Below are 72,089 nucleotides of genomic sequence, written 5' to 3'. Positions count from 1 at the left end.
AACACTTTTCTCAATGAAAAGTGTGAGAAAAATATGATATCCCTTCTTGTCCTTTCTTGCATGGTATAAATTTGGAAAACGAATAATTCTTTGTCTCCTCGTCCTCTAACTAGAAAAGTTTCTCTACTCCTTCAACTAAAAAAAGTTGTTAGAGTGTGAGAAAGGGATTATGCTTATTTTTTTCCCTCCAAATATTAATAAACTGTGAGAAATTTTAGTTGAACTTCTCCTCACTCAGATTACAAAAGTGTGATTAAGGGCCCAAGCACCATCTTCTTCTCACTTGAAGGGCATAATTGTGGAAAGGGTAAATTCTCTTTCTGCTCCTCCCAAAAATTAATAAACTAAGATAAATGTCTAGTGCTCCTTCTCTTCCTCCAAAAATTACTACAATGTGAGGAATAGTTAGTTATCCATATCTTTCTTAATAAAATAATGAAAGTGTGAGAAAGGTCCTATGCTCCTAATTGTCATTCGAATATAATTTTTTTGAAAAAAGGCCAATGCTTTTTATCTTTTTCCCGATACTCATACTGCAAAAGTTAGAGAAAGGGCCAATTTTATTTCTCCTCTTACAAGGAAAAAGTGACAAAATTACAAGAAAGGACCATTTTTCCTTCTCTTTCTCCTAAAAATTACTAAATTGTGAGAAAGTGCTACTACTTCTTCTATTTCCTGAAATTACTAACCTATGATATAGTGAAGCCACCACCCCCTCCCCCTCCCCCACCCCCACCCCCACCCCCAAATCACTATAAATATAAAAGTGTGATAAAAGGTTAGTGCTTCTTCTGCTAAAAATTATTAAGGTTTGAGAAAGCATTTTTGCTTCTTTTCTTCCTTAGAATTATTATTAAACTGTGAGAAAGGGATCATTAGAGAACTTTTGAGGTCTAAAATGGGCCTCTTAAGAAAAATTTACAACGAAAATAAACTTTATAAGAACCATTAAGATTCAATATGATGATGTCAACCATAGGGGACGATTCACCATTTTTGGGTGAAAGGATAAAAAGATTAAAAAATAGTAAAATAATAAAACAACTTTTTTCAACTTGAACTTTCAACTTATCTCCCTAAGTTTTTACTCAAATTTTGAGTTGGAGTACTCATTGGATGGAAATTTTAATTCCTCATCCAAGGAGTACCTAACGTTGCATACTTTCGATGGACCCTAGTACATGAAAAAATATGATTGCAATCACGTTTTCCATGTTTTTCTCATTTTTTGTGTAGCAGAGTCCATCGAAAGTATGCAACATGGGTACTCCTTGGATGAAGAATAAAATTATGCATCCAACAAGTTTTATCGCTCGAAATTTAAGTAAACCCATAGGGAGATAAGTTGAAAATACGAGTTGAAAAAGTAGTTTTTTCTTTTTTCCCTCTAAAATTTGACAATGTAATCTAATCTTATTTTATTATTTCAACTATTATTTTATAATTCCTTAGGAGGCCCATTTTAGACCTCAAAATTCCCCTAATGAGAGATCATTCTCTTTGTCACTTAAATTACACAAGTGTGAGAAAGCATTAGTTCCATCGAAGTGAGAGAAACTTGGTGCACAAGAATATTTGTGTGTAAATTGTATATGTAAGTGCAATAAGTAAGTAATTATATAAATATCAATTGAATGGTGATTACAATCCTTCATGGAGGTGTTCCTATATAGGAATTGAATGGCAACAAAGGTGAGTGGTCACACCTTTTGGCCTTTTCCCTTTCATAATTAATGGGTCATTTAATTAATTAGATTATTTAATTTATTATTAATATTGTTATTTAATTAATTTTATTTATGAATTTTTTATTCATAACATTTCCACCCCCTCTAAATATGATTTGTCATCAAATCATAACAAGAAGGATTTTCTCTAGTTGAACACATTGTTATGGAATGGCATCTTTACTTTGATTTTGTTTGTGCTTGGTGAATTCCTCATGCATACTTATACCTTCCTTGAAATTGGAATCATTAATGCAATATAATTTTTAATGTCATCATTGCTAGCTAATCTCCATGAACTGTTCTTCAAGATTTGTAGTATAGCTTCCTAGTAGTGTTAACCATTATGTACCTAGAACTACATCCATTTGCTTGAGTGGTAGGGAGAATATATTTGTTTGTAGCTCTAGTTCTTGTATCTGGATGGAAAAATTATGGCATGCTCCTATCTCTTCAAACTTTTTCCTAGTAGAGATGGACATGGTTAGGTCCTTGATTGGGCATATACAAATATCAAGCTATTTAGAAAGATCAATGTTTATACAATTCTGAGTACTACCAGAATCTACAAGTATATCAACATTTCTTCCTCTTATGATCCCTTTAAGCTTTAGGTTTTTAGGGTGTAATCTCCTTGTCATATTTGTTTCTACAGTAGTAAGCTTAATGGTCTTTCATCTTGGAGACTAGTTTCTCTACTTTTGAAGGAGTGGAACATATTTTGTAGTGACTTGTTGTTTTTTACTTTTTGAAGAATTGCTTTCTTCACCCTGATTTTGTTGGACACATGAGATTGTGGCTAATAATGGTTCCTCAAAATGTAAATCTTCATTCTGTGTGACAACAATTTATTCATCATATTTTTGTACTTTAACTTTCCTTCCATCTACTATTCTATAGTAGCATAAGGACGTGTCCTCACATTTATGTCCTGACGTCCAATTTTCTCTACACTTGTGACAATTATTTTTCCTTTTTATCCTTTTTTCTGACTCATCACTAGAAGTGTCTAATTCCTTCTCAACTTCATAAGTATACAATTTCTTGTTAAGGAATATGTGTACTAATGTCCATTTGTCTCCACAATATCTACATTTGTTTTCATCGATTTTACCTGAGTATTGTTGTTGGTCTCCTTCTTCCTTGAATGATGACATTTTGTTCAATAAGCCTTACTCTGTGTTTAGTTTCTTTGATAGTTTTAGGTCTGTACAATTTTAATTATGCAGATATATAATCCCTAAGTCCACATTTATACATTTTAAGTAGTCATTCATCAGTAAATCCTCTTTGTCTTATAGCTAATACTTCCCATTCATGGGTGTATTCACTAACGTACCATTTTTTATTAAATAGAACAAATATTTCATAGACATCATCTTCTTATTATTCATAAAACCTTCGTAGCAAAGAATCCAAAAAGTTATTCCGAAGAAAAGAATGAGAGTCACATTTTCCACACCACCACAGGAACCAATCATATGCCTCTACTTCCAAATTGTTGGATGTGGTCATGATTTTCTCTCATTCACCTATTAGTGGGCTTGATTCAAAAATGGCTTCCATTTTATTAACCCAAGCAATAGTGCATTTATGGTCTTTACCATCATATTTTGGGAGCTCGTTTTTAATCCATTGATAGTCCCATTCTGCAAATTTGGTGTAATACTGGGTACCTGAGAAGCTTATCTTAGGAGGATCAGCATGTTCATGCACATTTCTATTTTGCGGGCTGGATTCTTGTCCTTGCTAGGTTTGAATTGCAAGCATGTTGACTTTTTCCATTAATTGCTAAGTTTGTTGCTATGGTCATCAAGTCTTTTAGTGGTTCCATTAATTTCGAAGTATTTTTGCAGTATTTGCGTCATCATCGATGTCAACCTTTTTTTTCTTCTCTAAACTCTACTTGTGATTTCTCTATGTTACTGAAGTGACAACGTACATTGTTGACATTGTCTCAGTAACAATGAATGTTTTCTTGTAATTCTTCATTGGTCACCATCTTACTGTTTTTGTTGGTGGACCCCACTTTCACTCGTTTTTATAATTATCTTATAATATAATAATAATTTCCTTAATTAATTTATAGTCTTTTGATATATATATATATATATATATATATATATATATATATATATATATATATATATACATATATATATATATATATATATAGATATATATATCTATATATATATATATATTATTACTTGAGTGATGGTTAAGTGATGCGAGTGGCATATATAATTATTAAGCTCTATGCAACAATGCACAAAGTTGCGACGTTCAGAAGGGAGAAAGCATGTCCAACTAGGAGGGAACATTGCATTGATCATCATGAAGTGCAGAGAGAACTAGTCGGGGTAGCAATAATTGTGACATTTGTCGAACCGGTGTCTTGAGGTTGAAGGAATATGGATCGGGTGTCAGAGAAAGAATGTAGATAGGACCTCATCGAAGGCGGTGTCTGGTGGCAGAAATGAGGATGCATGGAACAAGATAGTGGATGGATGGTGGATAGAATGTGAGCTGTAGTGTGGATTTAACTGATAGAGAAAAAAAATGGTGAAGCACAAGTTTTCAAGGAAGACTATGTTGATACATGGAGTTTTGTGGTAGAAATAGGAAATGTGATAGTTGGTAGAATATACAATGATCGGAGGATGTTAGAGAATCAATGGAATGATGAAATTCGATGGTTAGCAAAAGGGAGAGGTACTGGGGAGCAAGGTGCAGAACAAGGTGGCAGCAGACAGGTTCGACTGTGGATTGAACAATGATGGAAACACAAGTGACAGAAAATTGGGATGTAACAGAGAGATTAGAACAATGAGTATAAGCAGCACAAGGATACACATGTGCGATGAACATTTCTCTAATACCACAATGAGCGAGAGAAACGTGGTGCACAAGAATATTTGTGTGTAAAATGTATATGTAACTGTAATAAGTAAATTACTGTATTAATATCAACTGAATGGTGATTACAATCCTTCATGGCGGTGTGCCTATATAGGAGTTATCTAGCCACAAAGGTGATTGGTCATACATTTTGACATTTTCCCTTTCATAATTAATGGTGATTAATTAATTAAATTATTTAATTTATTATCAATATTATTATTTTATTAATGTTATTTATGAATATTTTATTCATAACATTCCACTTCTCCTTCCAAAAACTACAAAAGTATGAGAAAGGAGGAGGTGACCTTATTGAGATTGTTACTTTAATTGCCAAAGGTTTTGAGGTGCATGTGTGGGACTCTTATGATGGTAGTTTGATGATTTCCCTTTATGGTTTGTTATTACTCTTATCATGAGCTTATATTTTAGGATTGATGAGTCGAAAATGATGCACAATTTATCTTATAGTTTTGATATATTTGATCTAATTGTATTGGTCTTATTAGAGGCATGGATATTTTCTAGAACTTGAAGGAAACATTATGCATTCCCTTTTAGCGAATAATACAATTTTATAAGTTAATGCTATTTCAAGAATATAAGATAAAACTATGATTTAATCAATTGTTTGAATTTCTTCTAGTTAGTAATCATTAACAACATATCTACATAAATCCCCGAGCGTAACAAAGCATCATTGTGCATATTTAAAAGTAAAAAATAAATAGGTTGTTAATGTCTTAGTATTTGCATGCTAAAATGTACTTCTAGCTAAACAATTATTTGGTTTTCCAAAATCTCTTTTTCCACCCTAAGAGGGTATCTTGATTTTTATGTGCAACATGAATAGAACATTAAAGTATGGAATAAAAGCATTCTTAATAGCATGTATTTTTACTTTTAGGGTCCTCATAAATAGCATCCTCCTCTTCACACTCATATTATGTTCAAGTGTGTTTTTCATTTTATTACTTTTCTTTCATGAGATGAAAACATCACAATTGATAATGTAATCTTATATTCCTATTAAATAATTGTAGCTTTTCAATATTTTAAACATCATTTCACTACAAAAATCGTTGTTTTATCCACTCTATTCTTAGAAGCAATATTTTACTACTTCATTAATATGCACTACAAATCCTCATTATATAAGTTTACAAAACAAAATATCTTGATACAAATATGATCCAATAAAGATATTGAAAATTATGCATCTAAACATTATATTATGACAACACTTAATCTATGTCAGACCAGGAGTAACTCCAAACTGGACAGAGAAACTGATTCATTTATTTCATTAGGTAGCTATTGTTTATATACATGAGTGTGACTAATCAGTTCATCTTCTTGATGACTGTTCACATTCCAGTTCACCCAACCGTTGAGGATTAGGTGTCAACATTCCCCCCCTTAATCTGAAGGGATGTTGGTGAGTCCAAGCATCGTTCTGAATCTTTCAAGATTTTCTCTTCCAAGCGCTTTGGTGAAGATGTCTGCAATTTGCTCATTTGTGGAACAATGACGGAGATGGATTGTTTTGGCCTCATCATGATGTCGGATCAGATGATATTTAGTATTTATGTGCTTAGTACGATCATGGAACTTTGGGTTCTTGGCCAACTTTATTGCAAAGGTGTTATCAATCATGAGTGGAGTTGATTGTATTTGTTTTATCTGCAAATCTTCAAGAATTTTCCTGAGCCACACAATTTCTTTCGTTGCTTCAGCTGCTGCCACATATTCTGCTTCTGTTGTGGAATCTCCTGGTACTGATTGTTTGCGTGATATCCAAGAGACAACTCCTGATCCAATACTCATAGCATATCCTGAAGTATATACCCCAGTTTCTTTGTCTCCATCGAAGTCTGAATCAGAGTATCCAATCAAGTTGAAGTGCTCCACCTGTGTATACTTGATTCCAAGGTCTTGAGTTCCCTTCAAGTACCTTAGAACTCTTTTTGCAGCAGACCAATTTCCCTCACAAGGATTTTGCATAAACCTGGAGAGGATTCCAACAACAAATGAAATGTCTGGTCTGGTAGTAGTGAGGTAGATGAGACTTCCTACAAGCTGTCTATACTTTATTGCATCCTCAAATTCCTTTCCTTCAATAGATGTGAGCTTCAAGTTTTGTTCCATTGGAGTAGAAAGAGGATTGCACTCTGTCATGCCAAATCTGTTGAACAAATCTCCAATGTATTTCTTTTGAGAAAGAAATATGGATTTTGGATGTTGGGTTACTTCAATGCCAAGATAGTAATGAACATAACCCAAATCAGTCATTTCAAAACTTTTTCCTAATTCTTTCTTTATGGATGCAATATAGCTTTCATTGTTCCCTGTCATTAAAAGATCATCTACATATACCACAGGATATACAACTGTTTTGCCAACTTTCTTGACAAATAAAGTTGCATCATCAAGGTCAAAATGATTGAAGTTGAGTTTCAGAAGATGCTCAGTTAGTTTTTCATACCAGGCTCATGGTGCTTGTTTGAGGCCATATAAGGACTTCACAAGTTTTCATACTTTATGTACATGTCCTTTAACAGCAAATCCTTCAGGCTGGGACATAAAAACATTCTCTTTTAGATCTCCATTCAAGAATGCAGTTTTTATATCCATTTGATGGACTTTCCAACCATTCTGAGTAGCTAGTGCAAAGAGTGTCCGGATGGTGGCCCATTTTGCTGTGGGGGCAAAAGTTTCCTCGTAATCGACCCCTTCCTTCTGTGCAAAACCTTTTGCCACAAGCCTAACTTTGTGCTTGTCAAGTGAGCCATCAGCTTTATATTTGTTCTTGTAGACCCACTTGCAGCCAATTAGTTTGGTTCCAAATGGAGGATCAATCGGCTTCCAAGTGCCATTCTTTATGAGGGCATCATACTCCTTTTGCATCGCTTCTTTCCATTCATCATGAGAAGCAGCTTCTTCGAAGGAAGTTGGTTCAAAATCTCTAGACAAGTTCAATTCATAATCATAAGTAACATCCATATCAACAGGTGAATTAGAGTCATCTACATCACCTCCATCTTGTCGGTTTGTATTTCTAGTTCCTGTTTTTCCAATTTCATCAGGATGAACACTTTCAAGTGTCTTTGTCAGACACTTTGGGGGACCTTTATGAGATGGTCCAGGCTGCTCTGTTGATTGAGTTGGGACTAAATCAAGATTGAGTCTCCCAATTTTATCAATTACATCACTTAAAGGATCATCCGGTGTTGGAGTTTCATGCAAGGGAGATTGTTCTTCAGAAGAAGATTCCACATGTTGATCTAGTATAGGAATCCCCCCTTCAAGATGTGGAATCTTATTATCAAACTCTTGAAATGATTTCGTTTTTGTGAATCTATCCAAGCGATCAAGTTGCCCCTCAACAACACTGTCAGATTTGGATGATTCAAGAAAAATGACATCTCTAGATACAAAAAACTTTTTATTTACTTCATCATAGAGACGGTATGCTTTAGAGGTGTTTGAATACCCTAGGAAGATACACTTACGACTTCTAGCACCAAGTTTGTTTCTATGTACCTTTGGTATTAAAGCATAACAGGTGGAACCAAAAATCCTGAGATGTTTTACCGAAGGAACATGTCCATACCACAATTCATAAGGAGTCTTGTTTCTTATAGCACTAGATGGACATCTATTATTTATATATGCAACACATAGAACAGCATCAGCCCAAAACATTATCTTTACATTTTTGAAGACAAGCATGGATCGTACCATATTCAAGATTGTTTTATTCATTCTTTCAGCTACACCATTCTGTTGGGGATTATAAGGCACAGTTGTTTGATGTTTGATCCCATGTTGGCGAAGATAGTTTTCAAATTCATTTGATGTATATTCTTTTCCATTATCAGTGCGAATAGACCCAATATGAGATTGTGCATCATTTTCAATCCACTTATGAAAATTCTTGAATGTTTGAAAAGCATCAAATTTGTTCTTCAATAAATAAACCCAACACATTCTGGTGTAATCATCAATAAATGTCATGATATATTTATTTCCATTTGCAGAAGGAATAGGCATTGGTCCACATAAATCTGAATGAATGAGTTCAAGCTTCCTATGTGCTCTTGAATGTGAATCATGAAAGGACTGTTTGCTATGCTTTCCTAGAATGAAAGCATCACATTGCTTATGTTTTCTAGGAATTGTAGGCAAACCAGCAACACCATTTTTCTTCAATAAGTGAAGACTATCATAGTTTAAATGTCCAAATCTAGCATGCCATAATAAACTTGATGGAAGTGTACCTTCTTCATGATGAGAAATATATGAGAAATGTTGCGCATGAGCAGAGGTTCCTTGCAGTTTAAGAAATCTTTCTTCTTCTATTCCCCTGATGACAAGTGAGTGGTCAGATGCCTTTCTTACCTCAAGCTTTCCATCAAACATATGAATGGAGTGACCTTGCTGGCGGATGTGGACCAACGACAACAAGTTTCTCTGGAGCTATGGGAGATATAGAACATGATCCAGAAGAAAGTCTGGAAGACGAGGCAGTTTAAGCCTGATTGTGCCAAGCCCTGATGGCTTGATTTTTGACTGATATGCAAAGTATACTGCTCCGTCAACATTGTCAGTGAAATCTTCAAAAATATCTTTCCTATGAGTCATCTGACAGGTTGCTCCTGAATCAAGAAACCAATCATTTTTCGAAGAAGTAAGTGAAGCTTTAAACAAATCTTCATTTACTCCAATGTTACATTGTGCCTCAATATAGTGAGTGGATTCAGGTGCTTTACCTTTGTCTGTATCATCAGTTTTACCTTTCTGCTGATTTCTTCTCTGCTCAATTTTGTCCCATGGTAGCTTGCATGTAGAAGCATCATGTGATCCATTTCTTTTGCAGCGAATGCAATGCAGATCTGCCTTTTCTCCTTGAGAATGTCTGCCCCCCCTGCCTCTGAAGTATCTTCCTCTTCCCCTTCATCCACCTCTTCCTCTTGTAGAATCTTGAGCAGGATGCTTTTCTTTATGAGCAAGGCAAGCAGTCTCTTCAGAAGATTCAGGGACTGTCTTCTTTCCAAAGGCTTTCTCTCTTTCAGCAAACTTTTTCACAAGGGATTCAAAGGTTATATCTTTAAGATTTCCATTTGCTTGTAATGACTCAAGATAATTGGAGTAGGTAGGATAGAGTGCCTTGAGAAAAGCAATAAGAGGGATATCCAACTCAACCTTAGTGGATTTAATATCATGCATTATAGACTTTACTTCAGATGCAAGAGCAAGAGGATCATTATTTTTCAGTTCAAGAGTGAAGAGTTTAATCATGAGCTGAATAACTTCAAGTGCAGAATGTGAGTCATAGAGTTCTTTCAGCTTTTGTAAAGCTTCAAAGGCAGTTGAATAAGATGAAATATGACGACTTACTTCTTCATTTACAGATGTTGTGATCAATGCATAGGCTTTGCTGTTTTTGTTTTCCCAAATGACAAGCTCTTTGTCTGATGTAGGCTGTACTGGGTCATTGTCTCCTTCTCTGACACACACTCCCTTCCACAACTCATTGTAGATGAGGGTGTGTTTTACCATCCGAGACCATTCAGGATAGTTATCCTTGCCAGTGAGAACTATTCCTACCATAGAGACGATTGAATGCATTCTGTAAAAAATTACTTCTGCTGATTAAAAAATCCTTATGTTACAGCCTTCAAATCCCTCTAATATTTCCTAAAACCATCAACATTTCATTGTACATATCACTGCAAAACTACTATGTTTCGAAAAAATGCGCAAGGGATCACTTCAATGTATTAATATATCACTTCAATATATCAATATATCATGCAATACTACAAATGCTTTGGTATATAAAACACTCTGAAAACACCGCAATAATTTGAATGATATATAAACGCTTTGAATCATATAAACTGCGTAATACCATGAATTCAACAAACGTTTATACTTTGACTTAACTGCTCAACACTATACCAAAACCGCCATCATAAATATACACTGAAGTTAAAATCAACTGCACAACACTATACCAGAACCGCCATCATAAATATACACTGGAATGAAAATCAACTCTCTTGTCATTTATCGGCATTCTCAGGCTTAAGGGACATGTTATACCTCCTCGCAGAAGACAAATGCGAAGCCTTTTCATGCGGAGTCTCTGCCTTGTCGAGTGCTAAAGTCCAGGGAAACAACACATGCTACAGAGTAATTCTATACATTATTCTATGTATCTATCCTGGTAGCACACCTTTCTCTACGATTAGTATTTCGGTTTTGGCTCTGCGAAATTGGTATGGCATCGGTCTCAATATATTTTATACATGTGGCTCTCGATATTCATTAGAGGCACAGCAATCCCGACATTCAGTAGCACAGTTATGTCTCGGATACATATGTCTCGGCACGATTTGATCGATAAACCCCGTCAAAATAAATTGTTTTCCACAGATGAAAGGGTCGGATACCATTCTCAACGGAGCAGACTAAAACAAACTGTTTCCATCTCTACTGACCAGGAAAAAAAACTCGATGAATCATACCACCATGCGTTTGCTGATGCTGAATATACGGTTTCTGTGTGTCAATGTCAGGCAGCGTTCAACAACGTTCATGATCAGGCAGCGTGCAGCGTTCAACAACGTTCACAATCAGGCAGCGTGCAGCGTTCAACAACGTTCACAATCAGGCAACGTGCAGCGTTCAACAACGTTCACAATCAGGCAGCGTTCAACAATCATGAGCGTTGGGTGAGAGCGAAATGAGGCACCAACGCATCTCTGGGCATGTCAGAGGCAGAGCAGTGCAGTGCATCATCATTTCTGGGCAGCGACAGAGGCAGAGCAGAAGGGAGTTACGACTATTCTTAGGACTGGCTCTGATACCATGTCAGACCAGGAGTAACTCCAAACTGGACAGAAAAACTGATTCATTTATTTCATTAGGTAGCTATTGTTTATATACATGAGTGTGACTGATCAGTTCATCTTCTTGATGACTGTTCACATTCCAGTTCACCCAACCGTTGAGGATTAGGTGTCAACAATCTATATAATTTTCTTCACTACTTGAATTATTATTGCAATTTACTTGAATGCACATAAACATGAAAACTTTGTCACTTTCACTATTAATAAACTTCAATGATGAATTTTGTGCACTATGAAATTAAATAAAAGAACAACAACCAAATTATAAAATGAAATAGAAGAATAACAATCAAATACGCCATTGCACATAATTTACCCTCTAAAGAAAACTCAATAATTGATGGGAAAATTCTACATTAAAGCTCTTTTTTGTTCAATTATCTTAAAGATATTATAGTAAAAACATTGAAATTCCTTTCTCCTAAAATTATTGTCGAAGGATATTATAATATTGTTGAACACAACCTATAATCAAAAATTCTCGCCAACTCTAAATGGGCTCAATACATACACTAACACATCCATGTTCACCTCGAACTTATCAGGTATATAAATAGTTTACTATTATTATGGTTGGTTATTATAATTTATATCATTGATATTATAATAGTTAATTTTGTAGTTTCGTTTTAAAAGATTTAATAGAATTTAATGATTTTTCAAAGTTGACTTATTGATAAAACATCTACATCTATTACAAATACATCTCATCAATTTTTATATAGTTACCAAATCTTTTGAGCTACTCACTTTTAGAATCCGTTCACTTTTCATTCAGATTATAAAGAATGCATTGTCAATCTTTTTTTTCTTTTTTTTATCCAAATTTGGTATGATTGAGGGAAATACGGACATTGCAACTTGTTGTCACTCAGCTCTATGGTCGTTTGACTTAGACCCATGTTTCATTGTCATGATTTCTCAATTGATAGAAGGAGATAATAACCTCTCCATTGGGATGATCAAATAGAGACAAGCGTGGCCTTGGGGTTGTCACATTCTCAGACGTGACAACCATGAGTAAGCAAATGTGTGAGTCCAACTGGCCAGAAGGCCGAACAATGAAGACTCTAGAGAGAATGATCATATTTATTATGCAAATTATTTTGAGCGAAGGTGGAAAGTTTAGTTAGGTAATGAATAGAGGAATTTTGGGTGATAGCTCATGCTCGGTATGCCAGGAAGGTTCTACCAGTGAGTCGAATGAGAACCATGCAACAGAGGTAGGCAGATGCATTCGAGCAACAATTGGAATGAGGATAACTTAGGTGTTCATTTGGGATCCTAGGGCGGGAAGGAGCTAAACTCAATGTCGCCTTTAGAGCTAGGAAATAGAAAACGACTCATCTAGCCTAACCATTAATTGTTGGTCTCTGGTCGTGTGTGAATTAATCGGTAAATAGGTATCTCCACTCTCTTGGTTCCTGGTTACTATTAGAATCTCAGTGTTCCTTGCAAGGTGGTGGAAGAACACCAACAATGTGCTCTTGATTTTTGGGTGTTAGTATAACATAATTAGTGTTGGGTTTCATTTGTTTCTTGTTGTTCTGTTTAAACTAGGCGAGGAATGGGTCTCTTCCTTTTGTAAAGGGCTCGTTCCTCTGAGTTTTGAATAGGCAAGTCCTGCTCAGGGTCGCACTAAGTATGATGATTCGTTGTCCATAGTGTAGTTGGGTCTCTCATTCGTAAGTTGGAAGAATTCCCCAATTTCAATTTCATCAAGTTTTGGTTGTGGGTGCAAGCGGACTAGGACTGGGGTGTATCTTGATTCTGAATTTCTTAGACTGGGTGACAAGGTTTTATTTTTCTACTGTCTTATTGGTGGGGCATAGCCATGTGGGAGTTGGGGTATCCTGGGATTGTCACAAGCACTGGGGTTGCTCTCATATTATCGGGTTCTTTGCGAAGTTGTCTTTTGTGTAGGTCCCTCTTGTTCCAATGGTGAGTCTCCTTCTGTTGTGCTTTCCTTGGATAGTAAGGGTGTGCTAGTTTCACTTTCAGAAGCCCTAGCCATCTGTAAAACTAGAGCCTTTTAATCCAGGGGAATTGGTGCAGAAGAGTCTTGCTAGAAGAGGTGAAAGCCTCGAGGTGTAGGTTCATTGTGCATTGTTTCTTACATGGATGCTTCGCCAGTGAGGAAGACCTCGAAGAGGTGAGGGCCATCGAGGGTAGCGAGGAGCAATGGGGGACAAAGTGAAAGACCAAAATGATAACGAGTATGGGGTATGGCACTCGAAGGCGAGATTGCCATGGACCCACCCTATTCTCCAAGCCTTGTTGTTCAACCTCCCTCTTTGGATACAATGGTTTATCAACTATGAGGAATCCAAGTCAATCTGGATATCTTTAAGTGACATATATATGAAGACAGGAATGAGTTGGTGGCTTATATCAACGACATACAATATAGCCAGCATGAGATAGTGGCTTATATCAATGACATACAATATAGCCAGAATGGGATCTTGGAGCAATTAGCTGTTGTGCACCAAAGCCAATGTCAAACCAACAATCGTCTAGGTGAGATTGAAGCGATACTAGAGCATATAGATTTCCATGTTCATGAAGAAAATGATCCAATGGTTAATTTTCATGTCCAACCTTTCCATCCGCCACCTTGATATGTGATTTACTGGTTGCTTGTTGATTTTGTATCTATTTTGGCATGTATGGCTTTTTTATCCCAAGAAGTGGGATTCAAATGGAAAAACGTTTTGCACCATGATCTAACTCTCCTAGCAAACCAATCTGATCAATGTAAGCATGAGAAAGTCATTGACCACTACTATGTTATCTTCATATTTTTGATAATATAATAGAAGTTCTTTGACTAGAAAAAAATAAAACTAAAAAAAATACCACATTTATAATTATTTCTTCAATTATTATTTAAAATATTTAAAATTATATATATATATATATATATATATATATATATATATATATATATATATATATATATATATATATATATATATATATATATATATATATCTATATATATATATATATATCTATATCTATCTATATCTATATATATATATATATTTATTTATTTATAATAATATTGCATTTTTCAAAATTATTTCAAAAAAATGAAATATGAAAATTCAACTTTAATCCCTTATTAACCATGGGTTTCCTTGTAAAATATATTTGATTCTGTGATTTTAATATCCACAAGGCTTCCTTATGAACTACCTTTTGGAGGGTGGTCAAAGTACAAACCTCACTTACACATCAAACTAGGTTGTAAATTGCACTGATGCATATGGGATTACGATGACCATTTTATCCATTGAGACTTCTTCCCACGTTATAGGGTCGTGTCAACCTATGACCCATGACATTTCCGTATATACGTTACACATTTGCTGGGTTTTAAAAGATCTCCATATTCTTCGAACTACATAAACACATCAATGTAGTAGTTCTTTATCTTTATTATTATTAATATAATAATAATTTATTTTTGAGATTCATGTTAAAAGTCTTGAAAGAATTTTTTTTTTTTTTAATTTGTATTTTTAATGAAACATCTACACTAGTGCGAATACATGCATTATTTTTAATACCATTACCAAATTTTTTGAGTCATTAACCTTTATAATCTTTTTATCCTAAATTATTGAGTCATTAACCTTTATAATCTTTTTATCCTAAATTATTATAAAACTCAAGTTGCTGATTAAAACAACAATCCTTTTGTAATTTATCTAAAATTTAAAATTATTTACACTAACATGATATTTTTAAACCATTTTTCAAAAATTATTTAAAAACTTAAATAAATTAACTTTCCTTTTAAAATGATTTATAATAATATAATATTTCCAAACACTTTTCGAAATTATTTATACTAATATTATATCTTTAAACTATTTTTCAAAAATTATTTAATAGTAAACATTACCTTTCTTTTCAAAATGATTTATAATAATATAATATTTCCAGACACTTTTCAAAATTATTTAAAAACTAATTCAACATATTAAATTTCTGAGAGTCAAACTTTAATCACTTATACCCGTGGGCTTCCTTGTAGAGACGAGGCTTCCTTATGAACTACGTTTTGGGTATGGTGGTGCAAGTACAAACCTCACTCACAGATCCACTTGAAATATGCACCCATCCTTATGGAATTACGGTGACCGTTTGATCCATTCAAGCTTATTTCCACGTTATGGTGTTCCTCTCGTCCCACTACCCATGATATTTCCCTATACAAGTTACACATTTACTTGTTTAAGAAAAAACTCCCTACTTTTATATAATATAATATATTATTATTATATTATATTATATGTAATTTAATTTATTGCTTTTATTTAAGAAAATATATTAACTATATTAGTATTTTTAAATTTTTGTTTACATTATCTTGGATAAATAGATAAATGGTGATTGAGTGCTCTGTTAAGGCACTCCTTCAAAAAAGAAAGAAAGAAATTATTTTAACATCCACGAGGTTAAGGATAGGCTATGGGACACATTTCTTTTTCATCTACTTGATGTATTTGGCCATTTTCTATGAAACTTCAAAATAAATGCTCCCAACTTCTCAAACCTCTGTGTAAATAGATTATCCCAAAAGCTAGTTGCGAGCATATTTGCATAACTTGTTATGAATACTTTTCTATTTCCACTTTTCGTGAAGAACAAAAAATGCATATTCTTTCCTCCCACACTTCTTTTGGCCTTTTCGATCGCCTTGTTTCACAAGGGAGTTGATGAGAATTAGTCCTTAAGTGAGCAATAAGAATTTTGGCTGTCCAAGAGATACTGGCCTCTATATATGCTTTTGGTTGATGACTATGAGTGGGATTAAACACTTCAATATAATATTTTTTCTTTCTTCCTAGCTTCTTATCCCAAGTAGCTTGTGGAATTTTTCCATAACAAAAGTTTTTATCTCTTTGTTGTTTATGGGACATAGTTTCAAGCAAATACCCCATTTACTAAACCATTTTTTATTTTGTTGCATCCAAGTTTTTTTGCTCTTGCACAAAAAGACAACCTTAGGCCATCTAACATCTTCCATTTGCTCCTTTTTTTTTTTTAAATAGCTTATGACTCCCACCATAGCAATTGCTTCAATAGGAGCAATCTTGGTCTCAAACGCTTCTGAATTTGTTTGTAATGAAACGCTTATGAATTTTCTCAATTTGTATCCAACGCATACTCAATTTATCTCTACTCTATGGCCCATAGTTCACAACCATAGAGAATTGATATATTGGACATGTTGAAGATGTAGTCCTGCCGAGGTTACAAAAAAAAAGTTTTAAATTTTAGATTTTGGACTATTAATATAGCTTTTTATTATGTTATAGTAAACAAATTCTCAAGTGGATCAAAACAATTTGAAATCAAACTCAAAAAATTATTTATTTAATTTTATTTCTTTATCGAGTGACCATGAGAGAAATGTTGTTCTATAAAATTACACTTAAAAATAATAACATAACATTTATATTAACAAATTATTAAAAAATAGTAGTAATAAAAAAATTAACGTTGATAATAAATAAGATACTTCAACATTTTATAGAGATAAAATAAAGTAGTGAAAAATAAAAAAATATTAATTTATTTTTTGGATGAGAAAAATATGTAATTTTTTCACTATTTAATATAAAATAAAAAAACATACAAAAAGAATATTATTGATATTATATGACTAGTAATTCATTCTATATTCAAACTTACATCACCTTTATATAGAAAAAAGAAATATCAATAATAATAACATAATTATTCTATTTTTAGATATGTTTTTCACTTTGAGAAGATATGCAACTTATTTCATTTTTAATAAGGAGTTGATATATAACATTTAAAAAATATCAATAATAATAACATTTAATGTAAATTATAAATCAAATATTTTAATATGCATGTTGATTATAAGAATCATATATATTTGTGTGTGAGAAACATAATCTAGAGACATGTAATATTTTAGAAAATATTAAGATAAAAATAAATAAAAATTAATGTGTATATCTATATTTTACTCTGAGGGGAAATAGATATATTTTATTGTATGTACATATGCTCTTTATTTTTGGAGATAAGAGAGCATGTATTCACATTTTAATATGGAGAATGTGAATAAGAAATAAAATATTTCAGTCTATATTATATAAAATAAGTGAAAATAATAAAGAAATATAAATGAGTGAAAATAAAAAAATTCTTTATTATTATGTTGTTGAAAATTACACGAGATTTTAGGACTTACCAAAAACTTAGAAAAATCAAATCTCTTTAAATGAAAACCCTTCTTCATATTTTACATTTAAAAAAAGATCTACATCTTGATATATTTGACCCATAGCCCTCAGCGCTTCATAAATAAAAAAATTAAAATAAATTTATAGTGCTTTCTATTCAAATTCTAAAACATCTATACACAAACAACCATCGCAATCAAAACTTTTTAAATGAAGACAATTGCAATCAACACTTCATAAATGACCACAATTGCAATCAACACTTAATAAAGAAAAAAAATTAAAAGAAATTGATAGTGATTTCTATTCAAATTCAAAAACATCTCTCCAAAGACAACAATTGCAATCAGTAGCAAGATACGAAGAAAAAATTCAACAGCATTGAATAGGTGTTAAATTAGGCATTGTTGGGAACTTCCACTGACAAAACCAACTTCACCTAATTATCAATTTTAAAATTAAAATGCGGAATTATTCTATCTCAAAAAAATAAATATAAAAGATACCAAACAAGTCACTTAAAACTAAAGGCTAGAAATGGTAATAATAACCTTATCCAAAGATGAAACAATGCTCTCTGTTTCGTACATTCTCATTTGAATTTGCAGACAATTTCCAAATTAAAAGGTGGCATTATTCTACGTCAAATATAAAAGATACCAAATAAGTAAATAAAAATTAAAGGCATAGCAATATTCTATAACTCTTACCCTCTTCCCGGATTTCAGAAGACATATCCCAAAAAGACGAAGGGCTCGAGATAGCATCTCTGATGGTTGTTCCTCCTTTACGTTCACAAGGAAGTAAACTTCATTGTTCATATGCAAAATTACAGTTAGTGCTAGATTGTTCCATCCAACGTTGAGGCTAGTTACAACATAGAATTGGGTCATTCATATATAGATATATAAATAGATTAACGGTGTTATGCATCATAATTTACATCATGTTTAGTGATTAGTGATTATTGGGTTTATAATTTTTATGGAAAAGATTTTTGGAAGTTATATTTTTTTAAATATTTCTATGAAGTTGTGTTTTTTTTAAGCAAATTTTGTTATTGGAATTTTTAAATAGTTCTCTTTAGAATGCATGATATTCATAAAATAATATTATATATATTTTAAACTATATAAGTATTTTTTTATGTTTTTGATAATTGGATATTTATGATGTAAGAATGAAAACTAATTTTATTATATTTGAAGAATGATGTTTATGAGATGAAAAAGTAATTAGTCTATTAATTTTTTTTTTATGGTTCATATATACATTTTAAGAAAGTGGTTCAATTGAATTCCCTCAATATGATTCATATAAAGAATATAAATGATACAATTAAATTTACTACATATCATATAGATTGTAATAATGGAGAATTAGTCCCATCTACATGTACTTTATGGTCTAAGATAAAATTCCCTCTTTAATATTTACATAACTTGACACAATTTAATACAGTGAAAATAAAAATATGATATGTGAAACATATATAAAATTTAAAAATATTTTTCATAATACAAAATAAAATTTAAAAATATTTTTCATAATACAAAAATAACAAGTTATTTTGATTTATCAATATTGAAAAATAAAATTAAAAATTAAATGTAAACCTTAATTTCAACTATAATTCTTCTATTCAAATATAATTTCTATTAGAAAATATAAGGTTAATTTCAAATTAAACTATAAATCTTCCGTTCAAATTCCATTCCCGTTGGTAAACCTTACTTGGGAAATAATAATGTGGTGAAAGAAAGATAAGACCACTTGAAATTGGGGTATCAAGTGCGGTAATGATTACATGTGAAATAATGGAAAGAATACAGAGAATGGAGAATGAGGCACAGGCACAGATCATACGAAGAAAGTGTGTATAAATTAACATTGGTCAAGTGGGGATAAATCGGAAATTGCCGTATAAGTGGGGCCCTTGATAAATGATGAAAGCATACTTCAAACATCTTTTCTTTACCCGTGAATGTCTCTAGTCAGTAAAAGACATGAATCACTGACTTCAAACATGGCAGCATACGTCTAATTACTTGTGTATCAGCATACCATCCACCCTCTCCATTTGCCTTTCCAAAACTACTTCCAAAGCAAAGAAATCTCTTATAAAATCGCGCAATCACTCATACAGCTGAGCATCAAAATGATTTTGGGCTGGCATTGGAAATAATTCTTCGTTAAACCAGGTGTGGACAAACTGGTCGTAATCTCCAAAGTAGATAGAAAGAAACGACAATATGTAAATATCTCCATCACTTTTCCGTATATTTGCTATAAATTGGTTCTGTTTAATTTACGAAAAAAAAACAAAAAATAGATCGAAAGAAACGACACTATGTCAATATCTCCATAACTTTTCAGTATATTTGCTATAAATTGGTTCTGTTTAATTTACCAAAAAAATAAAAAATAATAATGAGCGATAAAAAAGGAAAAACTAATATTCCCGCTTTAGTAAAATTTTGTTCGGTTCGTCTGCAGATATTTTCAAGTACGGAATATTGTTTACATAATTTCCATGGAACTTCAGACGCCTTGGGGTTACCTTTTGGAATTTCACCTTGTTTCTCAATCAGATGTTATGGGAATTGCAAATATAGTTTCTGAGAGGTGTGGAATTTTTTTTACTTTAATGGCAAAAAGAAAAAAAAGATTAAGCCCCTCCAAAAAAATCTCTCGTTCATTGAAATGTTTTTATTGGACTCGGGGAATATTATTTATAAAAGAAGAACGAAAATTTCCTGCGAATTGCCAACAATGTACCTTAAAGATTAAAGCAGAGGTTATTGATGGGGCCTTTGCATTTCCTCGAATGCTACAAATTCCGCCTATGATACGTGTTTACCAAATTCTGTCAAACAGCTTTAAAATTCCTGTAGAGATATTCTTAAAATAAGACAATTAAGATAATTATGCATGAGGAGTTGGTTAAATTTAGAGTGTGAGGTAAGTTCATTTAGTGATTAAGTTGTTTACTGTTTGAGTGTTGAGTCAAATCCACTTAAGTAATAGATGACTTTGAGTGTGTGGTTGCATGTCAACATATTTTTATGCAAGTAGCTAGTTGGAAAAGGATAAATATCCTTAACATGTTATTGTAAGCATCATATGTTGGAAAAGGATAAATACCCTTAACCTATCATTGTAAGCATCATCTATTGTGTGATGAATAATATTTTGTATAAATTCATGCTTTACCTCCTCCGCCTTTTCAACAAATTGATATCAGAATTCCAACAAATTGATATCAGAGCGAAGTTACTAAAAGATAAGGAGAACAAATTTGCAGTAATATGTGTGAGAAACAGAAATTCATATTTTATGATTAACAGTGATTACCTTATACTGTTTTGCATGCACGCGGATTCCATCCGTGATTGGGAGCGTTAGAGGACTAACGCGGCAGTTAATTAACGTCGAAGGAGTAAAAGCGCCCGCAGCCACAGCTTGCAGAGCTGTAATGTGCGAGTGATTTTTTTTAAACGGAGGGAGGGCCGAAAGTCCAAGTAGGTAAACTCGTTGGCTAACTAAAGACAGCACCAGTTTTGGCCGCTGCTATATCGTCAGGTTCTTTGGAGTGGAATTCGTAAGTTGAAAAAAAGTTCAACCCAACTAAAAGTGAAAGCGGAAGAAAAAAAATTCGACAAAGAAGTGAAGAGCAATTCACATGTCAAGTCACATGGAGTATAATATACCTCTCAGATTGTTTGGCTGGTAATACAATGTTAAGTTTTTCGAAACGTGAAGTCTTTTAATGATATTTAAAGAAAAAAAAAGGTAAATGTGAGTTCTTAAATTAAAGTTTTATAAAAGTGGTTTTAGTTTTTATATAAAAGGAATTTTTTTATATAAATAAATAAATTAGGGTTTTATTGAAAATCTTTGCAAAACTTATAAAATGAGATATTTTGGGTTTTTTAAAGAGAGTTTTTTGGTTTTTAAAACCTAAGAATGAGGCAGAAGAACAAGCTCTCAGTAATGCAGAGAAGGAAAAATGGAAGAAAGACAAGAAGAAGAATGCACAAGCGTTAAAACTTATTCAACAGGGAGTTTAACGATTAGTGTTTCAGAAGATTATGATCACGTATTCAACAAAAGTAGCATGAGATACTTTGGTGACAAACTATACAAGTATGGCCAAACACAATATTGTTAAGTTGCAGAATTATATGAGAGATTTTGAAAGTCTGCAAATGAAGGAGACAGAGGACATCGATTCTTTTATGAATCGGGTCATAACTGTCGTCAATTAGTTAAAGATTTATTGTGAAGAAATTAAAGATCAAACAATGGTTGACAAGATCCTCACATCTTTGTGGAGAAAATTTGATGTTGTGGTAATAGGCATAGAAGAAGCCAAGGATTTGGCATCATTGATAGTTGATGGGCTGATGGGATCATTTCTATCGCATGAGGCAAGGATAGACAAAAATAAGGATCCCACTTTAGAGACCGCTTTCAAAAATCAGGTTTCTATTTCAAGAGATAGAGGTTGAGGTAGACGTAGATCGATAGGCACAGGACGAAGTGGAAGATATGGTGGTCAAAGAGATGACCTAGAAGAGCATGAACATGAAAGTGGAAGCAACTACAGAAGCTTCAACAATAATCAAAGAGTTGAGAAATCAAAGGTGAGATGTTATTATTGTAATAAATTTGGTCGCTATGCTCATGATTGCAGGAAGAAGATAGTTGATCAAGGAAACAAGAGAGCTAATGTCACTATAGAGAGTACTAACTCCATGTTCCTAGCTTGCCATACCATGCATGAACTTTCTGCTAGTGTGTGGCTGTTAGATAGTGGTTGCGGTAACCACATGACATCCAACAACGATTTGGTTGCAAATTTCGATCAATCTGTGAAAGCAGAGATAAAGTTGGGGACTGACAAGACTATAGAAGTAGATGGCAAAGGAGTGGTCAGCATTTTGACCAAGCAAGGGGAGCCGAAAACAATATCAAAGGTATATTATGCTCCTAGTCTCAAACATAATTTGTTAAGTGTTGGTCAATTGACACAGAAATGATACAGAATTATTTTTCAAGGTCAAGAATTTGTTATATATGACAAGCCCCCAAGTAAGAAGCTTATACCAAAGGTGCAAATGATGAGGAAGAGACTCTTTCTTCTAATTTTTAATTCTATTGGTCAGGTGGGATGGCATTGGAAATAATTCTTCGTTGAACCAGGTGTGGACAAACTGGTCGTAATCTCCAAAGTAGATTGAAGGAAATGACAATATGTAAATATCTCCATCACTTTTCCGTATATTTGCTATAAATTGGTTCTGTTTAATTTACCAAAAAATAAAAAAATAGATCGAGAGAAACGACAATATGTCAATATCTCCAAAACTTTTCAGTATATCTGCTATAAATTGGTTCTGTTTAATTTACCAAAAACATAAAAAATAATAGTGAGTGATAAAACTTCAAGAAAACTATTTCTCACTCACAGTTTAACCTGAATAATATGTACAAGCTATAAATTTTGAATATTCGTGTTGCCAGAGCTACCGAGCTGACATACAGGTGGTGGATTCATGTGCATTCCAGCTGGATCCCCAAGTAAAATATCTAAAAATTCCCAAAACCCCCCATAAATATCTCTTTTCCAAATAGATAAATATGAAAAGCAGAATAAAAAACCGGTTTACCTCATTCCTGTATATATATATCCCCTGCCATCTTTTCATCCATTTCAATTCTTCTCTGCCTGTTCTCTTTGTTTCCAAAACCGCGAATACATTTGCTGAAATCTGCAGTTTGTTTTTGTGAAACCCTGCCATTGGAGCAGTTCACCTCATTCATAGCTCCCACGGTGTCAGTGTTGTCTGTGCTGTATTTCCGTTGAAGGAAACCAGAGCACTTGCCACGAACTCAGTCTTGTCCTCCATTATTGCGGAAGCAGGAAATGAAGTCCTCAAAATTGAAGCAATGGGCCAATCTTCGCGGCAGTGTCTGCAGACAGGGTACAGTTTTTCATCTCAGAACAGTTGCGATGAAAATGAAACGAGTGAAGCCGAGTCTATAATGCGAGCATGTAATACATAGATGCCATAACATGTATGTATTATCTACAGAATTCCTTCTGCAGAATTCTGAGTTCATTTCAGACTAAGCAGCCGAGCCATTGAAACAGGGGCACTATGTTTGACAAAAATCCAAGCCATAAAAATAAAAATCCTGCCTCTCTAGTGTTCATGTAGCTATGCGCGGCATTTTGAAAATTCAAAATTTAAATTATGAATACTCGCTGATCCATACTTTAATGATTTAATTGCGTTGGTCCGTTCTGACGGTGTATGGCGACGTGGACAGAAAGTTAGGAAAAGAAGCCGACTATCTCTCATACATGCTATGCCATGTATGTATTACCATCCAAATGGATGTAACGTCAATGCTGAAAAGTCACGTTAAATATCTATGTTCATGCCCATGCCATGCGAATGCAGAGATGTATTTCAGGTTGACCAAATGTATTCTTAGAGTCTTAAATACTCAATAGAGATGTATTTCAGGTTGACCAAATGTATTTTTAGGGGTCTTAAATACCCAATAGCATAGGATTTATTGGTTGCCATGCCAGACCCTTAGAAAATAAAAATCCAAGGTATTTTATAAATGGTAAAAAAATAGGCCCCATCAAACTAAATTTTATATAACGGGATATGAACTCTTCTTTTCATTTCAGTAAAATATATTCGACATGGCTATACATATATTTTGCAGTCCACGGGAATGGCAATAACTAACTGCAATTAACATAGACGACCAAGCACAATGTTTGAATTCCTATTAGAGATCACAAACCGCACAATGTATGTTAGAAGGTCGACGGAAAATAAGAGGTACGAGTTTAGTTCACAAGATTGGTTTTGGGGGTGTAAGTTAAATATTTTGGAATAGATTTTGGGTTTAGTTGATAAATGGGTGGTAAGGTGCCTTTAGTTAGTGTGACTATTGTTTATTCCTCTATCAGCTTAAATTTAATTTCAAGGCATATGTTTCTGTTTCCATCTACCTTGTTTATTTCCAAAGGATATGTTTTGCCGAAGATATGTTTTTCCCACTACGATAACAATAGGAAACCCTTTGGATAGAAGCCATTCTAGTGAGGGATAGATATATCTTCTATATGGTTTGATCTTCATATTACTCCAACAAGGAGCCACTGCTGTGGCAGTAGTCCCTGCAGTGGCCGGGGTCTGCAGGGACAACACAAATCGATTTCATCAAGCGTAGGGTTTCTTATTGAAAAGAAGTGGGGTTGCTTAGTGAAAAGAAGTGGTGACCATTTTTGGAAATCATGCACAAAAGGATATAGCACCCATTTTTTGAAAATTGAAAATTATACTATTATAACATCACAGCAACTCAGAACTAGCAACGCAGGAAAATCCAAGTCCAAGTGAGATCTGCACGAGCCGAGCTCACTCTCACCATCGGGTAGCATAGGTCTTGAAACTGTTGATACACAAACTAAAGAGCACATTTTAATGATTGAGATCACAGAAAAAGTCAAGAGTGAAACCCTGGTCAACATAATATGTGCCTAAAAATACAGAAAAAGTCAAGAGTGAAACCCTGGTCAACATAATATGTGCCTAAAAATACATTATTCATTAAAGTTCTTAAATGTCTAGTAGAAATCAAGTAACCAGTTGGTAAATAACAGTCATGAAGTGCTATCGATTTCATCAACCGACAAGAGCTATTGAACAATGTGAGGTTAAAAAATAAAACCAAATGGACCTTTTATTAGGCGTCTTCAAACCATAAGTGAGAAGGAAGAGCAAATAAATTTATAACAGGAAACCTATCATGAAACACTCCTTTACACACACAGCCAAAGTATCACGAAATAACTGTCAACAATCATATTTATCAGGAGTCGGTTTCTTGTTGGTGCTAGTAGTAATGAAAAGCATAATTACTGAGAACACATAGTATAATTGTTCACTGGGTTATAAAACCCCTTTTTTCCAACTGTGTAGACTTCAAGTGAAGATGATTGTTTCGAACAAAATATATATATTAAAACAATACGTTTTTGCAATGCACAGGAATATTAATATTGTCACGAAACTAGAATGCGAATTCAATTAAAGAAGGCGTGGTTCTGAAGATCCCACACCAGTTGGTGCAACCTATCTAATTGACATAGCTAAAGTAGGCAGATGATAAGTTTAAGAAGAGAAGGTTCCTCTGGCATATTGCTAGAGAAGTGAAACTAGAATGCGAATTCAATTAAAGAAGGCGTGGTTTTGAAGATTCCACACCAGTTGGTCCAACCTGTCTAACTGACATAGCTAAAGTAGGCAGATGATAAGTTGAAGAAGAGAAGGTTCCTCTGGCATATTTCCAGAGAAGTGAAGTGGTTCCAGTTGATATCAAAAACCTGACTTCTGACATTAAACATAAGAACAAAGTTTCAACCTGCCTTCGTCGAAGAAACTTGGTATGTTCCCTGAAAGATCTTGCTGCCTGCATGGTGCATAATATGTATTAGTTATGATAGATAGTCATATGCTTTTTGACATTAAACAGAAGAACAACTCAGCAACAACTTAGAAAATGAAACCGAGGCATAAATACTTGGATTGGGCTGAAAATCTAATATGTATTATTTACAAATTATTGTTATACATATTTATATAATTAATAAAAAAAATATAATTAAATATAGCTAATTATAATTAATCATATAAAATCATAGTTAACTGTTATTCAATTACAATTAGAAATAATATATAACAGGTAACTGTGATTTAAGATATTGTCAGGTATGAAACCCTAGGAACCATTATAAAAATTACAAATAGCCATAATATTGTCATAAATACAACAATCGTGATTTGTGGTCAAATTATGAATCAACAGTATGAGAGATTACCATTGGTACAGTTTGTGTGTACACAACATCGAAAATGGAAATATATATATATATATATATATATATATATATATATATATATGGAAATTGAAAAACATAAACGCTATATTATATCGGAAGTCCTATATATAAGTTTCTGGCATGAAGTAGCTTTTGAACATTAATATCTTAAAGCTACACTGAAAAAAGCTTTACTTTCAGTGAAAAAGGATATGAATATCAAGACGGATACAGTGATTATCTAACGAGTTACCTTTTGATGCACAGGAATGACATCTCATAATTGATTGTTTAAACCAAGAGCAAGAGATATTCTTCAGTTACCATTTAAGAATATGTTGAAATAAGGACAACCTTGCTATTGTCCACAGATACCAAATGTAATTTCTGATAAAAATATGCAGAAAGTGCAGGTTTGGAGAAAGGAAAAGCAATGGAGAAAGGAAAAGCAACTGACCTCTAACGAAGACCCATTCTGTTTCGCTAAACTAAACCGTACAACAAAGCTTCAATTTGCCTTTGCCGAACAAACTTGCTATCTTCCTTGAAAGATCTTGCTTCTTGGATGGCGTTGAAAATTCAATGTGTAATTCGTTACAAAAATTCCAGTTCGAAGTAAAACATATAGTTCAATATTGTTAAGATATTTTAAATGGTTATTACCTGATGTTGCTCTGGCTCATGCCCATTGCAAGAGACTTATGTCTCAATAACATTTATTGCCCAGTCTTTAGACTGGGCAATAATATTGGATCACATCTGTTTAATAGCATGCAAAAAATTTAAGCAAATTGTACAGTTAACAATAAACGGAAACATAGGTAAAATAATACCAAATGCAATACAAACCTCTGCAGTGCTGATCCCTCCTTTCATGGCTCCACGTTTGAGCTTCATTTGAGCTTCTTCTGACATGGGAGCGTCATCCAAACTCATTTTCCTACCAGATAATTAACTACCTATTACTCTGGGATCGCCCTTTTCACTCGTTGATATCTCTATTCTATTCCGAACAATCTGCAATATGATGTGCTCCATTGAGACAACGATGTATATATATATATATAGGTTCCTCTGGTACTCTGAGGTATGTTCTGTTGGATAAGCTTTAGTATTCGAACGACATGCAGCATGACACGTATTATATAACGTGTCCATTTCATATATGGATACTTGTTTATCCACCACGTTTCACTCTGAAAGAAATATTCATGTTCGAAGGGTACAATCACATAAAACTATTTAATTAAAAATTATTGAATAATTTATAAGTGTATTTTTTTAAAAAACAAAATATTAAAATAAATTTTTAAATGTACACTTTATTAATGTCAGTGGAACTTTCCAATTTTACATCAAAATTCCATAAATAGATATTTATGGTTAATTCTGTGTAAAATTTGAAGTTCTATTTGAACAACTGAGAAATGATTTGCTCGATTAATCTACATGTTTAGACGATAGCTTTGTAAATTTTAAAAATATTTTAGAATTTAATGAAAAATAAGAAGATCAATTGTTTGACAATTGGTTTAATTTTAAAAATACATATAATCTTTTAAACTAAAATAAACATTAAAAAGTAAAATAATCTATCAATTTCAAACTCAAAATGTAGTATGTTTAATCTAGATGTAATGTAGACCACCGTGGATGCCTTTGCATATGCAAACAACTGGCACTTGCAGGATGCAGGACACTACATGCATGACACGGAGAACACGTAGCAAAAACTTAGGACAAACTAGGTGGTGCTTTTGATAAAATGTTTAGCTCGACAATATGAGGAAACATTGGATAACAAAAACTTTTTATCTCTGAAAACTTTTGATATCTTATTTTTACCCCAAACATAATGTCTTGAAAGCTACGAAGCGCACAATAAGACCCCCAACTTTCTTGTCCAATAAAAAATTACATAATAAATTTTATATTATTTTCTAATATGAAAACTTTGGTTAAAGTTGTGATGCACAACAATATTTTTTGGTCAAACAAGAGATTAATACGCGGTCAATGCACAATCGATCCCTAAGACTCCCAGACATGGACTAATAAGTCAATGGTTGACTAAGGTAAAACAAATGAGTTACAAATTCATCATCATTTCGAAAAAATTAGTGGGTTAATTTACCATGATTTAAAAAAAATGGAAAGTAAGGATATAGAAATAGAGTTATTTTACTACAACAACAATTTTAAGGTGGGGTGTCAATATGGTTTAAAAAATGAAGGGATTTTATTGGAAAAAATGAATTTTATAGGAAAAAAGGTTTCAGGATTCAAAGTTGGTATGGGGAATTTTTGAGTGCTTGTTAGAGATAGTTAAACATTTATTAGGTCTTGGGTGTCTAGAGGTAAGGTGTTACGCGGATAGTTTTGTAATGTTAAATTGTAAGGGAATATTTTAGTAGGTCGTGGCAATGAGCTTGAGCTTATGGTTTCAAAATCATCTTTGTGGAGAGGAGCTTCTGGTTTCAAAATCATGTTGGTGGAGAGGTGAGTCTGTATCACTGGATGTACAAACTAATCACGATGTTTAACATTTGGTCAAGTTCATTTTGGGAATATTTGAGTTGTCACATTGTTTATCTAACTAATATGTGAAGTGGAGGTTGGACTTAGGATGTATAAACTAATCACAATGTTTAACATTTTGTCAAGTTCATTTTGGGAATATTTGAGTTGTCACATTGGTTGTTTAACTAATATGTGAAGTGGAGGTTGGACTTAAAGGATGTAGAGATGGAAACTACATACGATACTATATGCTTGGCTAATTAATGTTTAACTAGAAAGAAGCTAGTAGTGCTATATTCAATGGATCATAGGAATAAAGAATTGCACTTCCAAGATATTAGAGAGAAGAGATGATGTAACAACAATTTATAAAGGGTTGGATGACAATTAAAGTGTGTAGGCTCAATTGAGGAGTGGTATATGGGAACATGGTAAGAAGCATGTTGAAGGGAAGAAAGCATGTTGAAGGGAAGAAAATTGTCTAATGAGTATTGGGCAGAAGCAGTTGCATGTGCTATTTATGTGATCAACAGATCTCCTACAAAGAGTGTGATGAACATAGTACCAGAAGAAGCATGGTCAAGTATGTCTTGTAGCGTATCTCATCTCACATTATTTGGATGTGTGGCTTATGCACATGTGCCTAAGGAGCGAAGAGGAAAATTAGATGATAAAAGTGAAAAATGTATATTCACTGGTTATAGTGAGCAATCAAAAGCTTACAAATTGTATAACCCTGTCACAAATAAGACCCATTATTAGAAAAGATGTTGTGTTCAAGGAACGAGAGTCATGGAATGAATTTTTAGACAAAACAGTTGATGCACAAGTGCCACTCATGGAAGAAGATGATGTAACAGAAAATGAGTAGCAAGAATCGTAGGTGAAGATGTCAGTAGAGACACACAAACAAGGACTCCAAGTTTTTCAGAGTAGCATGGATCTTTAAGCAGATCAACAGATCAAGATTCTCCTAGCAATCAACCAGGTGATGAATCAAGCAATGGTAAGAGAGAGATGAGAAGTTTGAAAGGTATTTATGATGATTTGGATGTTAGTTCAAATTTTGCATCGTTGTCATTCCAACCTTCTTTGTTTGAAGAAGCAATTAGAGATGAAAATTGGGTGCATGCCATGGATGAAGAAATTGAATCTATTGAAAAGAATGATACATGCGATTTGGTTGATTTACCAAAGGACAAAAGCCTCATTGATGTGAAGTGGGTGTACAAGACAAAGTTGAATGAGAAATGTGAAATTGAAAAATTTAAAGCTAGACTTGTAGCAAAAGGATTCTCGCAACAACCAAGAATAGATTTTGGAGAAAAATTTGATCCAATATCCATATTGGATACTGCAAGAGCAGGTCTAGCCAAAGCAGCTCAGAACAAGTGGAAAGTATATCAAATGGACTTGAAATCAGCCTTCTTGAATGGAATTCTAAAAGAAGAAATTTATGTGCAACAACATCCAGGATATGAAGTTGAAAGTAACGAAGACAAATTTTATAGTTTGAAGAAACCACTTTATGGACTGAAGCAAACGACTAGAGGTTGGTATAGCAGAATCAACAACTACATGATCAAGAATGGATTTTGCAGAAGCAAAATTGAACCTACCTTGTACTTGAAGGTAAATGAGCATGGACATATTTTGATTGTTTGCTTATATGTTGATGACATGATTTTTACAGGTGATTTTGAGATAGATGAATTTAAAGCAGCCATGATGAAATAATTTCAGATGACATATCTTTGTCTCATGAAATATTTTCTTGGCATAGAAGTTGAGAAATCTGAAAAATGAATTTTTATTTGTCAAAATAAATATGCCAAAGATTTATTGAAAAGATTCAGGATGGAAAATTGCAAACCTGTCCCTACACCAGTTGCAATAGGTACACAGTTATGCAAGGATGATGAAGGATCATATGTCAATCCAACTTTATTCAAAATATTGGTTGGTAGCCTCATGTATCTCACAGCTACAAAAATAGTGAGTTGGATTTCCATATTTATGGAGACTCCAAAAGGCGCACATTAGAGTGTATGAAAAAGAATTCTGAGATACATAGTAAGAACTAGAGATTGTGGCATAATGCATGCAAGCACGAAAAAGAAGGATTTGATTAGATCCACTGATAGTGATTTTGCAGGATGTTTGGATGATAGGAAGAGAACTTCTAGTTTTGTGTTCCATCTTGGTTAAGGTGTGATTTCATGGGCATCTAAGAAGCAACCCATTGTGACACTTTCGTTAGTAGAAGTAGAATATGTAGCAGCGACATTAGTAGCATGTCAAACAATGTGGTTAAGAAGAGTATTTGATGGACTTAAGAAAAAACAACAAGGGTCAACAACTATATATTGTGACAACACCTCAGAGATTGAACTATCCAAGAATAGTGTGTTTCATCAGAAGAGCAAGCATACAGATACTAGATATCACTTTATTAGAGAAATTGTGAGCAATAGAGAAGTTCACTTGAAGCCTTGTAAATCTAGTGATGAATTGGCTAATATAGTTACTAAGTCATTAGCACAAGATCTGTTTGAGTTTCATAGAAGAAACTTGGGTGTTGTAAGCCTAGCTGAGACATAGACCAGTAGTCATGTTTGAGTTGTCATTAGTCATGTTTTAGTTTAATGGTCGTAACTAAGTGGGAGTGTTAAAATAAGATAAATACCCTACATGAGGATTTGGCTAAACTTAGAGAGTTTTTAAACTGAGTGATTGAGTGGTTGAGTGTTGAGTCAAGTCGACTTAAGTAATAGATGAATTTGAGTGTCTGGTTGCATGTAAAGATATTTTAGGCAAGTAGATAGACGTAAAAGGATAAATACCCTTCACTGTGTTCATTGTAAGAACCATGTTTTGTGTGATCAATAGAAGAGCAGTGGTTCATGTTTTGTGTGAATTCATGCTTTTTCTCCTCCACCATTCTAACAGACATTATCCTGTCACCTCATTAGAAGTGGAAATGTATTTTAAGTACACCAGCAAATGGTCATCAAAGCTAACGACAATCTCAGTAATCAATATAGTATTACGGTTGTCTCCTCTTTGTGGGAAAGATTGCTTAAAATCATATTATGAAGCATGGGAGCTGATAGATTTCATTGACGAGTCCGACCCTCAAACAGATGGCCTGCCAAGTAAAGCCGCAGATAGACTCTTCACAACATTTAGGGAAAAAATTGACTCACCGCAGCAATAGCAGCAGTGCAAACGATAAGAAAAAGGGACATGTAGCAATGAAGGAAGCAGCGATCAAACGTCTTCGAGATGAAAAGTGAAAAGGATGCTACAAAAATCTATGGCAAGATTCGTCGTGGTGAAGACATTATACAGGATTGGGAGATGTTAGCAGCAAGGACACATTATACAAATAATTCAAAAGAATGGACTGCAAATCAGGTATTTTTGATTTTAGTAATATATTAGATGAATTAAAGAGTCCATTGGTAGAGATTATTGGCTATTCCATATAGAAAGTGGGGCCCACATTAGTGGACAACTACAGGAAATGGGCACAGGATTCAAACCGAATGAAGTTGTTGGAGGCAATTTACATAGCCCATAAATCAAAGCGAATCATGGAGAATATGGAATGGGATTCCAACCTGCAGATCACCAAGCACCCCAACAAGAATGGAGTAATAATGTGAGCATCACCCCAGACACTGAAGGCTCTGCCATGGTATAAGTTGTAGCAATAGGGTCATGAACAGTCTGCGAGCTGTCTTAAAATTGTCTTTGAAACACCTATTTTTGTTTTCTTTGTTTTTTTCCAATTCATTTTTAAAAATAGATTCTGGTGTGTTGTTTTAATTCCCTAATTTAGATACTACGGGTTTTTCTCAACATTATTGTATTAGTCATTTCAGCTTCAGAGGTTTTGTTTTGAGTATTATCCTATTTGTTCGTTTCATCGCAGGCCATTTTCCATGGTTTAGTTAGAAGGTTTTATATGAATAAAGTATTGCTTTCTTGAAAATATTATAGATCTTCAAGGTTCGAGCTTTGTAATGGTGTGCTGGTATTTTCCTAGGCTATTTAAACATACTTTAATTTAGTTATTATCAAAGACCTTGAAAATTGTTTATTTTTAAATTCGAAAATAAATTGTGAGAGGCAATAAATAAAAGCGTATAAAAAGTCGTGATTCCTTGACATGCTATTGATGTTGTTGCTACATATTATGCTTTTATTGACGAAAGTGTCACAATGAGCTCCTTATTAGATGCCCATGAAATCACACTTGAACCAAGATGGAACACCAAAACAAAAGTGCTCTTCCTATCATCCAAACTCCCTAAAAAATCACTATCTATGTATCGATTGAAATCACATTTTTGTGCTTGTATACATTATGTGACAATCTCTAATTCTTACTATGTATCTCATAATTTTTTTTCTTGCACTCCAATGTGTGCCTTTTGGAGACTCCATAAATTTCGAAATCAAAATCACTCCCTGCATGATATTTGGTTTCGTAGTTGTGAGATACATGAGGCTTCCAACCAATCTTTTGAATAAAGTTGGATTCACATATGATCCTTCAACATCCTTGCTTAAATTTGTACCTGTTGCAACTGGTGTAGGGACAAGTTTGCAATTTTGCATCCTGAATCTTTTCAACAAATCTTTAGCATACTTATTTTGACAAGTAAAAATTCCTTTTTCAGATTTCTCAACTTCTATTCCAAGAAAATATTTCATGAGGGCAAGATCTGTCATCTTAAATTCTTTCATCATGGCTGCTTTAACTTCATCTGACTCAAAATAACCTGTATAAATCATGTCATCAACATATAAGCAAACAACCAAATTTGTCCATGCTCATTTACCTTTGTTTACAAGATAGGCCCAGTGATGCTTCTACAAAATCCATTCTTGATCATGTAGCTATCAATTCTACTATACCAACCTCTAGGAGCTTGCTTGAATCCATAGAGAACTTTATTCAACCTGTAAACTCTATCTTGTTTACCCTCAACTTCATATCCTAGAGGCTACTAGACATAAATTTCTTCTTCTAGAATTCCATTCAAGAAGGCTGATTTCACATCAATCTGATATAATTTCCACTTGTTTTGAGTTTTTGTGACTAGAACTGCTCTTATATTATCCAATCTAGCTACTAGAGCAAACGTTTCTCTAAAATCTATTCCTAGTTGTTGCAAGAATCCTTTTGCTACAAGTCGTGCTTTAGATCTATCAGTTTGACCTTTCTCATTCATATTTGTCTTGTACACCCATCTAACACCAATGAGGTTTTTGTCCTTTCGTAAATCAACCAAATTCTATGTATTATCCTTTTCAATAGCTTCAATTTCTTCATCTATGGCTTGCACTCAATTTTTCGTCTTTGATTTCTTCTTCAAACGAAGAAGGTTCGAATGATAATAATACAAAATTTGAACTAACATCCAAATCATCATAAATATCTTTTAGACTTATTATCTTTTTCTTACCATTGCTTGATTGATCACCTGATTGATTGTTAGGAGAACCTTGATCTGTTGATCTGCTTGAAGATCCATGCTGCTTAGAAAATCTTGGAGTCCTTGTTGGTGTGTCTTTGTTTGATGTCTTCACGTGTGATTGTTACTGCTCCTTTTCTAGTGCATCATCTTCTTCGATCAGTGGCACTTGTGCATCAGTTGTTCTATCTATACTACCATTCCACGATTCTTTTTCTTTAAACACAACATATCTGCTAATTATGGTCTTCTTAGTGATAGGGTTATACAATTTGTAAGCTTTTGATTACTCACTATAACCAGTAAATATGCATTTTTGACTGCTATCATGCAATTGTCCTCTTCACTCTTTAGGTACATGTGCATAAGCTACACATTCAAATAATCTGAGATGAGATACGTTTCAAGATATACCTAACCATTATTTTCCTTGTACTCTATTCATCACATTCTTTGTAGGAGATACGTTGATCACATAAATAGCACATGCAACTGCTTCTGTACGATACTCATTAGACAAGTTTCTTCATTTCAGCATGCTTCTTGTCATTTTCCTAATTGTCATGTTCTTTCTCTCTACTATACCATTCTGCTGTGGTGCATACGTAGTTGTAAAATGTCTTGTGATTCCATCTTGTTTCTAGTAATCATGCAATTCCTTTGAGTCATATTCTCCACCATGATCTGACCTCAATAACTTGATTTATCGATCACTGTGGTCCTCTGCTGAGGATTTGAATTATTTAAACCTTGCAAAAGTTCCAGACTTCTGCTTCAAGAAGTAAACCCAATTTTTTCTTCTATAGTCATGAATGAAAGTGAGGAATTAACTAATTCCACCAATCGATTGTGTGCTCATAGGTCCACACAAGTCTGTATTCACTAGTTCAAGAGTTTTCTTTTCTCGGTATGCAACTCCCTTTGGAAAACTTTCATAGTGTTTCCTTCCCAAGATGCAACACTCACAAGTACTAGCACATTCTTGGGTGGTAGGTAGTCCTCTGACCATCTATTTCCACTACAATAATATTAAACCAGAGAATTGTAAGTGTCCAAATCCAAAGTGCCATAACCAATAATCATTAGAACATGCAACTATAAAAGAATTGACCTGATCATTGTGATTCATAATTACATGAAAGAGTTTGTTCCTCGTCACCTGCACCTTCGTTATTAGTTGCTTACCTGGTGGCTTGTCATATATAAAACATTCTTTACCTTGCAAGACAAATCTCTATCCTTTCCGTGTCAATCGACTAGCACTTATCAGCTATGTTTCCTCCTAGGAACATAATATACCTCTGAGATTGCCTTTGGCTCCCATTACTTGGTTAGAATGTTGCTCACTCCTTTCCCATATACATCCACAGTATTCTCAGTCCTCAACTTTACCTCTGTTTTCATAGGTTGATCAGAATTTGCCACCAAATTGTTGTTACCTATCATGTGGTTATTGCAACCACTGTTTAACAGCCACACACTAGCAGAAGGTTCATGAATGGTATGGCAAGTTAGGAACATTGAATTAGTACTCTTTGTAGTGACATTAGCTCTCTGGTTCCCTTGATCAACTATCTTCTTCCTACAATCACGAGCATAGTGACCAAATTCATTGCAATAATAACATCTCACCTTTGATTATTGGTGAATTTTTTTGCAGTTGCTTCCACTTTCATGTTCATGCTCTTCTCGGCCATCTCTCTAACCACCATATCTTCTGTCTCATAATCTGACCCATGATCTACTTCTACCTTGAACTTTGTCTCTTGAAATAGAAACATGACCTTTGAAAGTGGTCTCTAAAGTGGAATCCTTATTTCTATTTATCCTTGCCTCATGTGATAGAAGTGATCCCATTAGCTCATGAATTGTTATTTATGCCCAATCCTTAGCTTCTTCTATGGATGCTACCACAACATCAAATTCGGTAGACAAAGATCTAAGGACCTTCTCGACCACTGTTTGATCTTTAATTTCTTCACCATAAATATTTAACATATTTACGACAGTTATGACCCAATTCATTAAAGAATGTATGTCCTCTATCTCCTTCACCTGTACAATTTCAAAAAATCTCCTAGTATTCTGTAACTTAACAATATTGACTTTGGGCATACATTTATATTTTGTCGCCAAATTATCCCATGCTTCCTTTGCTGAAGACGTGATCATAATATTTTGGAACACTCCTCATTCCACTCCCTACTAGATATGCTACAATGCTTGTGCATTCTTGTTTTTCTTTCTTCCATTGTTCCCTCTCTTCATTAGTGAGAGCTTGTTGTTCTTATTCACATTGAGGTTATGAAAACCGAAGTTGTACACAATCACAGACATCATGAGCCTGCAACATGGTCACCATCTTAATGGCCCACACATCATAATCCTTCCCTATAAATGGTGGGAATTGTGGCTGGAAATTTGAGAAAGTCATCTTTCTTCAAAAAATTTCTCTTCAAATAATAATATCCCCCTTTTAAACTTTTCTAAGTTCTTTTTTTTAATATCTTTTATTAAAAAACTCTATAAAAATCCCTTTTATAAAAAAATATCCTTTTAAAAAAGAATCTTTATAAAAAGACCCACCTTTTAAAAAAGCCTCTTTGTAAAAATCTTTCTAAAATAACTTTATAAAATACCTTCAAAACAAAAACTTTCATAAAACACATGTATAAATTATGGAAAAACTTTGATATTAAACCACCACAACTTAAAAATATAGATTTAATTTTTTCAAAAGGAATGGTCACATACTGAGCCATGTGGCTTGAGTTCATTCCACCAGAATTAATGCACACAGGCCCTTTATTAACACTCCATGGGTTTTTTCACACGGTTTATAAACATTGGCTCCGTATGAACGACCTGCACACTCCTGATTGCATAAAAAATGTGCACATAATCTGAAATTTCACGTATTCGAAAGTTGACGTAAATTGCATTGTTTTTGTACTAACTAAGTGTGAAATTTGCTTTCTTTTTAATAGTTCAAAAAATTTGCAATGAAAATTTATTAAAAAAATTGTTGTCTTTCTTCTCTTGGCCCTCTTCTCACTCGTTGTGCAGGCATTACACATCTTGTGATCCTTCCTACTCTCTGATACCAATTTGTTGGAAAGGCAAATGAGCTTAAACATAAATTCACATGCATAAAACATGAGTCATAACTCTTCTATTGATCACACAAAACTTGATTATTACAATGAACCCAATGAAGGGTATTTAACCTTTTCCAACTAGCGACTTGCCTAACATAACTTGACATGCAACCACACACTTAATTTGACTATGACTTGACTTGACTCAATGCTTCAACACTCAGCACTCAACACTCAACACTCAGTTAACTAACTCTCTAATTTTAGTAAAATCCTCATCGGGAGTAATTAGTTGATTTTAACATTAATATAGAGTTATTTTAAATATGATTTAATATATTATTGTCAACTATATTCTTATAAATCGACATTGATTCATGTTAATCTCTAATTTATTTAGTGTTCATGGATTCGTGTTAATCTCTAATTTATTTAATGTTCAAAGGATCAAATCTATCTACTTCAAATCATTTTCTAGATTTTGTATTAGAAAATAAGTTTACATCTTCAAAGATTTGATTCTCCAATGAAGTTAAGATGAACCTATTTTGACTTAAATTGAATTAAGATAATAAATGTGGCAAGAAAAAAAGAATATAAAATACAGTCATATTATTATTATAATGAATATATTAATATAAATTATTTAGCTTTTAAAATTTATGCCCCAAAAATTGTTTGGTGTGATAATCTCTATTTACAATTTTTTTAAATAAAAAATTGAAATTATATCTTGATTCCAAAAGTGTTCAACATCATATTTAACCTTAAATTATTCATATTCATATCTCACAATGTGCCTTGTTGGATTTAGCTCTATTCCTTCACTCGTTTTTTCTAGAACGTTCTCTATAATATCTTCTGGTAGCTCTACTCTAGACATAGAATTTCTAACATATTAATATGTTGCAATGCGTTTCTTCCCTTTTCACTGTACTTCATCTCTAGAGAATCCCATAATACTTTTGTGCCTTTTACTTCACCAAATTCATTAAAATGCTAAAAAGAATATTTCATCCATTGTTGACATAGTAAGATATAATGTTATTGCTCCTTTCCTCTTATCATTGAGATTAACAAAGTCTTCTTGAACATAATGGAATAAATTAGCTGAACAAAGTAATTCTACCATTTCATTTTCTCAAGATTCATAATTCATGTGTGTGAAATATGGAAAAATATGTATTAATCTATTCAATTCCTTATTAATATCTTCTATATATTCATCTTTATTGACCTATTCTAGATCATCCTTATGTTCCTCGTGTATGGGGACTTCTACTAGAAAGATTCCACATTTTTCTACAACTTCCGCCCTTTAATTCTTTCTCCTCAGTTATTCTAATTCTCTCTAAAACTGTTTAAGTCTCCTTTTCTAAGCTATCACTAATTCGCATGATCTTTCTACGTTTTACAATTTATTTTACCATGATGATCTAACATGCTTCAACTACGCTCTTCCATAATTTACCCACCCCACTCAACAACAAAAAAAAATTCCCAAATGTTTAAAGCATGCTTCACCAGGACCCATCATATCAAGCCCACATTTTCTTAGTAATTTGAACAAAATATTCCTCCATGCAATTACACCTATATTTTAATGGACTTCAGTATTTTCTCCCTATTATTTCCATTTCAAGGAGAACAGGAAAGTGCCCACAATCTCACCCTACTTCAACACGTTATCTTAACTCATTTTATCATTAATTAGATCGTCTAACATAAAGAATCTATTTTATCTGTTTGAAATGCTTCACAGAGTATGTTTTTAATTTGAGTAGGTCCTAGCTTATTAATATAGATGAGGGAATGATAATCACCATCCTCAAAATTTGTCAATGTTTTGAATCAATAATTAAATCCATCCATAGGAAAAGTAGTAAAATATGAGAAAATTTCATCCTTGCAACAATAGTATAAATGATTACAAATAATAACAAAAGAAAAAACCGTCAACTTCGAGCTAAAAAAAAAAAAATCTTCTCTATAACCTTGTTGTCACTTTAACAAACACCCTTCAAAATTTTTCCTGCAATTGAATTTTGTATCCATATTTTGATATTATGATCTATCACCCCAAATTGTTCATCATCACTTCATTATTGGTTATGATATCCTAATGTTTCAAGTCTTCTTCTAATACTTTATCTATGGAAGCCTCTTGCTTACAAATGCTTAGCTTTTGATGCTTTCACAAGAACACCTTATTATAGCCAACTTGGTAGTCCATGTATATCCTCTAGATATAGGTATTGAATAGTCTTAAAACATACTGCCTATGAAGTCCTTGGTAACAATGATTGCACAATCTTTAGTGGAATACATTGCATAGCTTTCAGACATTGGGCAATCCCTAAACATAGTGGTTGTGTAGTTGATAGGGAAAATGACTCTGCAATCCATGTGGATAGTCAGTGCCCAATTTTAGTTGATAGTCTCCCACCCTCTTAGATGCAAATGTCCCATCATTTGGGTGAGTTTTCTCAACTTTCTCTTTTGCACACTTTTTCATATGTGTAATTTTCACTTTCACAATTTTTGTTTTCCCTTGCTTACACTTTTGCAAGTGTTTCTTTTGATTTCTTTATCTTCTGCATGTTTCTCTTTCACTTTATTTCGCTTTTTCAAGTGTCATTTTCATTGATTCTTACTATTGAACGTGTTTCTTTTGATTGTTTTCACTCCTGCAAGTTTCACTCTTTGGCACACCACTACAGGAAACTCTAGTTTAATCTTATGCATTAGCTAATCTTATATATCATAAGAATATATGCTAGATACTCTCCCACAAGCTAGTGCATTTTCTAGTTGCAGTGAACACTTGTGTCGTAGTTGCATAAATATGTTTCAATTGTTACAGTTAAAAATAAGTGTCACTTTGTTGTAATTTTAAGGTATGCATGTGGATTTTGAGTAATATGCATTTTCTTCGTCTGTGTCAAAATGTATACACATGTGAATATTTTTTGGAACTTGTTTATATCAAGTGTTCTCTTTTATTCCATTGATTCAATACTTATCCATTTTAGAGATCCCCTTGTCCACATGCCTTGCACACTTGAAATCCTAGCCAGTGGATGAGCACATTCCACATCCTTAGTTATCAGTAATAACACTCTTACTTCCGAAAAATGTGCACTACACCATTGTGAGGGTAGTCTTCTTCAAAATCAGATTGCACAATCCTGTAGCATAGTCTCTCAAGTCTCTATTGCTTACCCTTTCTCATTGCACCAAAGGCTAACTCTTGCTTGCCTCCATTACAAATTACAAAGTTGCAGTGGATAGTGGAACCTCCTCTTGGTTATTGCTAAAGAAAGTTTTGAAATACAAATTCTCTCACCATTTCTTATTGAAATAAACCTCTTCAGGGTATAGTGACTCAACCTTCAGCTTCTTACACTAGTTAGTTACACAATCCTTTCATCAAGGGAGACTCCTACTTTTCATTGCATAGTTCTAGTTAGAAATACGTCTACCTCTAGGTTAATGAAACCCTCAATTGCACAATCTTTGGAACCTACTTTCCAATCCCTACACATTGTGTAGTTACAATAGCTAGTCCTGTCTCTCCTGCTCACTAAGACCCCTCACTACATAGTAATGTGTCATACCTTGTCTCCTACTGCACATTACGTAGTTAAAGTGGAAAATGAGATCATCCCTTAGTCCATGTGAAGCTCAACTGTGCAATCCCTACCTCCTCTTCCTTGAGCATTTTGCACTACACATCCTTATTCAACCAGCTCATCACTTTGTCTCCTGGACTTCCCTGCTACAAAGGACTTTGATAATACTTACCTAATTGCACATTACATATTTTCATAGGACAATTTGGTCATCCTTGGGTCCCTATAGTCCTCAACTACACAATTCTTAGCTTCTTTCTCTTAGACCTATTGAACATTTACTTATCATTGTAAGGACTTTCCATGAGCAAGAAGAGGTATAATAGATGATTTGCACACTAATTTTATCTTGTCATGAGTAAATATTATCTGCAGGTTTCATCATTCCAATATGCAAGGAGATATTTAAGGAATTACTCAAGGAAAGGCTATAATAGAGCACTTGCGAAGAAGGAGCAAAAGAAGAATTATCATGACAAACTTGAATGAATATTGGACTAAGATAAAGACATGGTAACTCATGTTGACCTAGAAGGTTCCAACACCTAGGAGGTTCCAACAGTTATCTAGACCCATTGGAGGATGAATATGAAGTAAGAGAAAATATCCATCATGAAGAAGTAAAAGTCATAGCAACCAAGAGAAGATCTTGGCCTTTATGCACTATGAAGTCTAATGTGACCATCACCAAGTCATGGCTCCTCAAAGTGTCACCATAGAATCTAAATGAGTAAATGCATTTTTCCACATCAATTGTGGAAATTAATTATTTATTGAAGTGAGAAAATGTAAAATGATTGGAAGCCCAAGGGTCTCATATGGAATATGAAAAGTCACTCGAAATTTCTAAATTCATGAAGAAGTTCTAATGTTAAGTAAGAATTTGAAAAGCTATAGTAGGAGCTCAAGAGTTATGAGGGAGGTAAAGAGTGACATGGGAGGTGGAGAGACATCTCATTTGTTATAAATACCCTCATAGTTGAAGAGAAGTAATGGGGGAGTTTTCACCTTGTCTTCTCTAACTTGGCATAGGAGAGTAGATCATTATTTGAAGGAGCAAGTAGTGATTTAATGTTCCACTATTAGGGCTAGTGTGGCAACATTGTAATTGTGTATATTGGGACATTCACTTAATATATGAAGCTCTAAGAGCCGACACACTTTCATGCATATGTTGTGAATGATTGTAAGAGTATTATTTCATTGTTTATAGTGTATGCTTATGTTAACACATACTAATGATAATGAACTATTGTGTTTTCTTTGGTATGCATTTCATTGAATGTATGTTGTTACCTTATTTTATGATCGTTATTATCTTTTGATCTACTTTTCACGTTAACTAACGATCCTCTGATGCTCTTGTGTGTCTTTTTAAGGATACTACTATTAGTTTTATTTTAGAGGCTCACTCTCTCTTTCCTTTCCATCAACTCACGTTATATGCATTGCAATTTTATGCCTCATAATGTCAACCCACTTTCTTGTTTAAAGGATTTTTGGTATAACCTCTTATGTTGATAACTATAACCAAGGAATATTCATAAGGATAATGTCAACTGACCTTTTTTCCCACTTGGGGATCCTATTGCAAGTGGTGTGAGGTCTAGTTGGGACTTCATACCAGCGAGGTCCTCTCTTTTGTAGACTTCCAGCACATTCAATAGTTGGCACTAGAAGGAGGGTCAGATGACAAGTTGAGTTTAATAGTTTGGAGATTTCTTTGGTGCAATTTTTGGGATTGAGAGATCGGAAAATCCATAGTCTACATTTTTATGTCTACATTTTGAGTCAATTTTGAATCTCTTATATTGAATGGCTCTCCCAAATCATAATCTCATGATGTTTTTATAATAGAGAAAATATTTGACTCCCCATGAAGCCTATTTATAACATTTCTCAATCAATTTTTTATGGAAAGGATGGAACATCCATAGCCAAGCATACATTTCCATTTCTAAGTTTTATGATTTCTATGAAGTGGATTGTAAATATCTTGCTCGTAAGTTATTCACTCTCACCATTGAAGGTCAAGTTAAGTTGTGGTGTCAAACCTTACCAATCCCTTCCATTCATTCATTTGAACAATGTTTCAAGGGGCTTCATCAATCCCTTGATATGTACGATTACTGATATGTTTATAAAATGATTAATCAACTTAGAATGAATCCTAGTGATTTAATAATCGGTTTTTCCAATAGATTTCTTCACCTATATTATGATTTTTCTGGATGTGGATTTGGTTTTCTTCAATAAAATGTTTTAGCATTTGGTTCAAATATCCTTAAAATAGTCTAAATTTGGATCCTTGGTTGATTGGGTTCTCCAAACTTATTTTTATCACAAGATACATCAATTTCCATAGGAGGAACCTACTTCCACTTTTGTCCATTGACCTCCCCCATTTTCATTGCCTAATAAGCTAGTCTCTAGTGCTATTGTTGAATATGGGGAATTTGAAAATCAATTTTTTTATCCACTCATTCCACTCTCATTTTCTTCCCATTTTCAGCACTCTATACAAGAAAATTTTGGATGTTCTCATCAATACAAGGAGTCTAAGGTGGGCACTAGTCCCTTGATTCCCCTATATCACATTACTGTACATAACCAAAATCCTAAATCTAATATCATTCAAAGCGTTGTTTCTTCAATGGATTCATGCTATCCTTTATCATATATATTTAATTTCCCTTTGCAATGTTGTTTACTGACTCAATCTACTATACCCGATAATTCTTTAGAACCTCTTTATTCTCAATTTCTTGGTCCAAATTATGATCAAGTAAAATGTAGTCAAATTCATCAGGTAGAGGATCATAACGGTGGAGATACATTGGATCCCTCTTTCCTATTTTAAATTCCACCATGCCACGATATTTTTCCTTCATTCTTGGTTAAAGTAGTATCTTGTGACCTCAGCAATCGATTAAATGAAAACATAACTCTTAACTAGGAGAAAGCATTGGTCAATCATCATTTTAATTACCATAATCCCATTGATGAATGTCTAGGTTAATTGACCAATCTTTTGATCTCCAAAGAAGGTCCCCTTATAGAAAATTCTCCTTTAGCTCACTATACCTCATTCCCTACTGCTTGTAATGAGCTAAATTGTGATGAAAATGTTGTTGGAATTATGAATTAGGTGTTCTCCTTGATGGAAAACTACATGATGAGTTTTCCTTGATGACAACCTATTTGATGAATGGAATCCTAATTGATAATATGCCTCTTGATGAAAATATCCTGGTTAAAGGTATAACCAGGATATGTTTATAGATGTGATAGAATGCATGTCAGTTCAAAGGAATGATAAAGTTGGAAGTTAAAGAACTATATGCGGGCTTTGTTAAGCCAAGTCACATATACATGTGAGTTTAGTAAAGCAAAGTAGTGTATGGTTTTTTCACCAAGGTATTCTAAATACCAGGGGTCCTTACCATGGTAGGCCCATAGTAATTAGCGTGTTAAAAGATATTGATCCCGTCAAAGATTACTGCTAACAATAGTGTAGTTTTGACCCTTGCTATTAGATAAGGGCTAAACTATATAAAGAGGTGAATATCAAAGTGCTATGTGGATAAGTGATGGAATTATTATGAAGAGTTATATGAAGAGAAAATATGCATGTTATGGGTTTTTGATGCTTTTCTTGATCTAAAGTAAGTATGCACCTGAGAGTTTGATGATGGATGAGATCCAATAGGTCTAAAATAATTATGTACCAAAGAATACAATGATGTATCAAGATCATGAGACCTGAAATGACTTTTCATTATATGATCTGCTCATGGATTGACTAGATCTAGGTACTAACGCATGTTTTTATCTCTGAATATTATGATTTGGGTTTTTCTAAATTTTTGAAGAGCTGTGCAATTGTAGGTCAAATTTGTAGATCTATATGGTGGTTGGTCTCGGGAAAATCACATATACACGTGAGTTCACTTCTCCGAAATCGCATATATAAAGTAAATGTTTTATGTTCATAAATGACTGATCAACTTGATCATTGCCACTGCTTCTATGCTGTCTGTTAATGATGTCCTCATGATTGATCTCAGTTGACTGATAATGTCTAAAGTAGAACTGATTGAATGATGAAGTTGAATTTGGTTATTGATTGATTGAAGAATGTTAAGATTACATGTTGTTTGTGATTGAATATGAGAGAATGTTTTGTGATTGGTTCAGAGTGTTGCAATAGGTCGAAGTATGATTCAGTGTTCTTTTTCAGAATTGCAGTGGTCAAGCTTTTAGTTTTTAGTATATTAAGATTTGTACGCGCGTTTCTCTACAGAAAGCGCGTATGCACACGAGTTTCCTTAAGTGAAGTAGCGTATACATTTTTCCATATGGATGATCAGGACTTGCAGTAACATAATATGGTTTCTTTGATATGTAGTATGATGTTCGATACATTGATCTAACTGTTCTAGTTGATTGGTTGAGTTTTGATTAATCCACTGAGTTTCAGTGATTGATTGATCTAGTTGTGTCAGATATCGATGATAGTGTTACAATGATGAGTTATAGTTTGATTATTAATATTGAGCTTAATTGTTGATAATGGATCTAGTGTGAAAATTTATGAAACGTGGTCCATGGATGTTTCTGAGGGGGGGAGACTTAATTGAGGAAGTCAAAGCTTCCTTCCAGTAGTAGCTAGTAATCAGATCAAGGCGTTGGAGCTCCCTTCCAGTAGGAATTGGAGAACAAGCGAGGGTTGTAGCCTTCTGCAGGTGGGTGTTTGTGTATTCGTATGAGTATGCACTAGTAAAAGATTGTGAAATTTTTTTGATTTATATTAAAAGAAGACAAAGATGAGAGTAGCAGGTGGTTATTTCTCAGATTGGGTTTCGACCTTAAATCTTGGTTTTCATGTGTTTTTCTTATGTGTGATGGTTTATTTTGTTCTTACAACACATGGTTATTGTCTATCTAATGTTTAATAAATTACTAATGCACTAGTGGAGGAAAAACATATGATGAATTAATTGAAACATAAGTTTACTGGAAGTACACTAGTTGTGTGAAGAATAGTTGCGTACATAATAAATTTCCTTTCAGTAAAGTCACACGTAAAAATGAGAATATGAAATGAAAATGTTATTGATTTGAAAATATTGATTCACCCCCACCCCCTCTCAACATTTTTCCTAACAATTGGTATAAAAGAAGGTCTTTTGGCAGAAGCTTGATCGCTTGAAGGAGATCTGTTGAGACATTGGGAAGAAGAAAAAGAAGACAACACCTCAAAGAACAATGTAAACTTTGAAATGGGAACTCATACTATTACCCGTTTTGTAGAGATAACAAAAAAAGTTACCCGATTTTGAAATGGGGTGATGTAGAACAAACATGTTTTTTTTAGAGCATAGTTTTTGGCACCATAATTTTTTTTATGTACATTGTGTTTTAGAATGGTAGTGTTTTTTATGCTGATTTTAAAAAGTGGTAATTCTACACCAGGCCCTTTTTTTAAAAGACTTTTTTTATTATTTTTTTTATTTTCTAATGTAAGAAATGTAAATAATTATTTTGTAAATTTAATAATTTTTGAAGTGGTCTTTTACTTCGTATTTTCTTGTTTCTATTTTAGTTTTAACTTTTTTGTAGTGAGGTTTTTATTGTTTTGCATATTTAAAGAATAAGGTCGATATTTTGAATTTCCGAGATTCTATATATTTATACATCGTTAATTAATTTTTCAATCCACATAAAATAATTGTTTCTAATTTTTTTTTTTTTTAACAATTGGCATAAAAATAACCATTTTTAACATAAATATAACTAAAAAACTACACGTTTTGATAGTTTTTTGCTAGAAATGACATGTCAAAATCACAATTTTTATACGAAAATTTTAACTAAAAATGGTTAAAAACTAGTTTTTTTTTTATGAATTTCATGTCAAGAAAATAATAATAAACACTTAAAAAAAATGATGGTAACATAAAAATTAATGCGAAAATCACATATTCCAAATATTAAATGCATAACAACCTTAATTGAGTGTATATTCTTCTCATAAAATGTCAAAGTCAAAACATTACAAGTATAACTACTTAATAGTTACAAAAAATGAGCTTGATTTCCAAGCATAACTTAAATTTAATCAACAATATCACGTAATCCAAAGTCTCCGTCCTCTAGAGTTTCATCATTGTCTTCTTCCACAATATTTTTTTCTTCCTTTTGCTCATTTTCCATCTTTGATGTCTGTGAATCTCGCAATGTATGTCTTTCCAAGCATTCCATGTAATGGTGGTTGCAGTTACTTTGCCTTTTTTGCCACATGTGATTCACTAAAGGCCCCTTCCTTCAACCCAATTTCTTGCATTGAATCTGGAAGAAATTGAAGAGCATTAATTCTTTGCTGAATGAAATTGCATTGTATTGGATCTTTTTCAATTGCAATGGCCTTCAAGCCTCATTGTAACAATGTTAAGAGGCATGTAGCTGCCATGTCTCTTCTTAGAGATAAGCTACCATTGCTCGAGCTTGTTTATTTCCATTTTGTATGTAAGCATATTTCAATTTGTCGATATTAATGAATTGAAGTTTTATTTCCATTGCATCTATATGTGTATGATTTTATATATAATTTGTTGCATTCATGTTTAAATTTAGATCAGTGGTATCAGAGCGGTCTGCTCTTTGTTGATCCTTCTTTGCATGTCTCCATCTAGGTCAGTGTATAAGGAGTTAGGGCTCGATCTAGTTGAATCTTTGCAAGATTAACCTCGCAAACCCCGATAGCCGCCCATGGGGGAAGAAATGAAAGATGAGGGAGTAGGATATCATGAAAATATTACTTGTGGAGGCCCTTGAGAAACAAAGGAATGCGATGATGGATAATCTTTCCTAGATCCTTCAACAGTTTCCCACCAGTGGTGCACTCACATCCAGCAGCCACTCTGGAGGCACCACTCCTTTTAAGGTACAGGTATACTTTTACATTTCCATATTTGAGGACCAAATAGATGTAGACCCCATAGATAAATGGTTAAAACTACTAGAAGGATATTTTTTTTCATGATTTTTCCGACTGGGAAAATATTACTTTTTCTCTTCTCAAATTCGCCCTCCATGTCAAGGACAGGTGGGAAAGATAATGTGAGTAAAAGGATGAAATTACACCCTCACTTTTTTAGCCGCACCCACTTGGAATTCATTCTGAGATGCCATCAAGGAGGAGTACCACCCTATCGGGAGCTATGAGGATAAATACATAAATTGGACCACATTGCAAGTGAAGGGACCGAGACATGCCAAATTCTAACAATTTTTTTCATACCCTTCGCAAAAAGTTGGGTGTCAAGGATTCTGAGAAACATTTGGAACTCAAGTACCGCAGATTCCTACACAGGTATATCCAGGATGTAATGGAGTTCCTAGACACCTCCTTGCTTAGCACAGTGTACCAATACGATGTTAAGATCAAGCAAAAGCTTAAACAAAAAAGTGAGACTTGGGATTTATGAATCTAAAGTAAGGGAAAGGTACGCCCAAACTGTAGAACAAAGGAAAAATCCAAGGCGAGGTAGTCAAGGGAAACCCGCCAAATCCACAAGCAAAGAACAACACTTTGAAACCGAAGAAAGACATGAGAAAGTACACCATCACTCATGGCCAAGATTAAGATCAAATGCATGTTCTGATTCTAAGCTAGAACCCGATAAGGGGAATAACAAAGGGAAGTATATATCGAGGCAAAGCCCAATGCCATTGTTTCCACCACGAAGATCCACAAGGAGGAACCCGAAGATATAGAGGATGAGGAGTGCCTCTTTGACTCCCAGATGTGGGTAAACGGTTCCTCTATGTAGTTCATTGTCGACAACAGAAGCCAAAAAAACCTAATTTCAACAAATTTCATGAAGCAGATGGGCTTACGGACCACAACACACCCACAGTCGTACACCATCAGGTGGCTTCACCAAGGATGAGATCTCCGCATCAGCCAACAATGACGCCTTCCATACAACATCAAGCCCTTCATGGATGAGGTATTATGTGGTGTTGCTCCTCTCAATTTTTGTGATGTATTATTAGGCCAACCATACTTGTAGAAGCAACATGTTGTCTATGAGTCAAGGCATCGTGCTATTATTGTTACCTTGGGAAATAAGGTGTACAGGATATTGGAGGTAGCACCTCCTACAACCATCTCTTTATTTACGGCAAAAAAATGCAGTAACCTCATTTCAAAAACTGGGAAATTTATTTTCCTAATGATATGCCCTTAGGGAAAGAAGAAAACGGTGGCCATGACCTCCAGAAAGGGCCCCTCCACATGACAACAATAGATGGACAAGTTCATGGAGGAGTATGAGGACATCTTCACCTCCCCTGCAAGGGTGCTTGTGCACTGTTAGGTCAAGCACTCCATCAATCTAACCCGAGGTGCATCATTGCCCAATGGATCAATGTATCAACACTCTATTTTGGAGAACGACAAAATCAAGAGGCAGATTCAGGAGCTACTATCGAAAGGTTACATCTAGCCAAGTTCATCTCCCTGTGGGAGTTCGATCGTGTTGGTATAGAATAAGGATGGGACTTGGATACTATGTATTGACTATTAGGTGTTGAACAAGATCACTGTCTGGAATAGGTATCCGAGCCCACTATTTCATGACCTTTTGGACCAAATCAAGGGGGAAAATTATTTCAGCAAGATCGACTTGAAGTCTAGATATTGCCAGGTACAAATCGAACCCTCTGATGTGTGGAATAATACCTTCAAAGGCAAGGAGGGCCTTTTCAAATTGTTGGTTATGCATTTCAGGATGAAAAATTCTTTCAAAACCTTCATGAGGCTGATGGATGACATCTTGTAGCCACTCACCAACTCATTTTTAGTGGTATACTTGGAGGACATCATTATTTTCATCAAAGGCTAGGAAGAGCACCTCCACCATACTTGACAGGTTCTCGAAACACTATCTAACACATGTTGTGTGCCAATTTGGAGAAATGCACTTTTGGCATGACCCAAGTTTAGTATCTAGGATACATTATTGATGAATGGGGGGTGCATGTGGATCCAGCCAGGATCTAAGTCATTAGGGATTGGCTAGCCCCAACAACTCTGACATAGCTCCCCAACTCTATCAGTCTTACCAATTTCTGTTGCAGGTTCATGTTGGGGTTCTCTCATATCACTTGGTCATTGAGTCAAGTCAACAAAGGAGGAGCGAAAGACAAATTAATTTGTTTTAAATCTCAATAGAAGGCACTCGTAGAGTTGAAACATGGCCTCTCTGTTGTGTCAGTGCTCACATTACCAAACTTGCAAAAACCATTTGAGATCAAGATAGATGCCTCTGACTATGATATTGGGGCAATCCTTACTTAACAAGGGCATCCAATGGTGTATCATAGTGAGAAACTTTCAAACACAGTCTAGAAGTATCCCACTTATAACAAAGAGATGTATTCCATTGTGTAGGCCTACCGACAATGGAAGCATTAAGTTTTGGGCAAGGAAACAATCATCCACATAGACCACTCACCCTTACAGTTCATACAGACGCAAGGGAAATTATATAATGAACGCTATCAAAAGTGGTCCACATACCTGCAATTTGAATATAAAGTATAAGAAGAGAAACACAAATAATGTTGCAGACTGCCTCAACGGACCCTCGATCATTGTGTTAACCACCATGCTCAACTCTTGTGGGCACGAGACTTGTGATTGGGCACTTCTTTAAAAAAGTGACCTAGAATTCGGCCACACATAACAGATGCTTTTGGAGGGTAAACACGTTCCACATTTTCACCTTCACGATGCACTTTTTTATGCCACCTCGGACACCTTTACGTTCCTTCAAGTGAACATACCAAGATGATTTGAGAAGCGCACTAGAATCGGGTCATTGGGCATTTTGGGGTCAAGAAACTGGTGGGAGTACTGTAAAAGAATTTTTGTTAGATGAATCTTCAACAGGATGTTGGGAAGTACATCATATCTTACATTTCCTATATCATTTCCAAACCGACCATCAAGAAGCAAGGCCTATATAGTCAATTTTCTATCTCTAGTTGATGTTAGGAATCCATCTCCATGGATTACATGTCGAGCCTTCCTTCTACTAAGCATGGAAACGACTATGTTTTTGTGGTTGTCGATAGATTCTCGAAGATGGCCATTATGGAGGTCTGCAAGAAGAATATCATCTCAGAAGCCACTGCTAAGCTCTTCTTTCAACGAGTGTTAAACATTGGGATCCCATAGTCTAGCATCCCAAATCGGGACAATAGGTTCCTCAGTACATTTTGGTCCAGTCACTTGTCAATGTTGGACACCATGCTCACTAAGTCCACAACTTTCCATCCCCAAAATGATGGCCAGAAATAGGTCATAAACAGGATGATCGTACACATTTTGTGCATGTACAACTCAAAGCATCCAAACACATGGCATGAGAGCATCCCCTATGTCCAACATAGCTATAACTGGGCTCTCCACATTTGGACTCGCCACAACCCTTTTTCAGGTAGGCTTGGGATTCCAACCACTATGTCCCATTGATGTGGCCATACCATTTGAAGCTACTCAAGCAGATTTAGCTCATGTCCAGTCTGAAGTCGACAAGGAAAACAACTTCATTGAGCACATTCAATACATCTGCCAATAGGTCCATGACATATTGGATAGATCCACTACTAAGTACAAGTAGCGACATAATCAACATCAGGTGCCACACAAGTTCTTGGTGGGTGACAAAGTTTTCCTACTTCGATATGAACCATACACCATTATCAAGGCAGTAGGGGACAATGCCTTTGATCTATGTATTCCACCATTCCTTCTTTTTCACCCAGTGTTCAATGTGGACCACCTTCGGCCCTACTTTCCACCATTGTTGGACACATTCGACATTGCACAACAACTCACATCAGTTAAGTTAAACCCAAACTGCATGGAACATGCCACAGTTGATGGATCATGGACACGTATATCAAGAACACCCGACAGAAAATGATCCAACTATATCGAGTTGTCAATGCAGGCCAACTCCTTCACCAGGGCAAGTGGCTCACCAGGGACCAACTTTAGCAGAAGTTTCCTCTTCTCATGAAGGAAATCAATGCAATGGGGACCATCACGTCCTAAGGGGGTGGAATGTTCTAGGTGGATGTTGGCGGCCACCCGCCTATTCCACTTGGACCCCCAACATTGTTTCTTTAAGTTTTTCAGTTTGCTTAATTGTAGCACAATTTACTATCTTTGGAAATTTTTCGGGGCCTGAACTTCCAGAGCTGTCTTAAGGCCCTAAATGAAGATCTTTTGGGAAAACCACAAGTATCAACAAATTCTATTAGCAGTTATAGTCCTCAGATAGATCTTTCTAATGAGGTATCGTGTGTGTCAAATAAAGATCGTATGCCAAAGTTGCGACCCCGACAAGTTGATGTACCAACTTACCCCAACGGGGCCCATAGTTTGGAATTTTATCTCCTAGGGTTAGGTTTTTAGATGTTTAGAGTTTTCCATTGTTTCCCAATAATAAATAGGCCTTCAAGCCTCATTGTAACATGGTTTAGAGGCATGTAGCCGCCACATCTCTTCTCAGAGATAAGCTACCATAAGCCGAGCTAATTTATTTCCATTATGTATGTAAGCATATTTCAGTTCTTTGATACTAATGAAATGAAGTTTTATTTCCATTGAATCTCTGTGTGTATGGTTATATGTGTAATTTGTTACATTCCTGTTTAAATTCAAATCAACAATTTGACTAAGTATTCTCGTAATTATTAGTCAAGTGCCAGTTAGTTTGGAAATCTAAATTTTTCTTCCTTTTTGAATTCTTACATATTTATATGTATTTAATTATTTTACTCATAATTAAAATATTACTTTTCTTAGTCTAGTCTAACATATTTTCTAATCTAGGTATGAAATAGAGAAAAATATTAATATCTATTGTTATACATTTGACTTAGTTATTCCAATTACGATGAAAATAAATTCTTCCCCTATTTTTTGACCTTGTCAAATGTATCCTTTTATAGTTGTTTCTTTATAGTTTTTGGAATGGTCTGTCTATCTATTTAACCCGTTGTCATGGTTTGATTCTTCATCTTGTCCTGATGATGAACCACACTTGTTGGTTTGAAACGTGTCGAGAAATTCTCTTTCACGTGAATATTACTGAAAAAAATTCTTCATATAATGTAGATATGGATCACAAAAGCCTAAACTCACTAATTATTATTCTTATTATTATCAACTTAGTTTAATATATACACATTTTGAAAAACATGTAACAAGGTTCTTAATTATGGACATTCACCCTCATTTTATCATGGAGATTTTTAAGTTGTAAATGGGCTTTGTTACAATACCATAAGAGAATACAAAATGCATAACTCATGTTTATATGACATTTTTTTAACTAATCAATTTAATTAAAAGAGAAAAAAAGGGGAATACTTCTTTTGAGATAAATTTTCACCTTTGATTAATTTTTAAAAAATATTGTTTATGTGAACAGTCTCATAAACAAGATGGATCACAGAAGCTTGAAATAAAGGCACACATTGTCATTGCCATATGATAAAACTAGCAGAATTATATAAATTAGATACACACAGGAATCAATCCATGATAAACATAAACATATTTATTATATGTTTCTCATTTCTAAAATTAACAAAAAATCATAAAATTATCTAAATTGCAACTTTAGTTAAATTATTATTATTAATTATAAAAAGAATTAGTATACAAACTAAGCATTTGTACATTTAGAAAAACATTTAATAATATTCTTAACCATAAAATTCATCCACACTTGACCATTAAAATTCTTACACTTTGTTACAATACTATGGGAAAATTTCATGCCTTATCAATACCACATCCCAAAAAAATATAATTATTTTGATGTAAAACTTGTTCATATAACACTTTTTTAATTAATCAATTTCATTAAAAAGGAAAAAGTGGAAGATAAATCTTAATTTTAGATTTGTAAGTACTACTAGGAATATCATAAAATAGTTTGTGGCAGTTAAATCCCTACCATCCACCTAATAATTTCTGAAAAATATATTAAGATTATGAAAGCCCTATTCCAAAAAATACATGTCTATCACCATAATTAACAATGAATTTTTATTTATAGTTCTAACTCAATAACATAAATTTAAATTTACTTTAAATTGGACTTGTATTTCTTTTAAAATTAAATCTTTTCTATTATTCTTAATAACATGTGAGGCATTTCTATTTATAATTCAAAGAAATAAATTTAAATTTAGTTTAAACCCCACTTGTCTTTTTTACTTTACATCCTACTTTTATAAATATAAGTATTTTTTACTTATTTTTTAATATTACATTGCTTGACAACATCTCTCCCATACAATATGGGAAAACATCTCTAAACAAAATTAACACAATAATTTTACTAAAAAATTACATAATTTCAATTTTATTATCCATTTTTAATGTTGACACCTATCCCATATTACACTGGAAAATGCCTCTAAACACAATTAATATAACCAATATAGATTCATGTTAACCTATATCTATCAAGTACCAAAAGGGAACACATGTCTTTAGGTGCAAACCTCTTCTAGAGTGCAAAACTTAGAAGAAAGATTTGGAATGGAAGAGATTCAATCCCTCTTTCTCCTTTATATATATATATATATATATATATATATATATATATATATATATACATACTCTATGTCAAGCATGAAGGAATTGTGCATCTCCTTCATGTAAAGAAACACACTAATAAAATATTTTATCAGTATTTAAATTTTCATTTTCTTTACATAATATATACATATTCCTTCAGCCTCATGGGTTAGTTTAGTTGGTCGAGTTACCATTTCTATGTACCTTGCCAATTGGGAGGTCATGGAGTCAAATCTCCTCGATGCCCTTGGGGTTAGGCCTGCCTGTTTGGTCGATAGGTAGATCCCTTTGGGGTGATCTGCTTGGACTTTCTCGTGGACGTAGTGGCCACCTAGTGTCCATGAATCATCCTTAATAAAATATAGATACATAGTCATTCTCTAAATAGTATTAGAGTTAATGGGATAAACGCATTGTTTCAATGCATTCCTCTAAATTATCATAGTTCCAGTCAAGTGTTCTAGAAGATTATTAGTTTCCAACGTAAGAGTGAGTTAGAGCTACATAAGCATCAATATCCTCTAGTTAGTTGTGGTTATCTTCTGCATTGATACCATTACTATAAATATGGGATACTTAATTGTTTCAAATCTTCGCACTGAGAGTGCTTTTTTGGCATTGATCACAACCTTGTGGCATGTTTTGTATATGGCTTCTTATGCAGTGTTGAGTGTTGAATTGGTTGTTGGTTATTTCGCTAACATTACTAAGGATTCTTCCCATGGTATTTGGTGTGAGAAATTAATGGTTAATTAATTTTATTTTATTTTGATATGATCATTATGAGGAATGGAAGGTAATTAATGTCTTGATTTGGTCCATTTTGATGAGAAGAAATATATAAATGTATTATGCTAGTGAGTATGTGAGAGAGAGAGAGAGAGATAAAATGCATAAATATGCTTCTTGTATACTTGTAGCATTCATCAACAAGGTTTTTAGAGATTAATTTGCAAACTTGAGATGTTGTTGTTGCATGTCTTTCTTGATATCGATTATGTCGTTTATGTGTTAAGTTTATGTTGAGTTTACATATTTCAAATATATTTTATTATGTTGGTTTACTAATTGTTTAAAATTGTCGAGAACCCTTTTAAAATTGTATATACCTTAGCACTATGGATTCATCCCCCCCCCCCCCCCCCCACCCCTCAGTAGTCATCTAATTTCCAACATCAAACACATGTCTTATTTAATAAAATATTATTGTCTTAACTTCTCTATTTTGGTATGAGAGTAGATCTCTTGGACTGATGCCTTTTTCGGGGGAGTGCCAATGACATGAAGATAGAAATATAGTGTGCTAGTGTGTACTAGTTTATCCAAGAGCATACACTCGAATGAATGATGTAAGCTAGGTTATACACACAAGAAGTAATGTGCGAGCCCAACAAAAAAAAATTATTCAGGATTTGGTGAGTATCACTACAATTTATATCATTTTATTTGTTTTTGGAGGAGGAGAGCCCATGTATGTAAATGAAGAAAATCCATTGTATATGATACAATTCTAATAATTTGATGTTTGGAGTCTATGTTTCATTTGTAGTAGTTCAAAAACCATGCAAGAGAGAGTCAATTGAGGTCTACGTTCCAGATTCATGACTTTTCAAGATGGAGGAACCACCCATTTGAGGGTCAATCCATCTAGAACTTATCTGCAACTCAACAAACTACATATAGATCAAAGACACAACTTGAATGATTCTATGTAATTCTTAACACTTTATTCTTGTAACAATTGGATAAAAAATTTTGTGACATTGAACTTATATTTTTTCATGGAGAAATTTTTATCCTTCAAAAACCTTATTGAGCATAGAGAATAAATTAGATTGAAATGAGTTAGCACTTTCTTAGTGACCTTTCTATGGTAGGATTTTCAAACCTCTACAATGGTACCAACATTGTTGGTGAATCATGGTGTTTTTCATCACATGATCACTATTATGGACACAATATAAAAATGAAATCCCCGAGCTCGAAAGATGTTAAAAGGATTACCAATGTTTCCTGAGTTTGCGGTTCCATGAAATTATGGTATAGATCTCATACCTGATTTGAATGCCTATAAATTTGATAACATATCAACTTTCACATTGAATTTCATCCAAGATATGAAGTATCTCATTCTCAATGTTGTGGATTGGTGATAACAAACTACTCCATTCATGAACAAGGCATTGCCACATTGAAGGTGATAAATCCATCCAATGTTATTGTTAATGTACAAGATGTTATTTTGGCATTGGATTCCAATGAAACCTTCCACATGATGAGACTATTATAGACATTAAGATTTAGGGTACTCTAAATCATAAAATGAAGGGATTTTAATGAATTCCATATGTGATTAATCATGAGAAAAGGAATATGGAAATTGCTCAGTTTGAACCAAGTATGCTCATTACTGGGATGATTTAGGGGGAATTTAGATATTTGACAATTGCAGAAAATGTCAATATTACTCTCTTCTTGATATTATCAAGTGCCTCTATTATGCCACTACAAATATGGAAATGGTCACAAAGAAGGGTAAATAAATTGACAAAAGAGATCATGATCTATATAGGTTTTGTTTTATTCAAAAATAAGTCTCTAGGTTTTGAGGATTCCAATCGCTGAGGTTCATATCATTTGGGGAAATTGTCATTGTAGGTGAAATTTCTATGTGATAGAGTTGTGGTTGTTGTGAATGCATAGATCAAGTAGCATAAATCTAGATCCATTGACAAATAAATAAAGCATAAGTGATGCATGGAAATCAGATGGGTTTATATTTTTGGTATATGAGTGCTATGTAGGAGAGATGGAAACCATTGTATTCTTGTAAAATATTTTGAATTCTTATTGTACCTAATTTATAATGATGTAAATATGTGTGAGGGGTGAACAATTGGCTATACGCGACACCCCTATGTTTTGGTCCAAGTTGTAAAAGTTTTAATGTTCGAGGTGATTTGTAAGAATTGTTTAGTCATGTCTACATATATTAGTGTGCTTATCATGTAACATGTATCTCTCTTATACAGAGAGAGGACATGACATCAAGTCATGTAATTAACCGTTAGGGAGGAATGAGAGTGGAAAATATACTCCTATCTAATTTGGATGTGTAACCGAAGAATTTATTCTTCGATTAAGGTGGGTGGGATGTGAGATGAAGTAATCTCATAATGTGAGGGACTAAGTTAGAGAATGTTTGACAAGTTAATGAACCATGTAGGTTAGAGACGATTCCTATAAAACTAGTGAGTACAAAAAATGGCACCCATGTATCTTTGTAGATGGATTTATTTATATATGGACATTAATAATCCATTGTGTGCACATACAAAAGGGAGAAGAAAAATTCACATTGTGAAAAAATGCAAAGTGAAGCATATAATTGTAGTAGAGAAAAATATTTTTGAGGCAGTATGGAAAAAAAAGATATTGGATGGAGTAGCAGTTAAAATTTGATGGTGGAAAAATATAGGTAAAAGGGTGTAGAATAAAGAAACTCATGACCATTATGTAATGTGTGTAAGAAAGTACATAGTGTCATGTTTGGTTTGATGTGGTATTCCTTGAGAATGTATATATGTGGTATCTACATGAATGGATTTTTCCATTGAATGTACTTGAGTTAATTGTGATGTAATCGTGATGAGGGATGTGTACCCCCATGTAGTTCATGGTAATCTGAAAAAAAAATTCCATAAGTTTAGGTATATGGAAAGTCAAAACCACTTTCTGTGATCTCTAAGGGTCAACCAATATAACCTAAACGTGTAATGCCAAACTCTAGTTATGGGGAAATCAAGGAAAACCCATAATAAATACAATTCAAGGGGAGTTATAGGTAGAAGTAAAAGCATAGAAATGTGATGGAAGAATGGTTAAATGAACCATGTACATAAACAAAATCCTATTATATTAGGAGATGCAACGAAATTTTACCCATGGAATCTTGTGGATGGTAGTTCCTTTATATCGACCTCAAGATCATTGAAGTAAGATGAAAATGTGAGGTTGAACTAAACATAGGAATTACAATTAAAGATAATCATGTATTGCAAAGGGAGGCAAGTTAGGTTTTGTAAAGAATATATTTCCTAATTAAAGGAGAGTGTTAGAGTTAATGGGAGAAATGTATTGTTCCAATACATTCTTATATATTATTATAGTTTGAATGTAATATTATGCAAAGTTGTTATTTTCCAACTTAGTTGGGTTATTATAGTTCAAATGCAGTGTTCTGCAAAGTTGTTATTTTCCAAAGTAGAGTGAGTTGGAGTTGCATAGGCATCCCAATCCTCCAAATTGTTGTAGTTAATTTATATTGGTGCTTTACTATAAATATGGGGTTACTATGTATTTAAAACACAAATATGATTTAATAAAATGTTGTCTTATTTTCTAATCAATAAATACTTATATTGAACTTTCAATGTTAGCTATAAACAAAATACTTATATTTTCACTCTAATTGTACCTCAACTTTATATAAAGAGAAGTAATTGAAAGTAAAAAAATTATATTTTTCATCAGACAAGAGATGTATAATTCCTTTCATTAAGAAATATGGATTTGAAAAGTGACATCTAAAAATAGTATTGATATTGAGAAAGAAAGTTATAGAAAGTAAAATAAATGGTTTGTTTTATACTTTCTATTATGAGGGAGGCATTTAATTCTCCACATACTCAATATGGAGTTGACATGTGACATATGAAGTTAATATTGATATTGAAAGATAAAATAATTGAAAGTGAAAATAATAATAATAATAATAATAATAATGTTTATAATTTCTTTTTTACTTTTTAGTAAGAGGGAGATTCATTTTAGGATGAAGGAGGTGTTTCAATTTTTGTTCAACTAACCTGTGATATTTTAAAATATATATATATATATATATAAACGAATATTTTTAGTGTTTGTTTTAAATAAAATATTTCAAAGAACATATTAAGTAACATAATTTTATATGAACTTTATATCGAGATAAAGTAATTAAATTAAAAATTTATTACATTTTCAATTTTCATTTTGAAGGAGACATGTAATTTATTTAATTCTTAATTCTTGATATAGGGGTGATATGTGGTATTTAAAAAATATAATTAAAATATTTCATTTATAATATTTTAATTATAATTTGTAAATTCTACATCCGTATATAAAGAGGTAAGAATTAAATAAATTACAAGTCCTTTTTCAAAATGAAAATTGAAATGAAAGATTTTTTTAATTTAAATTACTTTATTTCGATATAAAGTTGAAATAACTGTGTTACTTAATATGCTCATTGAAATACTTTATTTATGACAAGCACCATATATATATAGAGAACAAAAAATGAATTACACCTCTTTTATGCTAAAATAAATCTCCCTCTTATTGAAAAGTATCATTTTCATTTTCAATTATTTTATATTTCAATACCAATATTAATTTTAAATACCACATGTCCACTCCATATTGAGTATGTGGAGAATTACATGTCTCCCTCATAGTAAAAAGTATAAAGCAAACCAATTTTTTTACTTTCAATAACTTTCTTTATTGATACCAATACTATTTTTGGATATAACTTTTCAAATCCATATAAAGGAATTACACCTCTTGCATCTAGCAAATTATTATTTTTACTTTCAATTGCATCTCTATATAAAGTTGAGGTGAAATTAAAGTGAAAATGTAAATATTTTTTACTAATATTGAAATTTTTTTATTGTTATTTATTTATTTATTAATATAATTATTATTTAATTATTTTTAAATCTGAGAAAATATCTCCTCGCAGTAACGTGTAACGTCCCTATGGACACAATAAAACTACTAAAAGTATATATAATTTCACTATATGTAATAAATATATTTATTATGAAATATATTTGAGTATAACAATTTAAATTAAAATAATAGTATATATGTGAAAGTTATTGATAGATCAAATTGTAATTTATGTTATTCAAATTTTATACTTAAATATAAGAATCAATTTAAAAATTCCAAAAATATTAAAACATTTTAATTATACAATTTTAACAATTAAAATCTACACTTGAGAAAAAAAGAAAAGAAAACAAAAACACATGACAAAACATCAAAACATTTAGAATACTCAACATTTGATTTTCATATCCCATATAAAGATCTCACATGGAAACACAAGTGTCAGGGCCTTTAGCGAGCATCTATAACCGCCCACATGCACATGAGGAGATTCGAAAAACTGAGGGTGTCCGACGACGAGTACATTTAACCAAAGTTACACATGTGGAGGGCGAGTGAAGAGGGCACACACCCACAAGAATGGAGGGCACCTCAAACTAACCAAAGGTATGTCACCCATAGCACGTGCGTTTAACTAAACAGGTGTGCGACGGGTGTAAGCACAATAATGGGCACCCACCCAACTTGTGGAGAGCGCATGAGTTATTGTAGCCACACAAGGCAAGCGGAATAGAAGCGAGAGGTAGCGGGACAATGGCGCATTGAGGTGGAGCAACCAATCGTGGAGGAAACGTGCCAAGTTGGCCCAAGGGGTGTGATCGATGGGTCATCCCATGGAAAGGCATGAATAAGTCGACCATGTGGAACGAATATATATTGTAGGATATCTCATTCGGCTAAGACATCCAAACTCGACCAAGCAAGTTCACAGAACGAGCAAGGAAAAACTATAGGAAACCAAATTAAGGTCGCAGTAATGGTGATGGGCAGGGTGAGGTTCATTCCACGATCCACAAGACTAAATGAGTTAAGTTTGGGCAGAATTCATGGTTTCTTGTGACCAGGTCTTAGGCATCCTACACGAGAGGTAGGGTCGCAGGCCACAAGAAAGTTGCACCATAGGTAGGGATGCAGGCCATAGACATCACGCTCAGGTAGGGCTGCAAGAACTACTTTTGGCAGGTTCGTGGGCCACGTTCAGGTAGGGCCATGGGCACGGTTGCATTAAGGCAAGGTCGCAAGTCGCAGTTGCAAGTGGAGGCAGGCTGCACGATGAGTTGCACGAGTAGGTAGAAGTACATGAGAGTTTCATGATGAGTTGCAGGCATACTGCGCGACGGGATCCATGAAGTCAACATAGTTTGGGCATGCTACATGAATTGGCAAACCTGTGGGCGAGTTGTTGGGAAACTACAAACGCACTGTAAAATTGTAACCTTGTATATTATTTGCACAAGTTTGATTTTATATATTGGACAGACTATTGGAAGTTTCTCCTCCCCTTTATAATTGATGTTTACAGTATCACTTTGATTTTTATGTATGGTTATTGCACATTGACATAGATTGCATTTGAATGAAGTAAATGGTATTTTCTGCTACATAAGTAAAGGACGACACTTGAACAAAAATAATCTAAGTGTTGGTAGTAGGCATAGTTTAGGAAAGAGTAATTTCAAAGTGAAATTGGGCAAGTGTCACATGAGCACCCATGGTGAATGAAGTGTAGGAGCTTGGGGGCAGAAGAGTTAGTATCAGAGCCTGGTTCAAGAAAGACCAAGGTTAAAGGGTATAATAGTGGGTCGCAGTGCGACATAGGTGACAGTGTAGTAGGGGTAGGGAAGAAATTCATGGTTGAGTTGAACGAAGGACAATCTACTGTCGTGACACATTGACAATGGAAACTAATGGTGAACAATGGAGGGGCACTGCAAGTTAACGATGTGTCCAACATGAACACCGAGGCAGTTTTCATGAAAAGTGTTGGACCGAATGGATGAATTAAACACAAATATTAATACACTTGAAGCAGAGAATGTTCAACATAGGTATAAGTTCAGCAAGAAAAAAGAGGGTAATGACAAACTTAAGGTGCGGTATGATTATCTTGATTGGAGATACAATCAAACCATGAATGAAGTCGCGGGACATGAAGCTCGGAAATATCAAGTCATGGATTAGATCGCAAAGCTATGAAAGATTATTTTCCAAGCTCTCAATGATGTTGTGATTTTGAAGAGAGTAGTGGGGCGAGGTTCAATTGGAGGAGCTACCCACATCAAGATAAAATAACCATATTCATATGATGGAATGAGAAATGGGAAAACACTTGGAAACTTTATGTGGGATATGGATTTGTATCTTGAATGTTTGCAGCTTATATCAGAAGAGGACAAAGTGAAGGTTTCTTCCCAATTCCTTATAAAGGATGCCAATGTTGTGGTGGAGATGGAGAGTGGATCAGATTTCACATGGAGATGATGAAGACATCTCTACTGGGGAAGAGATGAAGGAAGCATTGTTGGCTCATTTTATCCGACAAGATGAAATGTGGGATGCATGAACAAAGATTAAGTATATCAAGCAAATCGGGAATCCTCATGCTTATCGATGGTAATTTGTGAGTGTGATCTTGCATTTACAAGACATGGCTAAGAAAGAAAAGGTTTTCAACTTCATCATTAGATTGAAACCTTGCGCACACATTGAGGCAAAGCAACAAAAGATGAAAACACTTGAGGAGGTAATTGTTGCAGTTGATACGTTGGTGGACCATTACGATGAAGAAACTAAAGAAAATAAGAGGAAGTCTGATAAACCAAAGGAGAAAGCTTCAATGGATGATGAGGCAAGGATAGGTGGTAAATGGAAGTAAAAGAAATCTTTGAAGTGTTGGTTATGCAAAGGTGATCATACGACAAAGTCGAAATTATTACACAGTCAAAGGAGAAGGATGTGGACACTTGCATTGAGATGTTGGAGAAAGATGAAGATGGAGATGGAATGCCATCACCCTTCTCATCATCACCATCCTTCTGAACTTAACATGGAGGATGGTCTCATTGTCATCCACTTAGGGAAATGAGACCCCTTGAAGTGATGAGCAGACTATGGAGGCGAGATGGATAGCAGTATCTTATGAAAACAGGATGTGATGATAATCATGTTGATGTTATATGCTTGTGCTCTTGTGTAGGAGATGTTATCGTCAGATTAGATACCCCACTATACACCAACATGAAGGGTTCCAGCACATGATATTCTTGCAAAGTTGTGATGAGATATGGGCATGGAGCAATGTGGTTGCTAAAATGGAGATGACGGTCTTGGAAATGGAGTTTGTACCGGTGGTGTTGTTGAGGGCGAAAACCTTTTGAAGTGGGGGAGGATGTCAGGGCATTGAGTTAGCCAATGCATGTCACTACTCACATGCACATGAGGAGACTCAAAGAAACTGAGGGAGTCGGGCTAGGTTCCCATTTAACCAAACACATGTGGAGGAAATGTTAGGGGGTTGTACACACACACAAAATTTGACCGCCAGACACAACCAAAGGTGAGTCACCCATAGCAAGTGTGTTTAACCGAATGGGCGTAGCAATAGCAGTAAGCATGCCATAACGGTCGGTACCCGCCTAACTTGTGGAGAGTGCACGAATTATAGCGAATGGGTGGGGTAGCAACGTGCGGAAGTGGAGTGATCAATTATGGAGGCAGTTGTAGTGGGAAGGGAGTGCCCATAGTTGAGGGGTGCTCGCCAAAATCGTGTCAAGTCAGCCTCAGTGGCACGACCCACAAGTTGTACCAAGGCAAGACATGAATGAGTCTGACCACAGTTTAAGAGACACATCGGTTGGATAAGTCGACCATGTCGAACACAAGTATGGTGGAGGAGATGTCATTTGATCAAGGTATCCAAACTCGGCTAAGCAAGTCCAGAATGAGGATGAAAAAGGGAAAATAGTAGGAAACTGGATTAAGGGCAGAAAAAGGGCGACAGTCGGGGTGAGGCTCATTCAGTGAGCCAAAGGATTGTACAAGTTAAGTCTGGGAAGAATTCAACGTTTGTTTTGCGTCGCAGGCGAGCTACATGACAAGAAGGGCCAGCAGCCACATGCAACACATTCTGGCAAGGTCGTAGGAAACACATTTGGAGGGTTGCGTTCATGCAGGGTCATGGAGAGAGTTAGTCCAATAGAACCCATTTTTTCCACTAGAGCAAAAGACTCATCATAGTCAACACCATGTACCTGCTGAAATCCATTTGCCACCAACCATGCCTTATGTCGACTAAATTTTCCATCTACTTCTTTCTTAGTCTAGTAAACGCACTTGAACCTAATAAGTTTACGATTAGAAGGTAGGCGAACCAGGGCCCAAGTCTAGTTCTCAATAAGAGAGTTTTGTTCCTCATTCATATTTACTTCCCATTTAGGATGTTGAGTTTCTTCTGCATAAGTTTACGGATCAAATATATGCATCATATAATCATCTATACATATGCATGTCTCCATAGCTAAGAGTGGTTGTGGAGCTTCCTCAAGTTGAGGTATAGTGACAGGATCATCTAAGAGGTCACTCATGTTGTGCCATTTTTGTGCTAAGAGTTGTCGAGAATATTCCGAAATGCATGAAGAAAAGTTATCTCAATGTTTAACACCTAGTGGTTCAACAAGTATCACAAGAATAGGCTCATCTAGATCAGAATGTTGATATGAAGTATCAACTACATACTCATCAATTAGTGATGAGAGAAACTTTTTAAGAAGTTCATTTTGCGGTGAATGGAAAGCATCTTCTTCAAACTTTACACTTGTTTTAATAAAGAGATATTTAGTGTTGATATAAAGAAATCTATACCATTTGACTTCATCAAAATATACAAAAAACATGCATGAATTGATCTAAGTCTCCAAAGCCTTTCTCTTCTCTGTAGTAATGTGGTCGCACGCTCGAGATCTGAAACTGCAGAAATGACTGACTTTGTGTTGCATGTTGGTCCAAGCTTCAAAAGGTGTTTTTACAGTAAAAAATTTATGAGGATATGTATTATGGATGTATGAGGCACAATTTATAGCTTCAACCCACAATTTTGATGGAAGAGTTCTTGCATGCAACATGAAACTGACCATCTCTTTCAAAAATCTATATTCTTCCTTTCAACAACCATGCTTTGTTGCAGAGCCTAAGGCATTGTATGTTGAAACCATATACCCACTTCATTATCAATATTTAAATATATTTGTTGAAATATTCCTTCCTATTATTTGTGTGGAGGATCTTGATTGTTGGGTTGTGTTATATTCTTTCCACAACTAGCCCACATAGTTAACCGGCGGGTTAGAAGGGGGCCAGAGCCATCCCTTTGTTCCATTGATTGCCTAGTGAGGGGAGTCACAGGGGGTTTGAGGGGTGCAGGTAACCCCAATTTATGGGGTCTGGGGCAGTGCCCCAGAAAATTTTGTTTTTGGACCCTATATTAGGTTAGGCAGAGCTACCTATTGTTTTATGCATGTTTTTCGCACATGGTTTTGGACACGATGGTTTTCGGTCCATGGTCTTAGACGCGATGCTTTTTGGTCCATGGTATTGGATGATTCGACATGTAAAAATATGTATTGTAACATTGAAAGGAAAAAATTGAAAACTCAAGCCGGTAGTCCCAATTTTGGGATCCAGGGGAAAATATCTGTGTATATGTGTTTTATGTGTTATGCTCTCACATTGTTTATTTTCTGTGTTTTAGAATTCGTATGAAGGTAATTTTTGTATGGGTTTAAAACCTACATTTGCTATCAGAGTTGTTTTGGCTTCAAAGCGATGCCTTTGTTGCTGAGGGGTTTCGCTCGGTCCTGTGGCAGACCCTGTTCAGTAGGAGATCCGCAGGATCAATTCTGGTAGTCAAAGAAGATGGTGAGCAGTGGAAAGATAGAGATCGAGAAATTTAATGGTCAGAGTTTGGAGTTGTGGAATCTCAAGATGGAGGATCTGTTGGTGGATAAATATTAGTGGATCATGGTAGATCCAGGTACTAAACCAACGGGAGTGTCTGATGAAGAATGCAAGGAGTTGGATCAGAAGGAAAAGAGCACAATATGATTGTGTGTCTCAGATTCAGTATTGTTGAATGTATCAGGGGAAGCTATGATGAAGGATTTGAGGGACAATTTAGGGGCTTTGTACCAATCTAAGTCTCTGGTGAATAAACTATTCCTACGGAAATTTTTTTATAACCTGAGGATGAAAGATGGAGACTTGGTGACAAAGCATCTAAATGCATTTAATACTGTCATAAGTCAGTTATCGTCTGTTGATATAAAAATTTCAGATGAAGATAAGTGCATTAGTTTGTAGCGTTCTCTACCTAATTCGTTGAATATTTTGGTTATTGCAATAGGTAACAATGAAACTATCTTGTATTTTGATGATATAGTCTCATCCTTGTTGTCAGAGGAGATGAGATAGAAAAATATGGAGAGCCAGAATTGTGATGCCTTGTCTATACGAGGATAGTCCCAGAACAAAAACAAAAACAAGTCATCGAGTCGGAGATCTAAATCTAGAGGGAGATCTAAATCTCCAGGAAATCATTTAAGGTGGGGTGCTAGAAATGCCGAAAGGAAGGGCACTCCAAAATGGACTGTAAATCTAAAGCTCTTGATAAAGGAAAGGGATCTGATGATGCTCCTTTTGTAGAGGTGAAAACCACCTTAGATGAAGGTGGGGATGTGTATTTAGCTTCTTCAAGTACACATGTAGATCATGAGGCATGGTTGATTGACTCAAGTGCATCCTTTCACTTCACTCCCCATAGAGAGTGGTTTTGTGAGTATTAGAAATATGATGGTGGTGATTTCTTCTTGGGGGATGATAGGAAGACTAGAATCGTTGGTTGCAGAAAATTAAAGTTGAAGTTTCAAGGTGGAAGGGTTAGAACACTTCCAGGTGTTCTGCATATTCCTGCATTAGCCAAAAATATGATTTCTATAAGCAAGCTGGATGATGCAGGTGTAAAAATAGTGTTCGAGAAGGATACCTTCAAGATGGTTTGGGCGGCACTAGTATTGATGCGGGGAGTTCTAAATGGAACTCTCTACAAGCTACAAGGTAGCACTATTGTTGATGGGTGCAACAGTTCTGTGGTTCCTGAAAGTGGAGTAAAAAATCTAGTGGTATCTGGAGAGAAGACCATGTTGTGGCATCAAAGGCTTGGACATATTGGAGAGAAGGGCATTTGAATACTTCATGGTAAAGGTATGGTAGAAGGTATGAGTAACAACTCTCTAAATTTTGATTTCTGTGAAAATTGTGTATATGGGAAGCAGAATCAGGTGAGTTTCCCCTTTGGTGGTAAGAGGGCAAAACATATATTAGAACTTGTGCACAGTGATGTGTTTGGACCTGTGAAGGTTCCATCACTGGGTAAGTCTATGTACTATGTATCATTTATAGATGACTTCTCAAGGAATACATGGATATATTTCCTTAAGAAGAAATTTGAAGTCTTTGATAGGTTTAAAGAATTTAAGGCTTTGGTGGGAAACCAGTCAGAGAAGAAGATAAAGGTGTTGAGGAAAGATAATGGTGGAGAGTTTTGCAGTAAGGAATTTGAAGAATTCTGTAAGAAGTGTGGTATAGCATGGGAAAAGACTACTCCATATACACCTCAGCAAAATGGATTTGCAGAAAGAATGAACAACATGTTGATGGAAAGGGAAAGAAGCATGCTCAGTGGTGCCTGATTAGGACAAGAATTATGGGTAGAGGTGGTGGAGACAACATGTTACCTGGTCAACATATCACCTTTATCAATGTTGGAGGATAAGACTCCACAAGAGATATGGATTGGTAAGAAACCCTCTCTTTCACATCTGAGGGTATTTGGATGTGATGCATATGTACATGTTCCAAAGGAGAAATGAACCAAGTTGGATAGTAAATCTGAAAAGTGCATATTTATTCGGTTAAGGATTGTTCAAAGGGTTATAAGCTTTGGAACCCAGTAATAAGGAAGGTTGTTTACAGCAAAGATGTGGTGTTGAGAGAGGTGAAAGATGTTATTAAACATGAAGTCCAAACAAAGAAATGTGAGAAGATAGAGTTTGAGCTAAAGGAGGAAGAATCAGACTCTACAATAGAGAAGGAATCAGAAGATGAAGAGCCACAAACTCTGGGTGTGAGAAGATCAGTTTGAGAAAGAAGGCAACCAGAAAGGTATAGTCCACCTGCTTTCTATTCAAATTTTTCTTTATATATTATTGATGATAATCCTAGAACTATGAAGGAAGCCGTAGATTCAAAGGATGGAAAACTCTAGAAAGAGGCCATGGTTGATGAAATGGCATCTTTGTACAAAAATGAGGCTTGGGATTTGGTGGAGTTGTTGGCTGGAAGGAAACCCATTGGTAGCAAATGGGTGTTCAAGAAGAAGACAAATGTAGAATGAAAGGTGGAGAAATACAAGGCTCGATTGGTAGCAAAAGTTTATTCCTAGGTGTCGAGAATTGATTTTGGTGATATTTTTTCTCCTGTTGCCAAGTTAACTTCTATTAGATTAATTTTATCTATTGATGTTGCTTTTGATTTTGAGGTAGAACAGATTGATGTGAAGACAACATTTCTTCATGGGGATCTAGAAGAGGAGATCTATATGAAGCAACTTGAAGGCTTTGTGGTGAAGGGTAAGAAAGAACTGGTATGCAAGTTAAAGAAGTCTTTGTATGAGTTAAAATAGTCACCAAGGTTGTGGTATCAAAAATTTGATACATTTATATGGGGACTTGGCTCCACCAAAAGAAAAGCATATCACTGTGTGTATTTTAAATTAATTGGTGACTGTGTTATTTATTTGGTCTTATATGTGGATGATATGTTGTTGGTTGGAAATGACAAAGAAGTTATCCAAGATTTGAAGACCCATTTGTCCTCCAAATTCGACAAGAAAGATCTTGGTACTGCAAACTATATTTTGGGCATGGAAATTAAAAGAGATCAAACAAAGAGGAAGCTCTGGTTAAACTAGAGGAAGTATGTCCAGACAATATTGCAGAGGTTTAATATGAAAGATAGTAAACCGATGAAGGTTCCTATTCCTGTAGGTGTAAAGTTATCTATTGAACAGTGTCCCAAGACACAAGAAGAGGAAGAGGACATTTCCTATGTTCCATATGCAAGTGCAGTCGGTAGCCTGATGTATGCGATGGTCTGTACTAGACCATACATTGCACATGCAGTGGTAGTATTGAGTAGGTTTATGTCAAAACCAGGGAAGGAGAATTGGATAGCAATGAAGCGGGTTTTCAGATATTTGTGTGGCACTAGTGATTATGGTTTGTGCTACCAAGGAAGACCAGGATTGGATAGAGAGTTGGATATTCGTGGCTTTGTTGATGCAGAATGGGCTGGAGATCTGGAACAAACAAGATCTACAAGTGGGTATGTGTTTAACATATTTCGAGGTGCAGTCATTTGGATGAGGAAGAAACAATATGTAGTGGCACTATCAACTACAGAGGTAGAATACATGGTAGCCACTCATGCAAGCAAGGAAGTAGTTTGCTTGTAGAGATTGTGTTCAAGTATGGGGTTATTACAGGGAGATATAAGGATAGATTGTGATAGCCAAAGTTAAATCTTCTTGGCAAAGAACCTTGCATATCATTCAAAGAAAAAGCACATTGATGTTCAGTATCACTTTGTGAGGAATATGATAGAAGACAAAAAGGTGTTGTCGGTAAAGGTGGACACTTTGAAGAATACTACAGATGCATTGACAAAATTTGTGAGCCCTAAAAAGTTCTCTTGGTGTAGATAAACAATGGGCATTGCAGGGCTGGATAAATGACTAATCTCTCTTGTGGCCCCTTGTGGAAAGAAAACAACAAGTGGAAGAATGTTGGGTTGTGTTATATTCTTTCCACAACTAGCCTACGTAGTTAACTAGGGGGTTAGAAGGGGGTCGGAGCCCCCCCCTTCGTTGCGCCGATTGCATAGCGAGGAGAGTCACAGGGGGTTTGAGGGCTACAGGTAACCCCACTCTATGGGGTCTGGGGCAGCGCCTTGGAAAATTTTGTTTTTGGACCCTATATTAGGTAGGGCGGACCTACCTATGGTTTTGTGCATGTTTTTCACACATGGTTTTGGATGCGATGGTTTTCAATCCATGGTTTTGGACGCAATGGTTTTCAGTCCATGGTATTGGATGCTTCAGCATGTATAAATATGTATTGTAACATTGAAAGGAACAAAATGAAAAATCAAGCTGGTAGCCTCGATTTTGGGATCCAGGGGAAAATCTCTGTGCATATGTGTTTTATGTGTTATGGTATCGCATTGTTTATTTTTTGTCTTTTAGAATTCGTATCCAGGTAATTTTTGTACAGGGCTAAAACCTACATTGATGTGTTTTCCACATGTGCTTTGAAAATATTTAGATGTTAAAAGATGTCAATCTTGAGTTTCGGGAAGTAAACCCAAGTGAATCTTGTGTAATCTTCTATAAGTGACCATGTATTTTTCTTTTCTCATTGAAGGTACTAGAAATGGACCCATGAGATGACTCTGTGCAAGCTCGAAAGGTGAAGAGGCTCTCCATGCATGCCCCTTCTCGAACTTGTCTTGTGGATGTTTTCCACAAGTACATCCATTACAAACACCATTTTAAAATTCAATGGATGGTAGTCATTTAACCATCGCTTGCTTACTAACTTTTTGCACAAGTTCCAAGTCCTACTTTCTTCATTTGCATGCATAAGTAGTAAAATGGAATCTAACTAATGAACAAAATTAGAAATACAGATGAGATTCATCATTTAACTAGCGAGATGAAATATTAAAGTTGTTTTTGTGCCTCTGTGGGTCATCTGATACACTGAAAGAAGATTCACAAAAAGCCTTGGAATATGCAGTAAATTCTCAAAACTTATTTGAGTTGAACTCTTTGTTGTTTAGTTAGTTCAACTGTAGAATTGTCCCCTATGAGAGTAGGAGGTCCCGAGTATGCATGTAGAGAACAAAAATATTCCATTGAAGAAGCCATATGATGTGAAGATCCCACATTCATGATCCAATCTTAGAGTGTAGAATGAAGGGAGATCAAAGCATGACCATTACCCCTTGTTTCTTGTGGTTATTCTTCCATATTCGTCTTGGCCCTTTCTCGAATTTGATGACAAAAAATATTTTTTTGATGAGTCTTTACCATCAGATCAATAGTATTATACATGCAGGAGGATTCATGATGATAACCTTTGTTAC

The sequence above is a fragment of the Pinus tabuliformis genome, chromosome X (assembly GCF_031772625.1).
Source record: "Pinus tabuliformis cultivar Carrire ecotype Pingquan chromosome X, CPIR1, whole genome shotgun sequence".
Taxonomy (NCBI): domain Eukaryota; kingdom Viridiplantae; phylum Streptophyta; class Pinopsida; order Pinales; family Pinaceae; genus Pinus; species Pinus tabuliformis.
The sequence above is the reverse complement of the archived record's forward strand: the minus strand, read 5'-3'. Positions refer to the sequence as shown.